The sequence below is a fragment of the Vigna unguiculata genome, chromosome 7 (genome assembly GCF_037176805.1).
Source record: "Vigna unguiculata cultivar grain cowpea cultivar isolate G323 ecotype 2 chromosome 7, ASM3717680v1, whole genome shotgun sequence".
NCBI classification, from domain to species: domain Eukaryota; kingdom Viridiplantae; phylum Streptophyta; class Magnoliopsida; order Fabales; family Fabaceae; genus Vigna; species Vigna unguiculata.
This window is the reverse complement of record NC_140798.1, coordinates 32,282,341-32,354,429: the sequence shown is the minus strand read 5'-3', so window position 1 is coordinate 32,354,429 and position 72,089 is coordinate 32,282,341. Positions and strand designations below refer to the sequence as shown.

General features: G+C 34.0%; 5 protein-coding genes across 9 annotated transcripts; 4 read left to right on the top strand and 1 right to left on the bottom strand.

Moving 5' to 3' along the window:
* The first annotated feature begins 25,005 nt into the window (after window positions 1-25,005).
* LOC114191766 (uncharacterized) lies at window positions 25,006-28,056 on the top strand. Its single transcript, XM_028081148.2, has 4 exons — window positions 25,006-25,269; window positions 25,522-26,967; window positions 27,187-27,361; window positions 27,455-28,056. Exons 1-4 carry the CDS (start codon window positions 25,209-25,211, stop codon window positions 27,642-27,644), a joined length of 1,872 nt encoding a protein of 623 aa, XP_027936949.2. The 5' UTR covers window positions 25,006-25,208; the 3' UTR covers window positions 27,645-28,056.
* Window positions 28,057-30,115: 2,059 nt separating this feature from the next.
* On the bottom strand, window positions 30,116-34,240 carry LOC114191793 (myosin heavy chain, cardiac protein). Of its 2 annotated transcripts, none has more exons than XM_028081186.2 (6): window positions 34,071-34,240; window positions 33,216-33,538; window positions 32,890-32,997; window positions 31,114-31,575; window positions 30,860-30,961; window positions 30,116-30,506 (listed from the first exon to the last, which is right to left on the bottom strand). In XM_028081186.2, exons 2-6 carry the CDS (start codon window positions 33,408-33,410, stop codon window positions 30,333-30,335), a joined length of 1,041 nt encoding a protein of 346 aa, XP_027936987.2. In that variant the 5' UTR covers window positions 33,411-33,538; window positions 34,071-34,240; the 3' UTR covers window positions 30,116-30,332. The 2 variants fall into 2 exon arrangements, with proteins under 2 accessions (XP_027936987.2, XP_027936988.2); XM_028081187.2 differs by having other exon boundaries at window positions 33,216-33,508; window positions 34,071-34,219.
* A 13,841-nt stretch (window positions 34,241-48,081) lies between these two features.
* LOC114190683 (uncharacterized) lies at window positions 48,082-52,268 on the top strand. Its single transcript, XM_028079660.2, has 3 exons — window positions 48,082-48,483; window positions 49,411-50,986; window positions 51,070-52,268. Exons 1-3 carry the CDS (start codon window positions 48,219-48,221, stop codon window positions 51,254-51,256), a joined length of 2,028 nt encoding a protein of 675 aa, XP_027935461.2. The 5' UTR covers window positions 48,082-48,218; the 3' UTR covers window positions 51,257-52,268.
* A 3,605-nt stretch (window positions 52,269-55,873) lies between these two features.
* Window positions 55,874-60,688, top strand: LOC114190919 (uncharacterized). Its single transcript, XM_028079997.2, has 3 exons — window positions 55,874-56,310; window positions 57,208-59,311; window positions 59,397-60,688. The coding sequence occupies exons 1-3, from the start codon at window positions 56,028-56,030 to the stop codon at window positions 59,578-59,580; spliced, it is 2,571 nt and encodes an 856-aa protein (XP_027935798.2). The 5' UTR covers window positions 55,874-56,027; the 3' UTR covers window positions 59,581-60,688.
* Window positions 60,689-64,150: 3,462 nt separating this feature from the next.
* LOC114191328 (uncharacterized) lies at window positions 64,151-69,594 on the top strand. Of its 4 annotated transcripts, none has more exons than XM_085675909.1 (3): window positions 64,151-64,297; window positions 64,428-66,760; window positions 69,023-69,594. In XM_085675909.1, exon 2 carries the CDS (start codon window positions 64,649-64,651, stop codon window positions 66,512-66,514), a length of 1,866 nt encoding a protein of 621 aa, XP_085532035.1. In that variant the 5' UTR covers window positions 64,151-64,297; window positions 64,428-64,648; the 3' UTR covers window positions 66,515-66,760; window positions 69,023-69,594. The 4 variants fall into 4 exon arrangements, with proteins under 4 accessions (XP_085532035.1, XP_085532034.1, XP_085532033.1 ...); XM_085675908.1 differs by having other exon boundaries at window positions 64,166-66,371; window positions 66,495-66,760; XM_085675907.1 differs by having other exon boundaries at window positions 64,168-66,760; window positions 69,037-69,594.
* Window positions 69,595-72,089: the final 2,495 nt, after the last annotated feature.

Below are 72,089 nucleotides of genomic sequence, written 5' to 3'. Positions count from 1 at the left end.
TATATATATATATATATATATATATATATATATATATATATATATATATATATATATATATATATATATATATAAACACTTTTTTTTGTTCTAATTGTTTGGTTTGTCTTGAGATTCATTCACATCTCTAAGATATTTCTCGTCTCTTATCACAACTTTTATGCAATTACGTATGTCTTTTAAATATTTTTCTATCTCACATTTGAGTATGTATACTCTTTTTTAATATTTTTATTTATTGTTTATTTTATTTTCACATGATAATTTTTTACATTCTTAATTTTAAGCAATTTAAGTGTCTAATAGCATAAATATTTTATTTAGCAAATAATATAAAAAAATTATTTTTATTTTATTATTATTAATTTTTGCTTCATTTGAAAAACTATTTTGCTTTGCAAAATAATTTTCGTTATCTCTCAACCATCAATTAGGTTAATATTTGAAAAGTTTGCTTAGGTCCCAAAGGTATTTTTCATTTTATGTATTTTTTATTTTATCATATCATTAATTATACATTTATTTTGTTTTTGTGCTATTTCAGTCAATGGCATCTCAAATTGTTTCTAAGATACATGTTTGATAATTTTTTGTAATATTTTATTTGTTTTTTATTTTTATCATGTAGAATACTATTTTGATATTTTTTATTTAATTATTTTTGTTTTCCAACTAATTATCATACATGTAAGTTTATCGCTATAAATTGTATAAATACATTTTATTTACTATAAAATAATAATGTAATGTAATTGTCATAAATCTTTTTTATTACCATCCAACATATATTGAAGTTAATAAGATAAAAGATCTATGTTAAAATTATATTATTATTATTAGTTTAATCTCTTGTCTTTTTGTGATTTTGATGAAGGGATTATTATAACTTTTATTAGTGTATAAAAAAGATATTTCATTTGAAAAATTGAAGTAAACAAACGTTTAAAATATTTTTTAATTTGAATATTCTTTTCCTTATATATATATATATATATATATATATTCAAATAATTTTAAATTTTATTAATTACTTTTGATTAACGTTTGCAAATTAAAAATTATTTTGTCTCTCAAAAAATTTTATTTGGTATTTTAATTTGAAATGTACACAATTGCAATTTCTTTCTACATAATTGATATTGAAGAAATAACTTTCGTTTTAATATTGAATATTTGATAATATTATATATGTTTTTTTTACTTTAGACTTTTTACTATTTTATAAAAATTAATTAGTTGATAATAAGTAAGCAAGTACAAGTATGGGTACAAATATATACGCATTATCCAGTGGAAATGAAAATGACATAAAAATTTGATATCCGTTAAGTATGACTATTGGAATGGAGATGAAGATGAACTTTTTTTGAGGTTCCGAGTTGAGTTCGAGTTTATTACTATTTTTATTTTGACAATTTTATAAATTTTAATTAAAGAAATTGATATTTTGTTATATTTTAACTTTATTTTTATATATTTTTAAAATGAATTTTTTTTCTAATAAAAATTCCTATAATTTTAAATATTGATTTAATATTTGTTCTAAATAGAAATTGATATTTTAAAAAAGTTGTATCTACAGTAAAAGAGTAAAATTAAAAATAAAAATCTAGTGATTATAATAAACATGTGAAAGAGTCACTGCAGAAGAAAAAAAATCATAGATTTTAAATAAATTAGATTAAAATGTGTTAGACTCCATTTAAATATTATTAATCACACGTTAATACAATATCTAAAAAATACACGAAGATATAATTCCATTACAAAAAATTAGATCAATTTCGTTTTTTAAGCCAAAAAGGTTTTGTCACAATAAAATAATTTGTTCTAAAATACTTTATATATTTTTAAGTTAAAATCAACTTTTTAAATTAAAAAAGTCAAACTTAACTTTTAAAAGTGGGTCTAAGAAAAAAGATTAAAAAACCAGTGAGTTGTTATTTAAGGTTTTAAGAAAAAATTGTTAGACTAAATTAGGAAAAAAGACTTAAATTTAATTCGTTTTTGGCCCTGTCTATTTAAGAACTTAAAATGTATAATTAAAATAATTAGGTCAAACGGTTTTTATAGTTGCGTAATGAGAGTGAAAACCTTTTTTTCCTATACATAGTCATAAAAAAAAATTATTTAGTAATTTTCGCATAAACGTAATTTGTTGTAAAAAACATTAGGATATATATATATACATATATATATATATATATATATATATATATATATTTATATTTATATTTTGTCTGTATGTGTGTATATATATGTGTGTGTTTTTAGGTTTAGAGTTCATGTTCTTCGACTTCCAATAAAACATTGCAATTTATTACACTAATTCATATAGCGTATTTAATTATTTGTTGAATAAAAATTTATTATATTACATAATAAATTTGACTTAATATTTTTTCAAACAGAAGTAAGAGTCATTTAATTTGATAATATTATTAATATATTATAATAATATTATTAATATATAATTATTATTAATAATTTTATTGTTATTAAAATAATAATAATTATATTAGGAAAATTGTGGTGGATGTTAATTTATTCATTTTTCTACACCTTCATCTTTAAATGTTGAGTTTTATAAATTTTTTATTTTTTCAATTAATTTTGAAAAATTGAAGTTACTCCGACATAAGTATTTTATTTTATAAAGAAATTAAATAACACGTAGTGTAGCACTCCATTTATAAAAAACGTAGGATAACTTTGACTATACACTATTTTTAATTTTACATAATACTTCATTATCATAAACTTATTTTTCATTTTTTTTTAATTAGTTCGCAAGCACCTTTTTAAAACAAACATTCTCTTAAAAGTAATTTTTATTATACAAAATTATTATTCTGTTTTAAAGCGCTGACTTAGAAACAAAAGAATCAGCAGCAAAAGCCTTTGTTGACTATGACCTCTTGATACGTGTTCATAAGTTTTTCTCTTTTTCCTTACGAAATAATAAAAGCAAGTACTTAATATTCGGTTTAATTGAAAGAGACAAAACAAATTTTCTTCACCTGAGTTTTAAAATTTGAGAGGTGTGAGGGCAAATAAAGAGAGAAAAGTTATTATCCTTCCATTTTTTTTTTTTTCACTTTCTTTAATGTTGAGGAGTTAGAAGTACTAGATGGAAATTATTTAATTAAACAAAAATTAGATCTTCAGTGTTAACGTGTCTCGATTTTTAATGTCTATATTTTATTTGGGAATTATTAGGTAAAATTATAATTTTGAGAATAATGCAACAAAAACATTGTAACTGTATAAATTCAACTCCAAATATTCGTACATACACATAAAAAATTGAACTCCAAATATCCAATAAAAGTTTTATAATGTAACTTCTCATCTTAATAGTATAAAACTATTAAAATAATACATTTCACACACACATATAACACTCAAAAGAATACAATGTACCAATTACACAAAGCTAAGCAATATCAACTGACCCATCACACAAGATGACACTCTATACTCAATTATCTGGATTTAGACATTGATGTATGATTCTTGGTGGTTTTTGCACTTGTGGTGGCCTCTACTACCTGCATAGTCATTGTCAATGGGTTTCACCCTACCACACAAGGTTAGTCCCTTTAACTGTCATAAGAACTTGGGATTGTTCTTAAAGATAGGACTTCCTGCCCCTCTCACTACATGACTCATTCCACTCTACATGAGTCAATGAACATTAGAGTATCAAGATAAACATCCAGTACTGACTCCTTACATCAATGAACACACTACTAATTAAATCAAATAGGATTTCCCCATCTCCTATATTCTCACACAAGCTTTTGAAAACACATATTAAAAACCATACAACATATGTCTCTCTTGGAAAATAACTAATTCTTATAATTTTTATCCAATCCAACTTAACAACATATTATGCAAACAATTTTAGATTTTAGAAATAAAAATGCAGCTTGTATAAAGCTCCAAAAATTTTGTATTTATATTCAAATTAAAGATGATTGAATCAAGAACCAAATGCAAAAAGAACCAACTTAATTGAATAACTATAGAGAAATTTATGCACCAAACAAGCAACAAAGGTCAATGTTGTCAACAACCAAAACTACAGGAACCTTGCGATAAAATCTGCTCTCACTACAAACCCCGGATTCAAGATCTGACTGGTCAAAGTCAAGAACTATGTGTTTAGGATCAGTTGTTAAAATTTCAGTTCGATCCAACGGTTAACGAAGTAGGAACCTTCATTTTACGAAAAGTATGCATTGTAGGAAAATGAGTAGCACCACACCATATGCTTCTTGGTTGTGAGATTTTGACTTGTTCCACTGCATAATTTGGTATCTTGCACTTTTATCTTCTCAAACTCATTTCAAAGTGGTTTATGGATGATACTAAACTGAACAATTGCAACAATCAATATCTCTCATTCCAATTACATTCTAAACCACCTAAAATTCTTTAACCCATAGATATCCAAACATGAAATTCATCTCAATTCAATGAAATCATCAATCAAATATACTCAGCACATTCCATAATGAAAATAAGTACAATCCATTTCAAAGAAAAGGAAAGAGTTCTAATTTTCCTTACCTTGAAAGATGCTAACCTCCAGAGTTGGAAAACAGAACCAAGGGAGGCAAAAGTAATACCAAGACAGAGACAACATGTGACCAAAGCTTTGGAACAAAAAAAAAGGGAAGTGGAACAGAGGTTAGGAATTGACTTATGTGGAAGAAGAGTGTTCAATAAACTCGGAGGAGGAAAAAGCTTATTCTGCTTCTATGAGGGAGGGAGGAGGGGAACTCTTTCTAGAAAGGAGACATAATAAGAGTGAATGACTCAGAGAGAAATTATGAGGTAACAAATGACTTGACCTTAGATCCTTTAATAAAACCAGCCCAAACCATTTTAAAACAAAAAAGGGATCTTACATATAAATTCAAAATATTTTAGAAAAATAAACTATACATAAAAATGTAACTATATATAATCACAGGTGACAAAAGTGCTTAAGTTTAACTATGACTATATGCATAACATGCAATGTTATCTACTAATACATTACATACAATTATAGCAAAAATCACGTAAGAAGGGTAAGTTATTAAAATTTCAAATAAATATAAATGTATAAGTAACTCAACTTTGGAGTTTGGTCCTTTCTAGCAATGTAGGTCTTAATGGAAAGAGTCTATAACTTAACCTACTCTCCTCATGCTTGATTCTCAAATCAAATTGTAAAACCACAAATTTAGCGGACAAAATATTCATTTATTCGACTTTAATTTTTTATGTAACAACACAATCTCCACGTGTAATCAAAGGAAATAAAGGAAATTTAAAATATAAATAAATAAATACTTACTTACTTTGATTAAAATGTTGACCAAAAAATAAATTACATCTTCTCACTGTTAATCAAGAAAAAAGATAATATTAAAACTTAAATATAAGTAGAAGAAAAATAAATTCAGAATAATAAAATTAAAGAACAAGACAGAGATAGCAATGGATAAAAAAGACAACGATAGTGTGATACATAATATCATAAAATGCTACATTTTTTAGACGTTACAAAATCGAAATTGTTGCGAAAGACAGAGAAATGTGGCGAAATCATTTTTGGTTGAGACGTTGTTTCAGTTCCATAAAACACGAAATTAATATTAATTAAGGGCAATTAATTAATATGAATATCCGTATTAGTTACGAAAAGGATAATTGAAGAGTTGGGTGTGTAAATTAGTTAGCCACTCACATAGAGGCCATAACTTATCCATATATTTATTCCCTAAAAACTCGTCTCTTTCACAAGTCATTCTCATCACTACCCATTCTTTTCAACTTCCAATAATTAGTTACATTTTCAGCGATAATTACGTGAAAAAGAGTATAAAATAATACTCTACGAAAACAACACTTCTCTAACAATGCAATACCTGACAAATCAACCTACAATCATTTTCAACAAAAGGAAAATAATACAAAATCAAGATGCTGTCTTCTACACACGAGAGAAGAAGAACAAAAAAAAAAAAAAAGTGGTTGCTGGCAATTTGGAATTATTGTTTCATCTCATCTCCTGCATTTCATGTATAATGTTCATTTGGACCCACATTTTTTGGATTCACTATCCATCCATTATTTTCGAATACATATCTTCTCACACCCAGATTCACCATTATTATACATAAACATTGTGTTTATTCAATCAACATATTAATTAGATTTATTTTAATTTATTTTAGGTTTAATTAGAATGAATTTAATAATTTTTTATATTAGTATTATGGAGCTTGATTTTGTCTCACATGCAGTATTGTGAGATGTGATTTTCGATTTTGTTATATAAACAATCTATGTAAAGTTTGAGATACATCTCAAATAGTTGTAGATTTTTGGACATACACATCATATTAGAGGTATCAAAATGGTTAATCCGCTCCGGTCTGTTTCGACTCACCACGGGTTAACTATTTAGTGAACCAATCCTACCCAACCCAGCTCACTTATTAGCAAACCAAAAAAATTCGATACAATTTTTTCTTTAGTCTAAACAAAACAAAATTATAATTATGATTAAAATCTAAAATAAACTTCAATAGAATCGAAATACAATCCAAAAAATGAAGTTAAACTCCAAATACAAACTAAAATCACAACAATACAAATTACAAATGTGTTGGCTATAAAAACAAGGTATAAATACACATTTGGTACCCAAACTTTTTCGGAAAGTTCAATGTGGTACCCGAACTTTAGGAATGTTCAATTTGGTACCCCAATTTTCTAAACAGATTCAATTTGGTCCTCTCCGTTAAGTTGGAGTTAACACCGTGTCCGTACAGGACACGTGTCAAGCCTTGAAATTTTTATTTTTAATTTTAATTTTTTTTTTCAAAAAAATTAAAAATTGTCATGTGTCAGTTTATCATCGTGCCACGTGGCAGCTTACAAGCATGACACGTGGCAGTGTAATAGTTGTTTTCAATTTAGTACCCCAATTTAAATTTTTGGTTTAATTTAGTACCCCAATTTTTTAAAATCATCCAATTTCGTCATCTTCCATTTGAGACCAAATTAGTAAATAAGCTTAATTACAACTTATATATACATGTTACAATAACTTTTTCTAATATATACATCAAATCATTTCACCTAAATACTTAAATTATTTTATTTTTTACATTTTAACCTTTGTAATTTTTTATACATGAAATTTTTTACACTTGTAACAAATAAAATAATTTGAATATTTAGGTGTAATGATTTGATGTATAAATTCAAAACAATTATTTTAACATGTTTATATAAGTTATAATTAAGCTTATTTACTAATTTGGTCTCAAATAGGAAAGGACGAAATTGGATCATTTTAAAAAATTTGGGTACTAAATTTAACCAAAAATTTCAATTAGGGTACTAAATTGAAAACAACTATTACACTGCCATATGTCATGATTGTAAGCTGCCACGTGGCACGATGATAAACTGACACGTGGCAGTTTTTACATTTTTTGAAAAAAATAATTTTTTCGAAAAAAAAAATAAAATAAAAAATAAAAAATTCATGGCTTGACACGTGTCCTGTACGGACACGGTGTTAACTCCAACTTAACGGAGAGGACCAAATTGAATCTCTTTAAAAAATTTAGGTACCAAATTGAACATTCCTAAAGTTCGGGTACCACATTGAACTTTCCAAAAAGGTTTGGGTACCAAATGTGTATTTATACCTAAAAACAACCTTACCCGACCCAAATGCAAAACCTAATATAATAAAAAATATTTGTGTCACCTTTTATTTACAGGTTGATGAGTCAACCCAGTTCATCACAAGTTCAAATCGGATGAGTTAGGTTTTAGGTGGATCAGGTCAAAAATTAATCTATATGATGGGGAAAACAATAACAAACAATATACCAGAGAATGCAGCGGATATAATTTCCCCTAACTTGCAAGAATCTATGAGGAGCAATAATCAAAGAGCAGCAATAATAAACCACCAAAAGCACAAATAAAGGCACCAAGATTTTTAACGTGGAAAACCCCTCAAATCAAGGGTAAAAACCACGAGTCGTCCAGACCAAAGAAATAGCTTCACTATGATCAACAAGAGTACAAAAGAGTCTTAATCAATAGCACAAATTAGTGCCAACACCCAACCAAATAACAAAGCAACAAAGCTTTCAAATAGAGAAGAACAAGAGAGGAAAACCTCTACAAATCACTGCTGCAGTGCGAAATTAATATCTCCCAACTCAGACCTCGTATCAAAGATCCGACCGGTCAGAATGAAGAGCAATGAGTTCCGAACCTGCTGTAAAAATTTCAGCCCGATCCAACGGTGAACAAATCCGCAGCGCCGAATTTACTGCGACAGCTCTATGAAAAACGTGAACAGAATTTTCCCTCTACCTCTCCCTCTATGTGTTAGGGCTTTCAGTGTATTCTGACTCTATTGTTCTGCCTCTCTCTTTATTTTATAGCCTCCTCTCCACTAGGTTTAAGTGAGACATGGGCTTCTCAAATTTTGGGCCTTTTCTCCACATAGGAAGGGAGCCCAATACCCAACAAATCTCCCCCTCACAACTATGTGGAGATAACCGCCAAACCGGCGATCTCACAACAAACTTCAAACTTTCCTCTTGGCAATGCTTTAGTCATCATATCAGCACCATTATCATCTGTATGAACCTTTTTCAACTCCAACAACTTAGCATCCAAAGCATCACGTATCCAATGATACCTCACATCAATATGTTTGGATCTAGAATGAAAAGTTGGATTCTTACCAAGATGGATAGCACTTTGGCTATCAACAAACAATGAATAGTTATCTTGCCTAAAACCAAGCTCCTGCAAGAATTTCTTCAACCATAACACCTCCTTGCATGCTTCAGTAATAGCAATGAACTCTGCTTCTGTAGTAGACAACGCTACACACCTTTGTAGTCTTGATTGCCAAGCCACAGCTCCCCCTGCAAACTTTATCAAATAGCCCGAAGTGGACTTTCTGGAATCAATATCCCCAGCCAAATCTGAGTCTGAGTAACCCATCAAAGTAGGTTTATCACCTCCAAAACAAAGCTTCATATCAACTGTACCATGAAGATACCTCAAAATCCATTTCACAGCATTCCAATGCTCTCTACCTGGGTTTGACAAAAATCGACTAACTGTACCAACAGCATGTGCAATATCTGGTCTTGTACACACCATCGCATACATCAAACTGCCCACCGCAGATGCATAAGGAACTCTACTCATATTGGTCTTCTCAACTTCATTTGAAGGACTCTGTTTAACACTCAGTTTAAAATGAGTAGCAAGAGGAGTACTCACAGCTTTAGCATTTTCCATCTGGAATCTCTGCAACACCTTCCTAATGTATTGCTCTTGTGATAGATAAATCTTCTTTTCTCTCCTATCACGTGAGATATGTATGCCAAGAATCCTTTTAGCAGCTCCCAAGTCTTTCATGGCAAAAGACTCGCCAAGTGTCTTCTTTAACCTGTCAATTTTGGAAATATCTTTTCCAACAATAAGCATGTCATCAACATATAATAACAGGATAATAAAGTCATCATTAGAAAAACTTTTAACAAAGACACAATGATCAGAAGTAGTCTTCATGTAACCCTGCTCACACATAAAAGACTCAAACTTCTTATACCACTGCCTTGGAGCCTGCTTCAAACCGTATAGACTCTTCCTTAGTCTACACACATATTCTTCCTTGCCTTTAACAAGAAAACCATCAGGTTGCTTCATGTATATCTCTTCCTCCAAATTACCATGAAGGAAAGCTGTCTTCACATCCATCTGCTCAACCTCCAAATCAAGAGTAGCAGCTAAACTTAGCACAGTTCTGATGGATGACATTTTCACCACAGGTGAGAAAATCTCATTGAAATCAACACCCTTTTTCTGTCTGAAACCTTTCACCACTAATCTGGCCTTGTACCTTGGAAGTGTAGAATTTGAATCTTGTTTCACCCTGAAAATCCACCTAGTTTCCAATGCCCTTTTGCCCTTAGGCAATTTCACCAAGTCGTAAGTGTGATTATCATGCAAAGATTTCATCTCATCTTGCATTGCATCCAGCCACTGTTTCTTCTCTTCACTATCCAAAGCCTCTTCAAAACACTCAGGTTCTCCACCGTCAGTCAAGGTTATGTACTCATCACAGGAATACCTTGTAGAAGGTTGTTTTTGTCTATTAGACCTCCTGAGTTGGACTTGAGGTGATTCAGGTATATCACCAAGATCGTCATCATCATCATGTTCCTCTTGAGCATCATCAATTGGAACCTCTACTCCACTTCCAAACTGTTGATCATCAACATCACCATGTTGCTCATTGTCTTGAGCTTCCGTTTCAACATTCTCCAAATTGTGAGTGGGCAACCTCATCGGATTACCATCAGTGAGATTACTGTCTTTCTCGGGTGTGGTCTTCTTCACCTTATCAATGTCTTCAATGGTCTGATCTTCCATGAATTGTACATCACGGCTTCTAACAAGCTTCTTCTCAACAGGATCATAAAACCTGTAGCCAAATTCATCCTCACCATAGCCAATAAAGATACATTGCCTTGTCTTTTTATCTAACTTGGATCTTTCATCCTTAGGAACATGAACAAATGCCCTGCAACCAAAGACACGCAAATGATCATATCTAACATTCTTACCAAACCAAATTTTGTCTGGCACCTCAATATTCAAAGCAACTGCGGGACTGAGATTAATAACATGCACAGCTGCAAGCAATGCCTCTCCCCAAAAGTGCTTAGGCAACTTTGCTTCTGAAAGCATACATGTAACCCTTTCAACCAAGGTCCTGTTCATCCTCTCCGCTAGACCATTCAACTGAGGAGTTTTAGGAGGAGTCTTCTCGTGTCTAATACCATGCTGCCTGCAATAAACATCAAAAGGTCCACGGTACTCACCACCATTATCACTACGGATGCATTTCAGCTTCTTGCCTGATTGCCTCTCAACCATAGCATGAAATTCCTTGAACTTTTCAAGTACTTGACCTTTCCGCTGAAGAGCATAGACCCATAGCTTCCTGGAACAATCATCAATAAAAGTAACAAAGTAAACTGCACCACTAAATGACTTTACCTTTAATGGGCCACAAACGTCAGAATGCACCAATTCAAGTAATTCTGACTTCCTTGAGGGTGGATGCTTCTTAAAAGATACTCTGGTTTGTTTACCAGCCATGCAATGAGAACATTTCTCCAATTCTGCATTTCTCAATCCCATAAGCACATCCTTTTTAGCTAAGCAGTTAAGCCCTTTCTCACTTATATGACCAAGCCTCCGGTGCCACAAAGATGCCTCCATATACATAGCATTCACACTGTCTTTAGCAACCAAAGCTTTAGTCCAATACAATTTAGATTGTTTCTCCCCTCTGGCCATAACCAAGTTACCTTTAGTGAGCTTCCATTTACTAGAACCAAAGTGATTGTCATAACCACAATCATCAAGCAACTGCACAGAGATTAAATTAAAACGGACATCCGGAGCATGTTTGACTCCTTTAAGCAACAACTGCACTCCCATGTTGGTTTGCAGGCAAACATCACCAACACCAATCACTTTAGACTCACCATCATTACCCATCTTCAACACTCCAAAATCACCAGAAGTGTAAGATGTGAAGAACTCCTTCCTAGGTGTAACATGCAGTGTAGCACCACTATCAATAATCCACATGCTCTCATCAGATACAAGATTAACGGACTCAAAGTCACGAAGAAGAACAAGATCACCATCTGTAGCAGTAGTGACACGATCATCATCATCATGATCATTCTCTCTCTGTTTGCCCTTCTTGTCTTTGTTCTCCTTTTTCCACTTAAAACAGTATTTCTGAATGTGTCCAGTTTTATGACAAAAATGGCACTCTAAATTCTTGTATCTTGACTTGGACTTGCTCCTACTCTTCTCTCTACCACCTTTATGTTCCTTTTTCTGACTTCTCCCCCTAGCTTCTGTAACAAGCATCTCAGACTGAGATGAAGAACCATGTGCCTTCCTTCTCATCTCTTCATTAAGAGCACCGCTCTTTGCCATCTGAAAAGAAACAACACCATTCGAGGCAGAGTTCGTAATTGAAACCCGAAATACCTCCCAAGACTCTGGTAGAGTATTAAGCAACCATAATCCCATAACTTCGTCATCAAACTTTATGCCCATTCCTGACAATTGATCTAGGAGCCCTTGAAACTCATTTAAGTGATCAGAAATAGAAGAATTCTCCCTGTACCTCAAATTCATCAAGCAATTTAACAAATACAATTTATTATTGCCCGACTTAGAAGCATACAAAGACTCAATCTTCTCCCACAAAGCTCTGGCATGTGTCTCATTAGCAATATGATTATAAACATTATCTTCAACATATTGCCGAATAAAACCACATACCTGTTGGTGCTCAAAGTCCCATTCTTCTTCAGACATAGAATCTGGCTTCTGTGTAGCAAAGACCGGAAGATGCAATTTCTTGACAAATAATAAATCTTTCATCTTGCCCTTCCACAAATGATAATTTGTACCATTCAAAGCAACCATCTTTGCATTTGCCTCCATCATTCAAGCAAGTAAATATAGCCCAACCAAGAGCTCTGATACCACTCTGATGGGGAAAACAATAACAAACAATATACCAGAGAATGCAGCGGATATAATTTCCCCTAACTTGCAAGAATCTATGAGGAGCAATAATCAAAGAGCAGCAATAATAAACCACCAAAAGCACAAATAAAGGCACCAAGATTTTTAACGTGGAAAACCCCTCAAATCAAGGGTAAAAACCACGAGTCGTCCAGACCAAAGAAATAGCTTCACTATGATCAACAAGAGTACAAAAGAGTCTTAATCAATAGCACAAATTAGTGCCAACACCCAACCAAATAACAAAGCAACAAAGCTTTCAAATAGAGAAGAACAAGAGAGGAAAACCTCTACAAATCACTGCTGCAGTGCGAAATTAATATCTCCCAACTCAGACCTCGTATCAAAGATCCGACCGGTCAGAATGAAGAGCAATGAGTTCCGAACCTGCTGTAAAAATTTCAGCCCGATCCAACGGTGAACAAATCCGCAGCGCCGAATTTACTGCGACAGCTCTATGAAAAACGTGAACAGAATTTTCCCTCTACCTCTCCCTCTATGTGTTAGGGCTTTCAGTGTATTCTGACTCTATTGTTCTGCCTCTCTCTTTATTTTATAGCCTCCTCTCCACTAAGTTTAAGTGAGACATGGGCTTCTCAAATTTTGGGCCTTTTCTCCACATAGGAAGGGAGCCCAATACCCAACACTATATTAAAATTTGTAAAAAAAATTCAACCTAACTCGACCCAAATTCGTGGTGAATCGGCTTGACTCATGAATTCCGGCTCATCTTTAATAGCTTTTTTATATGATATCCCTAGACTACATTAAATTCTTGTATCGGTTAATAGTTTTTTTTTTTTTTGTTGCTTACAGTTTCACATGTAAAATATTAATTTCACACTTTATCTTGTGAATAACTGAATCTCGTTAGTCAAAACGATGCGACTTGTATGGTCTGAATATTTCCACTTAGAAAGCTACATTAATGAATTAGATTGATATGATATCAATCTCTTTTGCATTGTGTTGGCAAATTTAGACCAAACTAAGCTCAATCATTCCAAAATCATAAAGCGAAAAAATGTAAATCATTCCACAAAAAACCAAAACAATTATTTTTAAAACAAAATTTATTTGCTTTTGCTAAATCAAATGCTGTTTGGGAGTTAAAGGAACATTATAGAAATTACCTAAATGTGGTAAGGGCTCATAATTATTACAATAAATAATTAATGATGTATCTTGATCTACAGTGATTAGTCACGAGCTTCAATAAAAGCTGCATTCCCATTTTCATAACAGAAACTGCAATCATTAGGCGCAAGCCACAACACTTGTTTCTCTTAACTCTCTCACTTTTAATATGCACCATTTTTTTTATTTAAAATATTTTTCAAGTTAATTAATTGCTTATATAAGAGATTTTTATTGTAATAATGAAATTCAGAATTAAATTTAATGTTTTAATTATCTAACAACAATTGAGGTTGAGTGTAGTTGAATGAATTTCTTCTCCGTAGTGCAGTAAATAAAGGTTCAAATTTTCGTTCAAAAACAACATACTTAGAAAAAATAATCACATGTGAAACAGGTGTTATTGTATCAACAGGTGAAAATAGAAAAAAAATAATCACATTGGTGTTATTTTAGCAACATGTAGTTTATGAGTTATGTTGAAATTTGTGATGTAAGATTTTTCTTACACGTAAATATTTCTGATCATTATCACATGCATTTAAGTAATTTGAAAGAAAATATTTAATTTAAAATATATAACTCTTTCCCAATAAAATATCCACACACGGCTCAAATACGGGTTAGTTTATTGAAAAATAGTTTAATTATTTCAATATCCAAGTTTATGCAGGAGAAATGAGGACAATTCAATTTTAACATGTTTTTTTAATGTATTTTTCATTATCAATCGAAATTTATTCAAAATAATAGTGTAATTTGGCGAGTTCTACTTCAAACTTTTGTACAAATTATTCAACAGGGCTGATCCATTAATCTTTTTATGGGTTAACAGTTTGCGGCCCAATATATTACAGACTTAGAGCGGCTTTCACTTCCTGCATCCTCACAGTTTTTTGCATTAATTCAAATTTTCAAAAATGATTATTTTATCATCTGAAAAAATAAAATTCAAGATTATATGTTTTGAAACTTTCGGAACAATGTTTTTAGAAATTTCAGAACAAATTTTCTGAAATGCTTGAAGTATATTTCGAAACGAGTTTTCTAAAATAGAATTTCCCGAATAAACTTTCTAAAATATATATTGTCCCAACCCCACCCAAGTATGCGGCCACCAGCAACCCTTTGGGCCGCATACCCTGCACTAGATGTCCTCCCTGCAGTATGCGGCCACATGCAACACCTTGGGCCGCATACCCTGTACTAGGTATCCTCCCCTGTAGTATGCGGCCATCAACAACCATCAAGGCCGCATACCCTGTACTAGGTATCCTCCCCTGCAGTATGCGGCCACCAACAACCCTGTGGGCCGCATACCCTGCACTAGATGTCCTCCCTGCAGTATGCGGCCACCAACAACCCTTTAGGCCGCATACCATGTACTAGGTATCCTCCCCTGCAGTATGCGGCCACCAACAACCCTGTGGGCCGCATACCCTGCACTAGATGTCCTCCCCTACAGTATGCGGCCACCAACAACCCTGTGGGCCGCATACCCTGCACTAAATGTCCTCCCCTGCAGTATGCGGCCACCAACCAGCAACACCTTGGGCCGCATACCCTGTACTAGGTATCCTCCCCTGCAGTATGCGGCCACCAACAACCCTGTGGGCCGCATACCCTGCACTAGATGTCCTCCCCTACAGTATGCGGCCACCAACAACCCTGTGGGCCGCATACCCTGCACTAAATGTCCTCCCTTGCAGTATGCGGCCACCAACCACCCTCTAGGCCGCATACCCTGTACTAGGTATCCTCCCCTGTAGTATGCGGCCACCAACCACCCTCTAGGCCGCATACCCTGTACTAGGTATCCTCCCCTGTAGTATGCGGCCACCAACAACCCTGTGGGTCGCATACCCTGCACTAGCTATCCTCTCCTGTACTATGCGGCCATCAGCAACCCTCTTGGCCGCATACTCTATACTAGATATCCTCTCCTGTAGTATGCGGCCACCAACAACCCTGTGGGCCGCATACCCTGCACCAGATGTCCTCCTCTGAAGTGTGCGACTACCAATAGTTCCCTAAGCCGCATACTCTGCACTAAGTACCCCTCCCTAGACTATTTGTTCTACACCAAAGTCCAAGAGACGAGCAGCCTGAGTCCAACTACCACTTAGATGGTCAAGACAGACAGGAAGTACCCACCCATGAAGATCCTCATGGTTGAATACCGAGTACCGCCAACCCTCGAAGGACCTCCTGGTAATTTCTCTCCTTACCATTGGATCCAGAAATGGCCAGAAAGGGAATATTGGGCCAGAAAGCCCATTTCAGGTAGGACCCACAGGTAAAAAAGGTATAAATAGCACATTGTTCTATGCATTGATCACGCATTAAAATATTCTCTGAAATCCTGATATCACCAGTGCTGACTTAGGCATCGGAGTGTCTTTTGCAGGTCCCCCTGCACCGTCCTTGGAGTCCCTCCGTAGCAAGAGAAGATTCGCCAGAGATCAGACAGTCGAACCCTTCAACAGATTTGCGGATTACAGTTTGGTCCCGTAAGAACAATTGGCGCCCACCGTGGGGCCGAAGAGTACTTCGCAAATCTAAACAGCAACCCAAAGACAAGATGGTATCCACGAGAAGAAGAGTAGTAAAAGTCCCAATTGTGGCCCCGACAGCTGAAGTCGGGGACCCTAGTCCCTCATCAGAAATATCGCGCATTTTGGAAGCCCAAGCCAGAATGCAACAAGAGTTTGTAGAATACAAGAAAAGAAACGCAGACGAAATGGAAGCACTTAGGGAAGAGAACTCTCGCCTCAGGCGGAAGATCGAAGCAGATAGGACGGCTAAGGAACCCCGTCCCACTCATTCGAGAGTAGATATCCCTCCTACCAAGGACGAGAGTGAATATAAACTCACCGGGCCCACGACGGGTGGTAACTACAGCTCATTTGCTTCAAGAAAGAACCACCGGCACCCTTTCATAGATGGAATCACGGAAACCCCCCTACCCCATAAGTGGAAGGCGCCCACCATCACGTATGACGGCACGACGGACCCAGACGAATTTCTGTCCATTTACACCAATCAAGTGGGATTGTACTCCACAGACGATGTCGTGCTGTGTAAGTCGTTCTCAGTAGCCCTCAGAGGGTCGGCCTTGGAATGGTTCATGAGCTTACCACCCTACACCATCGACTCCTTTACCACACTAACCACTGCCTTTACTACGCAATTCGACACAAGTCGCCGCCACGACCTCACAACGATTGCCCTCCTCAACCTCAGGCAAGAAGAGGGAGAACCCCTCCGAACTTTCATAGATAGGTTCGGAGCGATCACCATGAAAATTAAAGATCTCACCCCCAACCTCATCTTAACATACATGATGACCTCCCTTAGGCCAGGACCATTCGCCGATGAGCTTGCCATGCGCCCACCCTTAGGAATGCAAGAGCTTAGGAAAAGAGCAGCTATGTTCATTAGGGTTGAGGACATGCGACGATATCAAAATAGTGCCCAATCCACCCCAACGCGAGCATAAATGAAGAGGGCCAACAAAGAACCTACCACGTGACCACAACCATCCCACAGAATGGAGGCCAGCCAAAGGCCGTATTCATAACTGTGGAACTCGAAAACTTCGTAATGAAGAAAGTGCTAATCAATCAAGGAAGCTCGGTGGATATCCTATACTGGAGAACCTTCCAGCAATTGCAAATTCCCGTAGAAGACCTGACTCCCAATGATGATTCCATATATGGCTTTTCTGGAGAAAGGGTCTCAACGCGAGGGTATGTAGACCTCCACACCACCTTCAGTGAAGGAAGGCAGATCAAGACAATCTCGGTCCACTACCTTGTGGTAGATGCTAGCACTCCTACAACATGCTCTAGGGACGCCCCTCCCTCAACCCCCTCGTAGCAATAGTTTCCACCCCACACCTTGCTCTGAAGTTCCCATCGTCATTAGGAGGCATCCTCACCATACACGGTGATTAGGAAATGGCCAGAGAATGTTACACGGCGAACCTTAGACTCTCGTATCCCCCTAGTGGCGAACAACGTAGAAAAAGCACGTGAAAACTCAGTACCTGGACCCAACACCTGAGTTGTCTCACGTTTGAAAGTCTACTTAAGTTAAATTGTAAAATCATTTTCTATTTTAACCACAAGATGTACTCTTTCCCAACCTAACATTTTTCCCTAAGAAGGGTTTTGGCCAGGCAAGTTAAAATGACATGTCCGTTTTCACTAATGAACACCAAGGTTTCACCAAAGTGAATACCTTTATTCTCCATATATAATAAGTTCCCAGCCTCTAATCTAAGAGCCGCTGGTCGAATACAAGTAACAAAGTTCCCAGCCTCTAATCTAAGAGACGCTGGTCGAATACCAGTAACAAAGTTCCCAGCCTCTAATCTAAGAGCAGTTGGTCGAATACAAGTGACAGTTCCCAGCCTCTAATCTAAGAGCCGCTGGTCGAATACAAGTAACAAAGTTCCCAGCCTCTAATCTAAGAGACGCTGGTCGAATACCAGTAACAAAGTTCCCAGCCTCTAATCTAAGAGCAGTTGGTCGAATACAAGTAACAAAGTTCCCAGCCTCTAATCTAAGAGCAGTTGGTCGAATACAAGTGACAGTTCCCAGCCTCTAATCTAAGAGCCGCTGGTCGAATACAAGTAACAAAGTTCCCAGCCTCTAATCTAAGAGACGCTGGTCGAATACCAGTAACAAAGTTCCCAGCCTCTAATCTAAGAGCAGTTGGTCGAATACAAGTAACAAAGTTCCCAGCCTCTAATCTAAGAGTCGCTGGTTGAGTATAAGTGATAGTCCCCAGCCTCTAACTAAGAGCCACTGGTCGAATACAAATGACAAAAGTTCCCAGCCTCTAATCTAAGAGACGCTGGTCGAATACCAGTAACAAAGTTCCCAGCCTCTAATCTAAGAGCCACTGGTCGAATACAAATGACAAAATCCCCAGCCTCTAACTAAGAGCCACTGGTCGAATACAAATGATAAAGTCCCCAACCTCTAACATATGAGCCGCTGGTCGAATATAATGAGTTCCCAGCCTCTAACCTAAAAGTTGTTGGTCGGATAAATAACAAGTACCCAACCACTAAAACGAAATGCCATTTACCCAAACTTGTATCACAACCAAGCAAACAAAGCAACCCAATAAGCATTCATGCAACATAACAACTTAAAGCTACACAAAATAACATAGCAGCCCAAAGCTACTAAAAACAAACATAACGGACCCAAACCAGCAAAAGCATAGAGGCCTAGACTCACTAAGTCTATATGTCACTACGCTCCTCAAGACTGGGAGGCTAGTATCCCTATACGGTACACTGCCGAAGGCCACAAATGAAAATTGCAAATACAAAAACAAACCGGCCCCAAACACAAACCTAGCGGCAAGGCACTCACAGTAAGTCTATACGTCACTATGCTCCTCAAGACTGGGAGGCTGATGTCCCAACCCCACCCAAGTATGCGGCCACCAGCAACCCTTTGGGCCGCATACCCTGCACTAGATGTCCTCCCTGCAGTATGCGGCCACATGCAACACCTTGGGCCGCATACCCTGTACTAGGTATCCTCCCCTGTAGTATGCGGCCATCAACAACCATCAAGGCCGCATACCCTGTACTAGGTATCCTCCCCTGCAGTATGCGGCCACCAACAACCCTGTGGGCCGCATACCCTGCACTAGATGTCCTCCCTGCAGTATGCGGCCACCAACAACCCTTTAGGCCGCATACCATGTACTAGGTATCCTCCCCTGCAGTATGCGGCCACCAACAACCCTGTGGGCCGCATACCCTGCACTAGATGTCCTCCCCTACAGTATGCGGCCACCAACAACCCTGTGGGCCGCATACCCTGCACTAAATGTCCTCCCCTGCAGTATGCGGCCACCAACCAGCAACACCTTGGGCCGCATACCCTGTACTAGGTATCCTCCCCTGCAGTATGCGGCCACCAACAACCCTGTGGGCCGCATACCCTGCACTAGATGTCCTCCCCTACAGTATGCGGCCACCAACAACCCTGTGGGCCGCATACCCTGCACTAAATGTCCTCCCTTGCAGTATGCGGCCACCAACCACCCTCTAGGCCGCATACCCTGTACTAGGTATCCTCCCCTGTAGTATGCGGCCACCAACCACCCTCTAGGCCGCATACCCTGTACTAGGTATCCTCCCCTGTAGTATGCGGCCACCAACAACCCTGTGGGTCGCATACCCTGCACTAGCTATCCTCTCCTGTACTATGCGGCCATCAGCAACCCTCTTGGCCGCATACTCTATACTAGATATCCTCTCCTGTAGTATGCGGCCACCAACAACCCTGTGGGCCGCATACCCTGCACCAGATGTCCTCCTCTGAAGTGTGCGACTACCAATAGTTCCCTAAGCCGCATACTCTGCACTAAGTACCCCTCCCTAGACTATTTGTTCTACACCAAAGTCCAAGAGACGAGCAGCCTGAGTCCAACTACCACTTAGATGGTCAAGACAGACAGGAAGTACCCACCCATGAAGATCCTCATGGTTGAATACCGAGTACCGCCAACCCTCGAAGGACCTCCTGGTAATTTCTCTCCTTACCATTGGATCCAGAAATGGCCAGAAAGGGAATATTGGGCCAGAAAGCCCATTTCAGGTAGGACCCACAGGTAAAAAAGGTATAAATAGCACATTGTTCTATGCATTGATCACGCATTAAAATATTCTCTGAAATCCTGATATCACCAGTGCTGACTTAGGCATCGGAGTGTCTTTTGCAGGTCCCCCTGCACCGTCCTTGGAGTCCCTCCGTAGCAAGAGAAGATTCGCCAGAGATCAGACAGTCGAACCCTTCAACAGATTTGCGGATTACAGTTTGGTCCCGTAAGGTAGTCACCACTTGAGCCACAGAAGATGCTTTTTGACTAACAGCTACATAAACACATATTACATTTTGTCCCTGTTGATTGAGAATTTGTCCCTGTTGATTGAGAATTGTATCTGTGGCTACTGTTGTTTTACCTGTTTGTCTATCTCCAATAATTAATTCTCGCTGGCCCCGTCCTATGGGATCATCGAATCAATAGCAATAAGTCCTGTTTGGAGAGGCTCATATACCGAACGTCTTGAAATAATACCGGGAGCGGGAGATTCTATTAATCGAGATTCCGAAGCTGAAATTTCTCCTCGACCGTCAATTGGTTTAGCCAGGGCATTTATAACACGACTCAAATAAGCTTCACTTACAGGTATCTGAGCAATTCTTCCTGTTGCTTTTACTGAACTTCCCTCTTGTATCAGCAAACCATCACCCATTAATACAACACCAACATTTTTTGATTCCAAATTCAAAGCAATGCCTATAGTACCTTCTTCAAATTCCACCGATTCACCCGCCATTACTTCATCAAGACCATAAATACGAGCAATACCATCGCCTACTTGAAGTACGGTACCAGTATTTATAATTTTTACTTCTGTATTATATTGCTCAATGCGTTCACGGATAATTTTACTAATTTCATCTGCACGAATGGTTACCATGAAAATCTCCAAAACACTCTAATAAGATATTTGTTTTTGAGAGAGCCTTTCAGTAAATGTTATATGCATTCTGAGAAAAGTTCTTTAGCACCTCTTAATTTTATTAAACTACCCGCTTAGAAATCTGCACCTCTTAACATGGTATCAAATATCGATATCCAATTAAGAAAATTATATAACCAGATGTGATTCGAAATAAATATAGACATCAAATTTCGATATCATATATATATATATATATATATATATATATAATTATTGTATTTCTTTAGTTTATTATTATTTAATTTTTATTTTTTTCTGTTAATTTCTTTAAAATTTATTTATATTCTAATTTTTTTACTTTTTAATACATATTTTTAAAATAAAATAAGATATTAATATATATATATATATATATATATATATATATATATATATATGAACAGTTTAAAATTTATATTTTAAATAATATAAAACGGTTTAAAAAGATAAGTCCAATATATGCAGAAACAAGAAAGAAAATCATTATTATTAAGATGGATTGGAAAAAGAGAAAATAGCCAAAGAAAAAAGATCCTATTTCAATTGTGTTTGCTGCATAAAGACAAATGGTTTCGACACCATGAAGAAAATATTGCAGCGGTTCATGGTTGGATGATGAAGAAAAGTAATTATAATTAATATTAATTTTAAAGTTAATTATATAAAAAATAATTATAATGAATATTACATTTTTAGCTCAAGGAAGTTGTATGAGAAATATTATAGTTAATGAGAAACATGAATTTTACTAAGGTCACTTTTTTTGTGACATACACAAACTCCTGTGACCCTTTGCAAGGACCAACAACGCATATGCACACCATCTCTACCCAATCATAAAAAAATACCTGTTCGTCGCCATCACCTACTCATCCATATTTCTTCACATAATTCATATTTATGAATTTTTTTTTATTTGAATAGAATATTTAAATTACCATCAAAATAAAAAAATACCATAACAATAAAAGTAGTGACATAAATAAAAAATATTTTTTCCACACATTAACCAAAAAATAACAAGTATAAAATGACAAACCTAAAATATTTGACTAACATCTAACTAATACATAGTTTCATGAATAGTAATGAAAATAGTCCTATAATTAATCTTAACTTAAGGATAAATTATTTCAATAATATAAAAAAAATAATCTTATCAATGGAATAGTCCCAAATAAATTTTAAAAAAAAGAAGCCAAAAGCAAAAGATAACTTCACCAATATATTGATGCAAAAGTTACTCCAACCAAAGATAATTTTCTAATATCGAATGAAAAAGTTGTGTTTGACAAAAGAAAAAAAAAAGACATTAACAAAGTCACTAGCAGAAGAATATTGGCTAACATTAAAACAGCATTAATATATATAGACAACAACAAAAAATTAATAATAACAACAAAAAAATAATCACGTCAGTTAAAAGAATAGAGAATCCGTCAGCATTAATCAAAGAACCAATATAAAGTCAATCTGATGATATTTTAATGGAAACCAAATTGAAGAAAGAATATAAAAAACATATAATAGAAATAAGAGAAAGCATAAAGAATTATAAATTCTTATTTTTCTAAAAATGTGAGTTTAATCTTATGTTATTGAAGAACAAATAGGATACAAACTTAATTAGAATTACAAAAAAAATTGAAATAAACTATAAATTAATTTTAATTTAATTTAATAAAATATAAAATATTTTTATTTTTATTTTTTTTGAGTAATGGCTACCCGCAGGAACTGATAGTTTATACCCACACCCAATCCATTTATAAATTAGTATTAAAATATCTGTTAACATTTTCTCATTACCTGCTCTGCGAATAATAAATGCATGTGAATACTAATTATTCACTGCAAATTTGATTTACAAGTACTTGTAGACACAAATATTTTTGTCATCCAAGATGACCACTAAATGAAAATTAAAACTATCAACTAGTTTACAATTTTTTAATTACCATGTCCTAAACATTTTTACATTTTAATTTTTAAACTTTAAAAATAAATTAATATAATTTTCTTGTTCCCTATATTTTAATATTTTAAATAACATTTTAGATTAATAATCGTTCAACTTAAAATGTTAGATCATATTAAAATTTAGGACAGACAGAAATTCTAAAATCAAAATTTAAAAATTAAAATCATACTTAACTATATATATTTTATATATATAATAATGACCGAGTAGCGCGAAATCTAAAAATCGCAACAAAGAGTACTGTGAATGTGAAAAAAAAAAAAAACGGTCATTCTACCATTGTCACCGAACTCCCATACTCCGTGGTAATGTTCGTCTTCCCAATCGTTTTTATCTTGTCATGACATTGAACAGTATCAGCGAAAAAGTTGTTATTCTGGTGAGTGTTTCTTTCATTATAATTTGGTCATTACAAGTAGTACCATTGAAGTTTGTGACATGATAAAATTTGCTTACACTAACTAGCAAAGGAAAAATCTCTTAGGATGATGCGTGATGTGTTTTCACTTTTCAATTGAATACTTGCACCTCATCCCAATCTCTCTTGATTCCGTAATCATGTAATATAATAGCAGACACCACTTTTCATTGCACTATCAGCACAAACACCACTACTCTTTGTTTCTTTACCTTTCTCTTATCACTTCTCAGCAGTTTTAATTCATGAATGAATTGAATACACATTCCCCAGATGATGAAGCAGTGCTCAAAGGTAACCTAGCATTTGTTTTTCTTCCATTTTATTGTATTTTATTGTGCTTTAGAGATTTAGAAGGGACGCCTTTTGCATCAGCCTTATCAATGGTGACTGTGCAACCACTCTCTGTTTCTCTCTCTAATGTGCTTTGCTTTTCGCTGGAGACCTAGTCACACAAAGCTTTTGATTACGTCGAAACTTGAAAGGAGAGAAGGCAGATTAAGATTAAGACTATGCTATGCCACATGGGTTGTCCCACCCATGTTGTCTAAATATTGGAAAATTTGCATATCACTGGTACATAGCATATATACTTTATGTGAAAAAGAAATGTCCAAAGCCAGCAACCAAAATAAACTTTTTTGGTCCTACTCAGCTCTGAATAAATTCTTAGCACTTTCATCTTCTACTGTTAATCCATCCCTAGTGGTTTTTGCTACCCGACGAAGAATGATTTTGGTAAAACTACACCCACCACCAACTTTTAATCCTTAATATCAAAATCTCACAGTAATCCATATTTGATCTCATCCGAATTAAAGCAAAACCATTTTCTTTTGCTAACCCTTTTGTCCCTCTTTTTCTTGTTACCCTCAAAACATTACTTTCATAATTTACAAAAGTGATCCAAAATAATTTGTACCGGTTTTGTTTTGTTGCAAAGTTGAGTCTTTCATGCAGCATGGCTTTTTCTTGCCAAATTTTCCATGCCAGAATATAATATCCACTGCCTCCAACACGTGGTTTTGTGAAATATGGAATCCAATATCACAAGAACATGTGCATAAATCATAATCTAAATTGAAGGGTATGGTGTCCTAGCTTTGGCCATTCACAGTCATGTAATGCCTTTGGTAAAGATATAGAGATTCTCCATACTGTTATCAGACCCAAAGATTTCCAACTCAATCCTTCGAGACAAAGTAACATAGTCCAATTTACTATGATATCTTTTTCTTTTTTATCATAACAACATGGTCGTTCTTCTTTTTTGACACCTTTTTCTCCCCTTCTCACTCATCACCTTTATCTTCAACACCCCCCGTCTCTCTGGGCTTTTATTCGTGTTCTATGCCATTGACATACTTACATGTCTTTAAAGCACTGATACTGCATGACTCACACTGAAATCCTAACCAGATCATTCTTCCACTTTCCAGTTACACTCTCTGATAATGGCCAAGGAAGCTTCTCTGTGCCTCTTGTTTCTCTTCTTTCTCATTATCTCCTGTTCTGGTGAGTAACCGACACTGATATATAATATTCATGGCACAAATCCAAAATTAGCCGTTTCTCCTTTGTTTGTTAACTGGTTTTTGATCTGCAAGATTATATTCATTCCAATACGTTGGATTTTTTGGCTTTAGTTTTTGGAGTTCTCCACTTTGCTCTTGTAGCAAAATCAGCGGTGGAGGCAGCTCAAGTTCAAGTGAGAAATAAATTGGACTTGTTCATAATATCGTGATTCTGTTGTTTCACTCTTTGCAGGATCTCTGGTGGGTTTTTCCTACCGTGAGAGGGGAGACACTTCAACATCTGCTAAAACCATATCATTCCTCCGGCAAAAGAACGTTTCCATGTCTCAGATTCGAATTTTTGTTACAGATCACAGGATTTTGAGCACTCGCAGCAATTCCATCGTGCCAACTGATTTGTACTTGAACAGAAGTCAAGTTCAAAGTTTAATTACTTCAAAACCCTCCGAACTAAAAGCCCGTCTACTTAACTTTCTCCCACATTCAAACATCAAAAGCATCATTGCTAGCTGTGGCAGTGAGTGCTTAGCACAAAATGAGATGCCTTTGTTCTCACGTGCTTTGAAATCAATTGGTTCAGTTCTCAGAGAGCTTCATATAGGGAGGGAGGTAAAAATCTCAGTAGCATTTCCACTTTCATACTTAGAAAAGTTTAATACATCGCATGAAAATAGTATTCGCAGGATTCTTTCATTTATAAGGGAAATGAAATCCTTTGTCATGGTAGAAGACAGCATTGATGGAGAATTAAGCATGGAGAGTCACTTTGTTCATGCTATAATCAAACGAGCCTCTCTTGCTGCTTCCGTTCTTCCTTGCAAAGATGTTCCTATTGTTTTAACAATGAAGAGCACAGTTGTTCCCACTTCATTGGAATTAGCTCAATTCAGTGAGAGGGTATCCAAATATCTAGAAGCAAAAGCTCATGTTACAAAAAGAATAGCTGCATTATATGCAGAGGTGCATAGAACAGAAGATTTTACAAGTAAAGAACTCAAAAGGGAAGAGGAAGAACTGTTTCCTGTGTCCCGCAGAGAGATGCTAAGTAAATCCCACAAAAGGAGAAGTCTAGATGATACAACCAGTCCAACAAACGTAGTTTTCCCCACAAATCCAGCATCATCCACTCCAATAATCACACCCCCAGATACACCAACCATCATCACAGTTCCTGCTACAAATCCTGTCACAATTTCCCCTTCCAATCCTGCTGGAGTGCCTGTGACAGTTCCTTCTACCACACCTGTGTCTTTTCCTCCCACAAATCCAGCCAATACACCAGTACCAGTGAGCAATCCGGCTACAACAACTCCTATAGGGATACCATCCCCAGCAACCAACCCTGTGACTTCTCCACCTTCATCAGGAAATGTTCCTGTCACAACAAATCCCCAACCACAACCACCTCCTGCAAACACTAATGCTCCAGCCATTCAGGGGCAGAGTTGGTGTGTGGCAAAGCAAGGATCTCCTGAAGCTTCTCTTCAAGCAGCACTAGACTATGCTTGTGGAATGGGTGGGTCAGATTGTTCTCAAATTCAGCAAGGTGGGAATTGTTACAGTCCAGTTACATTGCAGAACCATGCCTCTTTTGCCTTCAACAGCTACTATCAAAAGAATCCAGCTCCAACAAGCTGCGACTTTGGAGGCACTGCCACCTTAGTTAACACAAATCCAAGTAAGATCTTAAATTCTTAATAGTTTTAGCAACCCTTTTTTTCATTATTCCAAGATCCTTTTGGAAGAATAGAAATTTATCCAGACAGAAACTTAGTCTTACTGTAACGAAATCATTTACACTAGTATATTAGAGAGCTTATGGGCAAAAAAAAGCTTATGATATATGTATATAGCTATTTCCATATTACTTCAATAAGCTCTTCTGAACTGTGAATAGGCTCGGGTTCATGCGTTTTCCCATCCTCATCGTCATCAACAACAGCAACTCCAAAGTCATCACCCCCAACACCACCTACACTATCAAGTCCAACACTGCCACCACCAAGTTCAGTAACGCCTACACCATCAATTCCAACAGCACCACCAACAACATCAGTAACAGGCCCATTTGGGTAAGGGAGATAGCACGTTTGTCATGATTTCAATAACTCTAATGCTCCATTAAGCGTACTAGTACGATCCTTTATAACACTACCTTTTTGCAGGTATGGTACCCCACCTTCAGTGTTAAATTCAAGCAACCCCGCGTCAGGTACAATGCCAGATTTTGGGTCTGAAAGCCCTCCGGTTGTAAATACAACATCAGCCTCGCATTCTATGAGTTTGAGACCTTCTGTTGGCTGCATTCTTCTGATGGTATCATTAGTCACCATGAGACTTGGTATGCATCCATAGAGTTCAAAACAAGATTTCAGTCACTATCATAGAACGAAATGCTCAATAGTATCTTTAGCTGTACGTTGGAGTTGTAATGTAGCATTCTACATTAGGTGCAGAAAGATGTTAGGGTAAGAACGGAACAAAAGAAGGTTAAGTGATCATGAGTGATGTAGTAAATTTAGCTTAGTGAAGGTGAGGGAAATTTTAAGATAGAAATAATTGCTGCTTTATGGTATCTAGGTTGTTCAACAGCTATAAGTAATATTGGTCATGTACATAGTTTTTGAAAGCTTGTCATTGTATGCAGTTTGTAGTCCAGTGTAAATTGGTCTTAGTTGTTTTGGAAATTGGTCTTCGTAAATGGGGGATGGTTATTCATATAACGACTCCCATTTTAAATTTAATGAAGACGATCAATTGTTATTTATCTCTTCAACTATAATGCATTTTGTGGGTGCACACCCTAAAAGAAGTTACTCATACCCTAGCTAAGTATGAATTATGTCTTCAAGATTTTTCATGTTGCTGTTCTTCCTTCTTTTTATCTCTAAAGTCTTCATGGCTGATGTAACTTGAATTTCCTTCCAAAGTGTTTTGTTTGCTTTCACGGGCTTCCTTGCTTCACCCTTCTAATCAATCACAAAAAATAGATAAATGAATGGTTCTTGTAATTTATACAGCAAATCGTGTAGACTGTGATTATAAATGACAAGAGAAATTATTAGCACAAAAACTCTGCACATTTTGTAAAATTATGATATTATTAACCTAAAAAAATTGCATATAAGTAGGTTCGTATACTATTAACTACTAATGAGATCAAGTTAAGTATTACTTTTAATTAAGGCAGCTAACTGAATTTTTTTATAATAGTAGTTGAAGGTTTTTTTAAATGTAAAAATTGAACACATCTCAGTAGTTCACACAATTTACTAAACAAATTTACACCTTTTGAAAGTTTAAAAGTTTAAATTAGTTAAGTTTCAAATTTTTAATAAGTTTGAGTATTTTCAATTTAGTTTTTATTAAATTTATTTTGTCTATCAAGTACCATTTAATTTTTTTTGTTAACTTGGTCGTCACCTTACTCTTGTTTCGCATATTATTTTGAGTTAATATTAAACGACATAATTTTTGTGATTAACATAATAGATTATTTTTATTTTAGATAAAGATAATTTAAAATAAACGAAAATTAAGAAGGAAATAAAATGAAAAAGAACATAAATGGTGTAAAGTTATGAATACTTGGAATGCACCATAATACTCATTTAGAAGAACAAGTTGAATTTAAACTAACCAAAACGAAACACAATAATTACGAAAAGAATTATGCTTCTCAATTCATGAGAGCAAGAAAATTCTTCCAGTGAGAGGCAATTATTTGGTGGAACCTTCGCAATCTTCCAACATCATATTTAGATTTTCGTTTTGTTTTTCTCTTTATTTTGGTTTACTCCCATCCTATAATAAAAATTACATGTTATCTTAGTTACAAAACTAAGTTGTTTAATATTAACATAAAATAATATGTAGAGATAATTAAACAAAGTGACGATGTAAGATAATAATCATGCACATAATTAGAAAAAAAATAAATAAACGATGAAAACTTAGTTGAAAAATATACACTTTTAAATAATCAATAAACTAAAAATATTTAATAAAGACAATTTATTAAGGACTTAATTAAGTTAATTAAAAATATTAAATAACATTATTTTAATTTTCAATATAATATGTTAAATAATGTTAAACAAGCAAATATCATAATATTTGAAACTTCCTATACCTCTAGTTTATTTAAAACAAAATTTATTAACTAATTAAAACCTCTTAAATTGAACTTCAAAGAAAGTATTATAAGATAAATATTATGTAACTCTATGTTATCATTATTACGCTATATTTCAATGAAACATTTATAAATTAATAAAAAACTTAATTGTACTGACCAACATATACATTCAAATCAATTATCATACTTTTACCCATTTATAAGGTACCTTGACAAAGTGAATTTTAAATAAACTTACAAATTATTATGTATTAAGAAAAAAAAAAAAACTATGTTGTTTGAAAATATCTTACACAGAAAGCACATATTGAACTTGAACCCTAAATAAAAAAGTAAGCTAGCCAATACGTCAAAGACATCTAAGAGCAAGAATGCATTGGATACCAATTCTAACGTTGGAGAAAATAACAAGGAAACACCAAAACAGCAATCAGGCAAATCTTACAAACGCATTGACTTTTAAACCAACGCATGTGAGCCACTTTTCTAATATCCAAAGCAGAGTAGACATTTGCCAGCAGGGCATACCTAAAGCACGTTATTAAGTTGCTTTTTTACATAATTTTCTTTTCTATAGAAATTAGTGCGAACCACCGTCACCATGGTAACATTATGATCACGTTAAAGAACCATCACATCACTTTCTTTTCTGAGAAATGCATGAACTAAGCTCAACTAGCACAACAAATAGTAGTAATGGGGCCATAAAAAATGAGAAAATGCAACTACAGGAAAAATTGTGATCCTAATGCTACAAGTACATACTGCACAAGCTAAAGCTAAAACTAGTTTATCTATAAAACTGCATTTCTACATCCCAAAAAGGCTTCTACAAGTTCTCTAGTCTGCAAAAGTATATAGGTAGCTCTCTATACACAAGAATTGTTTTGGATTCAAGAATGGTTTCATCGCCTTGAGAATACCACCAAGACCAACATGGACATAGAGACCACGATTTTGAATCCAGATGTGTCCCAGAAATTCTGATTTTGCTTATCTGCACCCACAACTTCTCTTTGTTGCTTTGCCGCTAATTGATCTCTCAGATCTTTAATAGCTTTGTCCCGTCGCTCACCCATCTGTTCACAAACCCATAAAACGAAACATGAGATTTTGAACAGAATATTAGTAAACAAAGGACATAAACTTCACTAAGCTGCTTAAATAAGGAGGGTTAGATTAGATCATGAAAAGTCGTGAATGATGGTCCAGTAGCACATAAAAAATCATTTTTTTTCGATATCACTTTCGCTCTTTCATGGTTCAGTGCAAGTTATTGTTTTATTGTACAAAACAAGAACAATAAGTATCTCTCGAACCAAAAGTGCATGCCTGGGTATTTCTTTTTGTAGGAACACGTTTTCTCAGTAAATAAGCAATTATTTCTTCAATAAGTTGAGCCAAACACACTGCGCGCAATAGATAAATTTACCCTTTGGAGTTTTCGTGTTTGGGAACGAGCTTCCTGTAGACAAAATTCCAGCTTCAACACCTTCTTCTTCAGCTCCTGATCAGTACGCCGCTGTTTCTCCAACTGTAAGTTAAAAAAACATCAATGCCATTAAATTCATCAGCCAAGCATCTCAAGAAAAGACTAGTATAGAATCAGAGTGCGTACTCTAACAACAAGGAAACACTGAACAAATTTATCAGTATCTCTCACACCAGCAAACCGAGATAGTTTACCTGTGACTCTAATTCCTTAGTCTTGATCTTCCAGTGAGCCGACATGATCTTAATTTCATCCTTAAGTTTTGCTATTTCTTCGTCCTTAACACCTAGAAGCTTATTCATCTTCTCAAAATTTTTAGGAGAAACCTCATCTAATATTTTCCGCAGTTCACAGTTCTTGTTCTCTCCGGCTTTTGCAAGAGCCTCCATAATATCGTGCTCAATTCTCAAAACTTCATCTTTCAATTGGTTTTGTGAAGATTCCCTTGCCTGAAGATCCTTCTGTAAATTGTCTAGTTGCTCCCCTAGCCTTAGGACACGAGCCTCGTGCTCTCTCAGTGAACCATTTTTCTCATCTAGTTCTTTTAAAAGTTCTGAACATTGAAGTTGGGCTGATTGAGCTGATGCAGCACTTGCATCAGCAGTTTTCCTCGTTGCCACAAGCTGTGCTCTAAGGTCATCCAACTCCTTCAGATACTGTATCATGATTACATATATGGTGTGAGTAAATGATACTCAGGCTACTATACAGAATAGTTTCACTTTCGAATTTATGCAGATAAACAATCACTCATAATCTGTGGATTTTAGAACATATTTATAATAAAGCAGCACACAAGCTTGTAAAGTAATCAGAGAGATGGGATATATTTAAGATATATAAAAAGGGTGTATGATAGCAGTCAAAAAACGAGTGCCAACAATGAAGTTACTTAGCATCTTAATGTTCAGTGATTCGTTAGGGAATACACAGGAGGTTCACGCATAATCAATATGTAGTGCTTTTCATGCTGTCCATGATAAGTGCTTGTGCTTTTCATGTTGTCCATGATAAGTGCTTGTGCTTTTCACGTGAGTTAGGTATAAGAGTTTTCTACAAGGTTGTTTTTGGATGAAGTCTGGGTTGAGTAAAACTACGTCAAAGAATACTTGGTTTGAGTTCATAGAGATTGAAACTGTGTACAAAACTCTCAAACTCTATCACGCTTACAACACACTCTAGAATTAAAAGTTCTCTGACTGATCTATAGTCAGGTAATTGTAATTTATTTTATGTAACAACAGTGATATCGAAAGATCCAATTAAGAAAAATACAATTTTAAGGCTACAACTAAAAATAAATAAAGACCTAACTAAAATTTTCAAATAATTTAGGAAGATACGGAATAATTTAATTTATATAAAATGAGATGCTGATCTACAGCAATCCGTGATTATGCCAAATGTTCACGATAAATCATAAAATTGTTGCCATTACTAGTCAGAGAAGTGGTTATGGCTAATTTTCACTCAAATCAAGGTACAAACATGCATCTTACCCTTAACTTTATTTACTGAATTTCCATTCTATATTCGAGTATCCTTGTTTTTATTTATGCAGCCAACATGATAGACTAATCTCTACGTCAAAGTTGAATAATTACTGCACAAAAATGTGGCATGAAAAATATTGAAGAACAAATCCACGATAGAAAGGGGGTATAGTAATAATATTTCGGTGGGATCCGCTAAGCTAAAATGAAAGAAATCAACCAGTAAAAAAAACATCCTAAAATCTGGGCATCGATGTGTATATTGTTGAATGAGGAAGATAAAAAATCTAGCAACATTAACACCAATTCAGCCATAAAGGCAAGTAAATGACACAATTAGGCGAATGGTGAAAACGTTTAAAGAAAGTAAGCAAAAGATAACAATCCTAATCAGGCCACTAAATAAGATCAACAGATACGCTAATAAATAAGAGTAAATAATAATAATGAAAGGTAAACTCCAGAGAAAGTGTAAACCTTCTCAGTAGAGGAAGCTGAAGCCTGAAGCTGCTGGTCTTTTTGTTCCAAATTCATCTGCAACCTGCCAATTTCCAGTTCCATATTCTTGGCATTTGTCTCTGCTTCCTGTGAAACAAAATCTATAAAAAATAGCTGGACCGAAAAAAAATTCAATGATTTCTCCCTGACCCCACGACCCCAAACACTAAAAAAAAGTAAAAATAACTGACATCAAAGTTCTAGCACGGCCAAAAAGAGAAAGAAAAAAACAACAAAAAAAATGGTTATACTGAAGATAAGTAAAAAGACAGAGGAAACAATCCAAAAAGACAAAAATCTCGTACCTGTCTTGTTAGAGTTTCTCTGGCATACGATTGTTCCTGCGACGAAAGACGACTACGAAGCTCCTTCAACTCCGCCGCTAACGACACCACGTTGCGTCTAAAACTCTGCTTCTTTTCATTCAAATCCTGTAACGACGGATCAACTTCTCGGGCAGCTACAGATGACGTCGACGACGAAGATGGTTTCTCAGACATGGAAAGTCAATATTTTTCAACGATTCCAGCAATGGAAGTGTGCTACGTCGTATGCCCCAAGTCAGATCCTATGGACCAGGGACAAGCACTTCACGGCCCTTGAAATGAAAGCAATTAAAACTTCATTCCTCCATGTGAACACGGTAGTTGAACATTTAATTTAATAAGAACCATACCCAAGGAAGAAAAAAAATAAATGAAGCAGGTCAACAAATAAAAATAAACACTAATAAAAAGTGGCTTAGAAAGCACTGGATCTTCTTTTCACGAAAAGGTTACTAGATTCAAATTCAATGCAACGCTCTAAAACTTGGTTCCAGTGAAATTTCGAGAAATTTGTTTTTTTCTGACAGTGGTTGCACCAGGCATCCCCTCCCTCCATAATTGAGAGGAGAGAGAGAGAAAAGAAGAAGAAGCAGTGACCCGCCATGGGTCTATCTGTCATTGTCCAAAAAATAATAATTGCAATAATAATAAATAGGATCAGGGAAGAGACGTGATCGAAATTAATTGTTGTGTCTGCTACTCCTAACAAAGTTTCACAATAATCTGAATCAAATCCTAAACCCATCATATCAAATTAAACAGCAATTCTCAGCACAAAGAGAAATTTAACGAACTAATCTACTGAAGAAGAAAACACGAATATTGTACACATACCAGATTCTGAGTTGAATCTTCGGTTTTCTTGTTCCGAAACTGTATCTGGTTCTGATTTGAGACGAAATAGTAAAGCTGGAGAAACAGAAGGAGGAGGTGAAATGAGTTGAGTAACGATTCGAGTAATGGGAATCAAAGAGTCATGTCGCAACTTCGCTACTTTTATATTTTAATATAATTTTAAATCGTTTCTTGTCTCATCTGCGAGTAATAGTTGGCTTGCGTGACATGTCTGTGTCTTACGCATGAAACAGCTTAGGATCGGATTTGGATTTTTTTTTTTTTTACTTTATGTAAATGTAAATAAATAAAATGAATTGGGAAAAGATGGCAAACGAGGAAAAACTCGGGTTATTTAATGAATTTTAAAAATAAAAATAGGAACGATAATGTTAATCAATGAGTTTGGTCAATCAAAATATTTAGTGTATTATATTAGATTAAGTATTTTTAATTGCTTTATGAAATATTTTCGTGTGAGTGGGGTTACTGGAGTTAGTTCAACATAAGAATTTGAGTTTAAATTTTACTGTTTGTCTGATATATGAAGATTATTATTTTCATGCGTATTAATTGATATGTTATAAAATATTAAAGGTATATTAAATAATTAATCATTAGCAAATAGTAGTACTGAATTGTTAATTATTTAATTTAATAAATAAAATGTTTAATAAATATATTTGTGCCGCACGACATCAGGTTCGGGTTTCCGAAGGTGAGGTTTGGCATGATGACAAATTCCGAAGCAACAGCTGGAATGGATAATTGATTGTGTTGACCCGAGAGGGTGAGCGCGGCAAATACAAATTTTAGGGTTTTGAAACGCGTGGATGTGTGTGCGTGAGCTTTTTATTGTACATAGATTTTAGTTGTACGAGAACGCTGAATGCACACTGAACTATCAAACTGCATTTAAAGGATTTGAATTTTCAAATTCAAAAACTTATTTTTAGCCATTCATTGGTTATACGTGTGTGGCAGGTATAGATATATTGGGTATCTCCATGGTGATAAGTTCAAGAATTTAATGTTGTATGATTTTTTGTTGGAAATGTAAAGTGAAATTTAAGATTTTTATTCTTTAATAAAATTTTGAATCAAAAACAAAATTATATTTAAAAGTTTTTAAAAATTAAAATGTAATAACAAATTGTAAAATGCGAAGATTTTTACATTGTACAAGATCAAAGTTAAAATGTAATAACAAATTTAGATATCTATGTTAGATTTTATTGTCTTGTTGTGAGTATAAATTTTGTTAATATAAAAATATAGGATGATGAAAATACGTAAAGCCTTGAACTTTAAAATGTTTTCTTTTTTTCTTTTTTATCTCTTTTTACTTATTTTGTTTTCTTTTTTTTTTGTTAATTATCTCCAATTCTTCTTTTAGATATCATCTTTAAAAAAATAAAATAAAATCCTCTATCATACAACACTTTATATGTTTTAAAATTTTACTTAAACAAGTTTCAAAATTAAATTGACTCGATCTTTTTTTAGAAGCCTTGAAGCTCGTTATTATTTTAATAAGTTAAAAAGGATGTTTAAACAATAATACTCCTCACTCAAACTAAAGACAAAATATTTGAGTGAAAGAGAGATATCCCTTTAACTAATAAAACTCACTACTATATTTGCTAATGATTGTAGAGATAACTATTATCTAGGTTCACAAATAGATCTCTCAAATATGCAAACATCATGAATAGTGAACTCTAACTCTTTAAAATTAGCATAAATATAGAAAAATTGCATGTTTTAATCTATTAAAGCTCATAAACTTTGCTAGCTTTATACATTTGCAGCCTAGTTTGTCGACTTCAAATTACAGTATTTTAGACAAAAATGTTGCTACAAAAGCAACCAACTAAAAAATAATAATTTTATTTAATTTGGCAGTTTTAGTTTAATAGAAATTGTTTTAACTAATAAAAGGAATAAAAACAAATGTCTTTCTAATTGATAAAATTGAAGTTTTTTGAATTATTATCTGAACTTATGAATCGATTCTTTGTAAGTTTTTTTACAAATCAGGTATGAATTTAAAAAAGGATTGTTCACTTTATGCTCTTAACTCGTCTAACCATTTAAAATTTATTGTGAATTAGACTTTAAATGAGATAAACCAATCCATTTACTCACTATTGTTAAGTTGAATTGGACATATACGTGACTCTTCAGGAAGAAAAAAATGAGATATGAATAAAAAATTTAGTAGTTTAAATTATTATTATTATTATTATTATTATTATTATTATTATTATTTAATTATAGTTAAGTTAGTAATGATTAAAGATTTTTTTTTATTCTAACACAATACATATTTAAAATGTTAAACAAAATATATGTTATATCTCTTATAATATATCTTTTTTGTCTATTATATATCTTATATATCTTATATCTTCACAATTCTACAAATTCTCAACACTTATCATATTTCATATTATAGTTATATGACCTATAATATTTCATATTATAATGATTCTTAAGATTTCATAAGTCACAATTCAAATTAAGTCCGCATCAAATTACTATCAAAATACATCTTTAAGTGAATGTTTATTGTAATTATATTAATTAAAAATAATGAATACACATTATATAAATATTATTTTAATATGATTTATTTCATATCTAAATTAATTATTAGAATTTAAACACTGAATTGTTTAGTTAAGAGTTATGAAATCTGAGTAATCACAACTTTGTTATATATTAGGATATATTTATTTTCTTTCCTTTTTTTCATCAAATAAGTTAAATATGGATATAAAATCGGGCAACTGATATTTTTCTAATCAATAAATAAAATTTTAATAAATAGGTACACATAATAGAGATTATATAGATAAAGTCATTCTTTCAGCATTGTGATATTATACACACTTTATACCATAAGATAAAAATAAAAAATAAATCATATATTTTAATGAAAAACTTGTCTCGAAAATTCTTTTTCAGAAATCTTTGTTTTGAAATACATTCCAAAAATAATAATTAAGAAATTATGTTTTTAAAATACTTTTTAAAAAATTTTGGTCCGAAAATTATGTTTCAATCTCTTTTTCCCAAAAACTTCTTCTGAAAAATTGATTATGGTTGCAAGAAGAACTTGTAGGTGAAGGAAGTAAAAGACGAATAAAGAGGTAAAACAACAAGGTTAAAATATTTTTTTGTCTAAATTTTAGTCAAGTTTTGTCAAATCAGTCATATTTTTTGTTTTGTGCTTAAATAGATCACAATTTTCGTTAATTTTTGTTTTTTGTTTTGCTAACACTGTTTAAATTATTAATGGTTATGAGCAGTGACATCCCATTGAATTTCATTAAGAAGAAGAACCTTATAAAGATTGCATTGATTCTTATCAAAGAAAAACAATATTAACGAGGTTGTTCAAAGAGGGACAGGTCAAGTAAATGGTATTCCTGTAATAATTGGTATTATGGATTTTAAGTTTATGGAAGGTAGCATGGGATCCCTAGTAGGTGAGAAAATCATCAGTTTGGTAGAATATGCTATTAATCAACTTTTACCTCTTATTCTCATATGTTTGTCCGGAGGAGCGCGTATGCAAGAGGGAAGTTTGAACTTGATGCAAATGGCTAAAATTTCTTCTGCTTTATATTATTATCAAACAATTAAAAAATTATTCTATGTATGGATACTTACATATCCTACTACGAATGGGGTGACAGCTAGTTTTGGCATGTTGGGAGATATCATTATTGTCGAACCAAACACTTATATTGCATTTGCGGGTAAAAGAGTAATTATGTGTCACTTCATGTTTTTTTTTTTTAAATGTTCACGTGTTAACTCAACAACATGTCACATGTGAGAGTTTATATTTTATATTCAATTTAGTCACTAGATTCGTTATTTTTATTCAATTTAATCGTAATTTTTCTTAACATGAATCAATTTTGTAAATCAAAATTAATTTTTATATTAAAATTCACATTTTTTGTTAAATATTTTTATTAAATATATTAAAATTCTCATCATTATAACTTTTATAGAAAAATTAAATTTGGTTCAAATTTCGAGGGGAGAAAATTGTTCAATTTTAAAATAAAATTGAAACTAAATTAAACAAAAATAACAAATATAAAGACTAAATTGAATATAAAATATTAACTCTAACACATGGATATTGTTAGGTTGACACATCAATGATTTAAACGATATTAACAAATTGACCAAATTGAACAAAATTGACGAAAATTATGACCTATTTAAACACAAAAATAAAATTGAGACTGATTTGACAAAATTTGATGCAAATTTTGACCAAAAGAGATATTTTAACCAAATAAGAATTTGAAACTTTCAATAGCTAATGCAAGCCCATTGGATTATAGATCCCTGAACAAGCATACCCTTTTATAATCCAATATTATCATTCTCACTATTTTTTCTTTGTGTTCTTTCATAATTTTCTTCCCCTATTTTCACATAAAAAGTTATTTATTTTGTCTTTCTTGGAATTTATAATTCAAAAGTGATTGTTTTCCTTAAAAAAACACTTTCTAAAGGTGAAAATAGTTTTTAGATCGTATAACTCAGAAACTAAATAACTTTTGAATTACATAATTCAGAAGTCATTCTTCACTTCAAATAATCTGAAAAACTTTTAATTATACAATTTTAAGTTTATTTTATTTTTGGATTGCATAATCCAAAAAATGATAAAGTAGGAACTTCATTTATATAGGGGTGCAAAAAGAGACTTATGGAGGTGTAGGAAGAAAATTTATTCCTCCTATCTTTTATGAATTGATAGAATATAAAGTCAGCCCACTAAGCATAATTATTGGCCTTACCAATCATCTCTACGTACGTGCATCAAATTTCTCAGCTTTTTGTATCCCCAAATGACCGAGAGAATAAATATTATTTATACTTTTAGTGATAGTAAAAGAATAATAATATTTAATTTCCAATAAAAATAATTTACTTAAAAAAATGAAGTTTTTAAATTCAAATATCAAATAATAAATTCTTCTATAACAAAGATTAGCACAAACATGTAATAAATTAACAATATTGATATACTAATTAAGGTTTGTGTTTAACAACATCATTTATTATCCAAATAACATGAAATAATATTTTATATTTCATAATTTTTAAGATATAATTCCATATTTGTAACTCTAAATTTTTTGTAAAATATAGTTTAATTGTCAAATTTTGTTAAGTTAATATGTAACAAAAAGAAGAAATGTTTCTTTACTTTGTATTTTTTTTTCAACTCTTTACTTTATAATTACTTGAGCCAAGATTTTATTACGAGTATACTCATTTCTAAGAGTGAGTGAATGTCTTCTTATTAATTATTTAATTTTATAATAAATTTAATTAAATATAATAATCATTAAACTAATACATGAAGGTATTAAAAAATATTATTTTCTATGTGTTGAATCGTGAATGCTTGATTCACTTCAAATAATTATCTCATACAAATTAGATAATTCATATAGTTATAAATAGGTTTTGAACAAATTTTTTTTTTAAATGTAAACATTATTTCACATCATCTTAATATATATATATATATATATATATATATATATATATATATATATATATATATATATATATATATATATAATATCTACACAAATATGAATGGCCTAGCTTTTTATTATTGACTATTTTCACCTACATTATCACCTACTCTCTATGTAACATATTATCATAGTAGATGAAAACCAAAACTAGGGGTGGGCATGGATTTGATTTTTAATGATCCAATCCACATCCATTTTAGATCTAAATAATTGGATTAAATTTTTTACCAAAATCCATTTTTTTAGCAAAAGTAGTTTGGATTTTTTTAAAATCCATATCCAAATATTTGGATCAAGATTTAAATCCAATCCAAATATTTGGATAGAGTTCAAAATCCATAATCCATTTTTTTATAAAAGAAATTTAAATTGAATTTTTTAAAACTTGTATCATTAAGGCCTGGATGCCCCGGATGGGCCTGACGACCTGGACGGGCCCAAGGACCCGGACGGGCCTAATGACCAGGACGACCCAAACGGGCCGGACAACCCGAACGAGCTCGACGACCTGGACGGGTCAGACAACCTGGACGAGCCCGACAACACGAACAGGCTCGACAACGCGAACAGGCTGGATGACCCGAATGGGCCCGATGACCCGGACGGACCAGACGACCCGGACGAACCCGTCCAAACAGTCAGGCCCAATCGGGTAGTCGTGCACGTTTGAGTCGTCAGGGTCGTTAGGGTCGTCGAGCCCATCCGGGTCGTCGGGCATGTCCGGGTCGTCAGGCCAGTTTAGGTCGTCGGGCCCGTCCGGGTCGTAGGGCTCGTCCAGGACGTCGAGCCCGTATGGGTCGTAGAGCACGTCCGGGTCGACGCGCTCGTTCGTGTAATCGTGCCATCTGGGTTGTAAGGCCTGTGTAGGCCGTTAGGCTCGTCTGGGTCGTTGGGCCCGTCCGAGTCGTCAGGTCTGCCTGGATCATCGGGCCCATCCGGGTCGTCCGGCTCGTTCGTCGTTGTGCCCATCCGGGTCGTAAGGCCCGTGTAGGTCGTCAGACCTGTCCTGGTCGTTTGGCCCGTCTGGGTCGTCGGGCCCGTCCAGGTCTTTGGGCTTGCCTGACTCGTTCGGGTCTTTGGGCTGCCTGACATGTTTTCGTCATTGGTCCTGCCTGGTCCTTTCGGGTCTTTGGGTCCGCCTGACCCGTTCGGGTCTTCGGGCCCGCCTTACCCGTTCGATTCTTCGAGTCCACCTGACTCGTTCGGGTCATCGGGCCCGCCTGACCTGTTCGGGTCTTTGGGTCTGCCTGATCTGTTCGGTTCTTCGAGCCCGCTTGACCCATTCGGGTCTTCGGGCCCACCTGGCTCATCAGGTCATTGGGCCCGCCTGCCCCGTTCGGATCATCGGGCTCACTTGAATTTTTTGAATCGTTGGGCTCGATTGACTCGTTCGATTTGTCGGGCCCGCCTAGCCGGTTCATATCTTTAGGCCTACCCAACCTCTTATGGTTGTCGGGCCTGCCCGATCCGTATAGGTCGTCGAGCAAGGCCTGTCCATGTCTGAATTTAGCATACTCCATCTCAACCTTTAGTCTAACCCAACTAAAAATTTAAATTGAAAATTTGGATTGGATTTTTTAGATTATCCATATTTAAAAATCTTGATTTATAAAATGGATATCCAATCCATAAAATATATAAAATGTAGATTAGATTGAAATCCAGATCCATTAAATGGATTTTAAATGGATTGGATTTTTAATAAAATGGATTATAAATGGATTGGATTGGAGCAAAAGTGGAATAGATCAATAGAATTAGATTTTTTGCCCACCCCTAACCAAAACCATAAATCAAGGTAAGGTAGATTTAAAATAATTGAAGCACCAAACACTTTCAATTTTAAACAATTCACATATCTATATGTCACATTGAGCAATACATGTTCTCATCTACTGCTATAACAATTATTGATGACATCATGCCTTATTTCTGGAAGATTCATTCGTTGAATTAGACTTAGATTTTGCACTTGTCAAATTATCTCCCGCGCACATAGAGTCATATATCTTAGGACATAAGTCTCCTTATATGATAAGGTAAAGTCCATGCAACTCTTACTTAAAATGATTCTCTTTCACACCAATATAGGTTACATGAACCTCTATGTGTTCTTATAGGACCAAGTTGTACTCCACAAATCTCTTGTGTTGTTATAGTATCCAGTTGCTGACTTGACGTTCTATTTCTCCGGTGAAGCTTCGATGACGATGCAAGTGTGCCTGCAAAAGACACTTTGATGCTTAAGTTAGCACTGGTGATGTCAGAGATTCAGAGAATATTTAACGCGTAATCAATGCATAGAACATTATGCTATTTATACCTATTTTATTTGTGGACCCTACCTAAAATAGGCCTTTGGGCTCAAAATACCTTTTTAACTCTTTATAGATCTAGTATAAGTGGGTAAAATTACAAGAATAACCCTTGATAGTTGTTAATAAATGACATGTTAATTAGCAAGACCAGGTACCACATGCCTTGTAAGAAGTTTGAGTATCCAGTACTCGTTAAGTGGACATGTGAGGTTTGGGAGCTGGATACTCTTGGTCCGCATAATCAACTAGGTGGATAGAGTTAATCATCACTTGTTCTTAGAGCTTCATAGTATATCGTATGTAGCTTTGTAGAACGTTAGTGGTTGTGTACTAATAGCCGCTTACTGTGTACCAAGGGGTTCCTTGGTATAGAGTAAGCGGCTTATTGAGTGTTGATGGCCGCTTACTGTGTACTAAGAGGTTCTTTAGTATAGAATAAGCGGCTTATTAAGTGTTGATGACCGCTTATTGTGTACTGAGGGGTTTCTTAGTATAGAGTAAACGACTTATTGAGTGTTGATGGTCACTTACTGTGTACTAAGGGGTTCCTTAGTATAGAGTAATCAACTTGTTGAGTCTTGATTGCTGCTTATTGTGTACTAAGGGGTTCCTCAGTATAGAATAAGTGGTTTATTGGGTGTTGATGACCGCTTACTGTGTATCAAAGGGTTCCTTAGTATATAGTAAGCGACTTGTAGAGTACTGAGGACCACTTATTGCGTACTAAGGGGTTCCTTGGTGTAGAGTAAGTGGCATTGTGGGGTCTGTATGGTTATATACTGTATATTGAGGGATTTGCACTTAGTTTATTGTGTGGTTGAGGACACTATGAACTCTCACCACCTAAATATTTTCCTCAATTTAAGTCTAAATATTTAGTAGAGTTTGAATAATCTTATAAGAAAATCCTTATTCAATACAAAGTTGACATTGTTAAAGGATATTTTTAAAAAGTTATGAAAAAAAATTCAAGTTTACAAATAAAACATGATAAAAGTAAAGTAACAAATGTGGTGATAAAATTACATTTATGAGAAATGGGTTAAGAAATAAAAATAATTATATAAAAAAATCAAAACAAAACATGATAAAAGTAAAGCAACAAATAAAAATATTAAAAATAAATAAAAATATCAAATGTGTGTTGTGTAAATGATTTGATACACCATTTAATGAAATCGTTAAAAAATGTATAATTAAAGTTAACAAAAATGGAAAGTATTTTAAAAATTTAAGAAAACTTTTTAGATATCGAACTAAATGAATAATTATGAAATAATAAAATTATTTTCTTGAAGCAAATATTCTTTAAATGAAAAAAATGAATCAAGGATTAAAAATAATAAAAAATATGAGTTTTTTATATTAATAAGTAAATGAGAGATTTACATGAGTCTAACATTCTCATGTAAAAATAATAAAATTTAAATAAAAATATAAAAAAAGAGTAGAAAATAATACGTGTAAGACCCTATTATTTTATAACCCTTAATAAAAAGGGCTGCCCCAAAATCTGATGGGCTAAAGAGCTGGCCCAAGGAATAAAGCTGGTCCGTAGTTGCCCTAACGCTTCCACCCTTTCATTCTCACAGATCCAGCCGTCAACCCTTTCTCCCTCTCACGAAGAGCTATGCTAGGGTTAGGTTTCTGCCATTTTCAAGCTAGCTCGAAGCTGTTCTCTACTCCATTATCCTTTCAACTCCTCTATTCGTCCTTGAGCTGCTGTGTTCGCACGCTTGGCTGCCGAAGTCTTTTATTTTCCTTCCAGGTAAGGGAAGTTAGAACCATTTGGTGAGGTGTATTTTAGCTTGTATTGTCGTGGTCGATGAATTCCTTGAGATTGTGCATTGCTATGAATGTCTGGATTGTTTGGAACCTCTGTTGGGTGCATTGCGCAGGTGCGAACAGTGGCAAACACTAATAGACTCGCCCAGGCGAGATGTGCAGAGGCTCGCCCAGAGCTTTCTGCTCGAGTGGTCGCCCAGGCGACCAGAGTGTGTTTTGAGCGAGCACACAACTTGCCCAGGCGAGAGGGGTCTCGCCTAAGCAAGACCCCGCGTTGCTTTCTTGTTCCTTTTTGAGCCCTCGCCTAGGCGAAGGGGGGGACTCGCCTGAGCGAGACCCCTCAGCCTGAGCGAGGTGCTGGGCGAGACCGTGCTGTGTTTGGATGTCTGTTGGTTCCTGAATGATCTGTTTTGGTTGAGTATGATTGTATGATGAGTGATATGTATATAATGGAGCATGAAGTATATTTGGCATGATTCATGAATTGTAGATGATGGGTTGGTATGAGAATTGACATGTGAATTAAATGAGACGGATAATATTAAAGTGGCATGATAACATGATGAGTGGGATCTTATTTACATGGATAAACTATGAGGTGTTGGAATGAGTGGGGCCTGGATCATGAAAAGCGTTGGCTTCAAAGGTTGGTACGAGTGATGTATATCTATGCGTGGTAATTATTATTTTGGTTATGTGATTGAGGTCGATCTGTGTCAGTGCATAATTCCTTGGGGTCTCTAAGTGAGACTTTCAGGGTTGCGCTTCAGTGGTCGTGACGTAATTCCATGGCCCATGTTAGTGGGTGTCCATGGTGGTGCCCCATCTGTATAACTAGGTAAGGATTCAAGGTAAGGACTGCATCCTGTCACTCTAAGGGGCCAGTTAGTCTCACTTAGAGCGGATTGACTCCTGTGGTGAGAGTAGCAGGAGGCCTGAAATTCATTAAGGGCTAACCTTGTGGTGAGGGAGATTTGATTCATCGTAACGCTTGTAACACATAGCTCGGAGATGAGCAGCTCAGGATCGAGCAGGGGTATCCACCACAAGTGCAAGCATCCGCTGAATCCGACCAAGTTATACGTATCCGGATGAGTCAAGTCGAGTCGTAGTGTATTGAATGAAGAGTCATAACATGCTTGGTTGTTATATGGATATTGGATGATGAAATATGATTGACTATATGATGATTATGTTATTGGCTCTAGCTTACCCTGTGTATTGTATGGTTGTCTTGTATGTGGTTCTTCTTTCTTGCAATGATCATCAATTTAATTGATGGGAGCAGATGGGCGAGGTTTCAGGAGTCAGCAAGGAAGTGGAGATTCTGCTGCATAGTCCGTGTGAACTAGTTGTTATTTCTGCATGAGTTCATTTAGGGCTGCGACCCATGTATCTGTTCGTCCTTAGTTAACTTTTCCTTTAGTTCCTTTTGGGCATCGTGGTATGCCATGGGTGGTATGGAGTTGATCCCAGACAACGTTTTTATGTTATCTTTATTGTGACATTCCTTTAATTTCACGTACTTAATTAAATGGGGTGTTACAATACGTGACTTAAAAATTATTTAATTCATTAAAATTAATAATACATCATAAAAAAATTACACAAAATAAAATATGCGTAAGTAAAATTATGCTAAAAGAAAAGATACCTCGGAAATATAAGTGAATTTCGTAGATATGACTCAAATTTTGTGAATTTTATTATTTTTAACTTTGTACGACGAGTAATTCATAAATATTCTTCTTTTGGATAAAGCATACCTAATATTTTATTGGTTAGAACCAAAGTTAAACTTACCTATTTGATAAAAGAAACCATCATGTGTATAAACCTTAAATTTACTATATTAATTATCAGAATTAGAAGCAGAAATATAGGTGATTTATAATAAAAGAGAATGATAATTTGACTTTCCATATCAATGCCTAAAAACGAGTGTAGTGTGATCCGGGACCTAATCTATTTATTAACAAACCAAATTGCCCTTCATATTATAAAGTATATACATAGCTGACAACATACTTTAATACATTTTAAACACACTTTTAATTTAACATAACATAATTATTATGTGTCTTTAACATTTTTAATATATAATTATTCATATCTAAAATTAATACTGGATCAAGGATTTAAACATTATTATCTTATTACTTAAAAATTTATCAAGGGAATTTTCCTCAACCTGCTTTGGTTTTTGTATTTTACTTAATTATGACTACTTTTATTATTATTTTACTTTACATTTTATTTTAAAAAATTAATAATATGAAACCAACTCGATTATATATGCAAGAGTCTGCTTTCTAGTTTTGAAAAAATATTTAAAATGACGTTAGAGTGGACTATATAAAATAAATTTCATAGTTCATACAAGAGGCTAAGTATTTACTTTTTACAACTCTAAATATGTAAAATAACAAACAGTAATGGCTTGGCTATAACTTTCACCCGTGTTTTTTTAAACCTCCGAATCAATATTAACTAGTTTGTTTTAGAAGTCTATAATCCCAAAGTAAATACTCATTTTTACATTTGTTAACATCTTCAATGGTTTTCATTAAGTGTTGGCATATTTTTTTCTTTCGTAAAAAATTATGTAGTTCATTTGTTAATATCTTTCTAATGGTTCTATATCCATTTATTTTTCTTTTTTCGATTTATATATCTTTATCAATCCGAATTAAGAGGTAAGTCCTAGTATATATATATATATATATATATATATATATATATATATATATATTTATTTATTTATTTATTTATTTATTAAGTCATTTTAAGTTTTAAAAAGAAAACTATTAAACTAGTTGATAACCCTAAAACTCTTAACTTATAATTCCAAACTAACATAGTTTTTTTTTTTATATTAAACTTTTTTGATAAATAAAAATTAGTGGAAAATATTAAATAATATAAAAAGATATAATTACATACAATTCAATATATACTAAAATTGATGTTTCTAAAATAAGATATTATTGTGTAACAATAATTAATTTTCTTTTAAAAAATAAAACTTTTAACAATTTTATTTATTTGTTAAAATTATAGATATATTTTATTTAAATAAATTTATCTAATAATTATTAATTTTTTTGAAATTTGAAATTTATTTTCTTATATTTAATTATTAATTTTCTAACTCTTTAATAATTTTTTGAATATATAATTTTCAATAATGAAATATTTTTTAATTATTGAATTAAACTGTATAAAAGTAAAAAATAATCAATTAAAATTTTATAATAATTATTTGTGTTTTTAATATCAAAATCTAGAAAATATAAATAAATAAATAAATATAATAAAATATAGGAAATCATAATAAATTTTTTAAATAAATTATGATTTAGTTAAATTAGTTTATAAATATAAATTTTAAATTTTTATCAGTGTTTAATATATTTAAAAAAATACTTTTGGGATTATCTTATTTATCTCTACAAATAGACTTTTAATAACAAAATAATAAAAATACAGAGAAGGAAAGAAAAATTTAAAAAACATTTTTACTATTATATCTATACTAGTATTATTATATAATTAAGATGATTCATCTTTTTAGTGTTTACATTTTTTTAATTTTATCTTTTAATAGCTGATTTTTTAAATTCAAATAATTATTCATAATAAAAAAATTATTTTTAATTTTATCTTTTAATAATTGTATTTTTAAATTCAACTGTTATATCAATTCTATCGATTCATATTTTTTCACATATTATTATTCATATTTTTTAAAATTCAAATAATTATTCATAATAAAAAATATTTTTAATTTTATTTTTTAATAACTATATTTTTAATTCAAATAATGATTTATAATAATAAATTATTTACATAATAAAAAACTATACAAATTATTTACTTTATATCTATTTTTAATAAAAAAATATTTATATGCATGTGTTTTAATAAGTGTATATTATAACCAACTTTCTGAATTTTTTGTTCTTGTTTCTTACTCAACCACACATCGAAATCACCGCAATCTCTCATCTTTTATATGTCAGGGTTATGCGTATCCCATACTCTCACGCTCTACCAACATATGAAGAATCAAACAAACTAATATAAGAAAAATAAAATTTATCACAATTGTCATTTTATAAATTAAAAACTACAATTATTCCACCATCAGCGAGTCACCTACCACACTCATTGAAAAAGAAAGACACAAACTTTTCCGCGTCATAATAGTAGAGCTTTTTCAGGACAAGGTTAAGAAAAAGAGAAAAAATGCTGACCTGTAATTAGAACCTACTCCTCTAAGTCAAGTCCATTCCCATTTTTTTCCAACCACACTCTTTTCTTCTATCCTTCTTCTTCGCTCCGTATTCCAACCCTCAACCAGACACATTCTCTTCCACAATCGTAACCGGAGCTACAAGTTAAGGTTCACTTTCACTTCATCTAAGTAGACACCGAAAGAAGGTTCCAGAACCGGTAAGATGGGCGGAGGCGGAGCGGCGATGGCGCTTGCGGAGGCACAGTACTCGTTGGCCAAGACGTCGGTTTGGTGGGACATAGAGAACTGCCAAGTGCCGAAAGGGTGCGATCCCCACGCCATCGCGCAGAACATAAGCTCCGCCCTCGTTCGGATGAATTATTGCGGCCCCGTTTCCATCTCTGCTTACGGGGACACCACTGGCATCACTGCCTCCGTCCAGCATGCGCTCTCCAGCACCGGCATCTCCCTCAACCATGTCCCCGCCGGTAATCCATTTTTTCTCTCTATCCAACCCCCACACACTATTCTGTTCAATTCCTTCAAAATGATTGATATTGAATTTCACGCTTAACAGAACCTAAACTAACTTCTTATCATAGCTTTTGTTTCTTATGCTTGTGTATTACTCATCCTCCTCGTCATCATCATCATCGTTATTATCGATTGTGTGACTTTTGTCAACTACGGTCCAGGACCGGACAAAGCATTACTATTATGTTTCCAGTAACCTAGCCTTGAACAAACCTACGGATCTTATACTAGATTCCACAGTCAAACAACTCCATTTAAATCAGAAAAATTAAAAGATATATATATATATATATATATATATATATATATATATATATATATATATAATAAGAAAAATAAATTGGGAGAAGAGGTTGACGCTGTACTATGGTTTATAACTTACACTACTTGAATTCTCTGCCATGTTAGTTTGTTTGATTTTTTTGGTGTTCAATCATGCTTATCTTTTAGGAACATCTTGGTAGAGGCAAGAGAAATAAAGAAGATAGAAATTTAAAGGCTAAATACCCTCCTCTAATTTAAAAAAAAAATGGAAATAGTGAGAAATAAAGGGGAATATGGTTCTTGTGGATCCTAACAACAAACAACTAATATTGTTTGATAATATGGGGTTGTCGATGGTTTACTGATTTGTTAGTCTTCTCTGTTGAAATACCTTGATATTATGTCATGAACCCCTGGGGTGACAATCAATTTATAATTATCGTGATAAGGGGTTGTCAATGAGTTTACTTATTTGTTAGTCTTCTCTGTTAAAGTACCTTGTTATCAGGCTCGCTGTATAATTGTTGCAAATATATCTGCTTTCTTGATAATGGAGAACTTCAAATAATGAATTCATGTAGGTGTAATTAATGTTTTCATTTTTTTTTTGCTACCAGGTGTTAAAGATGCAAGTGATAAAAAGATTCTTGTTGACATGCTGTTCTGGGCGGTGGACAATCCTGCACCTGCTAATTACTTATTAATATCTGGTGATAGAGACTTCTCCAATGCTCTTCATCAGTTGCGGTTGAGGAGGTATAATATTCTTCTTGCACAACCACAGAAAGCTTCTGCACCCCTGGTAGCAGCTGCTAAGAGTGTGTGGCTTTGGACTAGTCTCTTGGCTGGAGGACCTCCCCTTACGAATGGTGAATCACAAGTTGGTAATAATGACATCCAATTGTCTTCTGATACGGTACAAAGTCCTGTCCATAATTCCTTTCAGATACCACAGTATGTGGAATCCCATTCAGAAGTTCATACAGGAAATCAGAAATTTCCTGGTACAGGAAGGCAACTTGATTCTAGACATCATGGGAAGACGAATTGGAGAAATTCAAGTAAACCAAATGGACACAAGGTCATGAATCCAGCTCCAGTTGGACTTCAAGAAAATTATGGCTATATAAATTCTTCTCGACCTGGGAACTATACCCATAGTGTTCCAAGTGGTTCTACACCAAATTTTACCCATAATGTTCCCCCAAGTGGTTCTTCACCAAATTTTACCCATAATGTTCCCCCAAGTGGTTCTACAACAAATTTTACCCATAATGTTCCCCCAAGTGGTTCTGCACCAAATTTTACCCATAATGTTCCCCCAAGTGGTTCTGCTCCTAATTTTACTCGTGGCAAGTCTGATCAAATGCGCGGCAATAATGGTAATCTACAAGGCAATCATCAAAATCCACATTCACAGGCATTAAGATCAAATTCTTTTCCTATGCAGCCTCCTTTTGCACCAAGCAGTTCATTTTCCCCAAATTCCCAAACTTTTGCAACTTCAGTAGTGCCACCTAGGACTGGTGGGCCAAGCTTCTCTGCAGCACCACTTACAAAGGTGCCAGATATTGGTAATATTTCTGGATATCCTAGTAACGCTCACGATTCACACCCTGTTAAACATTTGAACGGGGACTTGAGACGGAGTTCTTACACTAATTCTTCAAATCCTATTAAGTTGATTGATGAACCAAATGGGCACATGATACAGAATGCACAACATTTGTATAATGGCCATCCACATGGTCCAGAACACCAACCTACATCATCGGCAACTGTGGGTAATAATAATCTTCCTGGTAACGGTATGTGGGGATCACCAGGATTTCCTAAACCTTCTGAATACGTCCAAGGTCTTATAGGGGTTGTTTTACTTGCCTTGAACACACTAAAAACTGAACAAATTATACCAACTGAGTCAAATATAACGGATTGTATTCGATGTGGAGATCCCAAGCATCGCAATACAGATGTCAAGAAGGCTCTGGAGAGTGCAGTTGAGCAGCAGATGGTAGTGAAGCAGAAAGTAGGTGCTTTGCAGTTGTTTGTCGGTAAGAATGATAAAGTTTGGAAGTGCGTAAACCCAATAGGTGGTAATCCTAAGAAGCACTCAAAAGAGACATGGAATGAAATTAAAAAATTTCTATCTACTTCTTCGGGAAGATTAGCAATAATGAGTACGCAGTGCAAGTAAGGATACTATAATTTAGTTTATTTTCAGCTGCTGAAATTTCCTGCTTCTCATTATATGTATATATTTGTCTTTTCCCTAGGTACGAAGCAGGTATTGTGATTAAGAATATGTGCTTGAAAAATCATGCTTTGGGCGATGTCCTACAGATTTTGAACATAGCGATTACCGTTAAAAAATGGATTGTGCATCAACAATTGGGCTGGCAACCACTTAAAATCACCCTTACTGAGGTCAATTCTGATTCAGAGGTCGTATCATGCCAATAACTCCAAAAGGCATGCTGGGAAAATGAAATAGTAACTGAATATATTAGTAGCCAGTTGGAATAGAACACCAAGACTTATCTGAATCAACCTCTAATGTGAATCAAAGGTAGTTAGTAATAATGAGCTGTAGTATGTAAGTAGCTTGAATGCTATAGCTTACAGATATGATTGACTATTCGTAAGGTTCTTCAATTCTGTTCAAGGGGAAGGAAATTAGCTTTTGGACCACAAATAAAACTTGAAACATACAAAACCTAAAGTCTCTTCTGGTTGCTGAGGTTACAAATTCTCAGCCTCTGGTTTCTTATACAGTGGATCTATCTTGTAACCAATATACTCCCCTCAAAACTTTGACTTCTACTTATGTTTTTACACATATTTTGTTTGGATATTGACTTATTGAACCGAACCCGTGAATCCTTGGACTTATGCCTCCTAAGTAGCGTCCAGGATAATGACCGAACTATGAATTGCTGGAAGTTTGTCGAGCTTCAGGCAAGCTACGTGAATCCACTGTGTTGGTTTATCACCTCAGAAATGGTCTATCAAATCAGATTTACTCTTGTACTATTATGTTTACTGGTTATCCTTGAAGCTCATGATTTACTATAGACCGTCGACCCAAAAAAAATACCATTTTGACCCATGCACATGGCATGTTCCGGAAGGATTTTCACTATCAACAAAAATCACTACATGGAGCTTTTGGAAATGATCAACGATCGGGGGAACAGAATGATTTCTGTATCTCGAGTAGATGGTGCTTGTAGAGTTGTGATTTTTAATGTTCATGCTTTACTTGGAGTTGGCTTTTGGCATATTTCTCAAATCATAATTGGGAATTTTGGCCATTCCGTTGGGAATAGGTCTCTGCTCCTGCTACATTCCATTTTCTTTTAATGCTAAGAATTTTGTGTATAAACACAATATATCATATAAGTGAGTCCTGATTGTTGCATCAAAAGCCCTTTCAGTTTGTCTAGTACAATATAATATTCTTGTCTTTCCAATATTTTCACGTAGCACTTGAGTGAATGTTGACTCCATAAGCTTATCATAGATGGTGAAACCAAGTTGTTATAGAGCTGTCTGAGTATAATTTATTAATCTGTTTGCTCACAAGTTTTGATGAGAAGCAGTTTAATCAATGAACTTGAATTGATGTTTGGTTAACAAATAGATTTAGTTGGAATAAAGTTTTTAGAGGACAGGGCAGCTTGTCTCTATATATAGAGAGCGCATGGTATGTCTTAGATATTCAGTGAAAAAAGGTTAGAATAAACATAGTTTCATATTGTAAACACTGTTATGTATTGTTACTAGTTTTGTATTGTAATATCCCATCATCATGAGTAGCTAAGCTTCTTTGGATTGGAATTGAATGAAATAGTAACTTTTTTGTAGTCTCTTCTCATTTATGCAATTATATTCAAATGTTTATGTTTTCCATTCGAGTAAGTTAATGCTTAATTCTTGTACTGGAGAGACATCTTTGTATTCACCTATACTTCGCGTTCACATGTTGTGCCAAAACTTATAATTCTAACTAGTTTCAAATACTTAACTTTTTGTTCAAATACAACTATTTCAAAACCCATGCTCAAATTCAATATATCATTCACTTCAACTTTCAAAGTCAATCAATACACAATTAATCATTCTACATTTCCAAACCAGTTTCAATATAGTTCTCACTCATAGCGTTAACTTAACATCCATCTCCAACTTATTCACAAAGTACAAAAATGATAGCTTCCTCTACATATAACCACTTGTATAATTTCCAACCCAAGTGGAAAAATAATAAATTCCTTGACCTGTAAGCACTTCAATTCAAGCAATTTTCACCCCCAAATCGAAAAATCACAAAAAATGTAGAGACCTAGAACAAGTTAACCGAACATTACAAAAATTCAATACACGATTAAATAAACTTAGATAATAACTTCTTACAACCAACTCCACTAAAATTGATTGATGTCAAATCTAACCGTAAATAAGAAACTAAGCATTTTTACACCATGCAAACATTTAATCTAATTTAACTTATGTTTGGAAAAGAAACGATCCAAACCTCACTCTCTATAAAGGAGTAGGATTTGATAGTAAAAAAATTGAGAAATGGAGTGGAATTTTTAGAAAGAAAAAGGAGAAAAAAACTTAAAAGAGAGAATTAAGTTTTGTTTTGTTTTCACATGGAAATAAAATAAGTTTTATAAAAGGAAGATAAGAAATATAAAATATTAATAAAAGTAATTGATAAATAATAAAATAAAGTATGTTTTAATCTATAAATATTCAATTAAAATTAGTTTAAAGTCCGATATATAATGACTGTAGGTGCTTGTACTCTTATAATCTGCGTCAGTGTCCTTTTTTTTACCTTTAGATATTACAATGAATAAAATTTATCCAATTACAATGAAAAATACGACATTAGAGGAAACTAAAGTACATTTTATTTTAAGAAATGAAATGACTAAATAAAACCAAGCAAATAGTCTTTTATATGAGTGTGTGTTTTATCATATATTAAATTGAAGGGTTATTTATTAATATGGAAATGCGAGAAAGAAGAATGGTGGTATTATGTTAAAAAAAAGAGAAGAAATAATGCTTTCAAAAATAGAAAAGAAAATGTTTTCTAACCTTTTTTTTTTCATTTGCTACAAATAGATGACAGTGAAATAAATAAATTCTGAATGTTATTTTTCTAATTTAGGCTGAATAGAAAAATAAGAGATTTTTTTTGAGTTCATAATACTTTTAATATAAATTACATCCTAATCTATTGAACTAATAAATTTCAAAGCATCTTGGTATTACACTAATATTAACTAAATATTTGTATTAAAAATTATAACTCACTGAAAATAAATAAATAAATAAATAAATATATATATATATATATATATATATATATATATATATATATATATAAACAACGAGTTGAAAAAAATTTCATTGTCATCATTTTTATTTTATATTTTAGTATTTTTTTTTTAGGATTTAGTTTCGATCAATTTTTTATTATTATTTATTATTAAATTTACTCGATGTAACCAGACTAATAAATACTTGTTTTTCAATCTAATTAGGGTGTCTTGCGTTAGTTTCGACTAAGAAAATCAATTTGATGTACAAATCACTAATTTTGTGAACTAATTTTACCCATACATTGAATGAATTTAATCTCATTTTCATTTGGACTTCAATGATAATTTCATGTATAAGACAATTTGTATTTGTATCTTTGTTTTTTTCTTCTTTCTAAGTAACAATGGAGATGAAAACACAGTAACAATTGATGAAATATAAAAGTGGTAAAATCCAAAATACTACTGTGGTTATGAGGATTACACAAATAGTAATGAAATAATAATAATAATAATAATAAAGTAAATTGTAAGAAATAAATTATCAAGAAAATTAAAGAAATTTGTAACAAAAATTAATGGAAGCAGTGACCCAAATTGTAATCATTAACATTATATTAGCCATTTGTCTTATTTGTGCGTTTCTTAGAATGTATGTATTTTTCCATAGTTACTTGTATAATATAATATAAATCTGAACAATTACAAGATTTTGAATTTGAGATCTAAATAGATAAAATTATTCTAAAAACTACTCCTAGAAGATTTAGAATCAATGGATCTTGAGCAGTTAATATCCATTAAATCTCTATGATGGTTGTTGCTTTGTTCTCCTTATTGATTTGCTTCAACCCTTTGTTTCTATCAATATTTCTTGATCGACATTCTAACAAGGAGAAAATAACCTAAATCAATCGCCTAATCGAAAGTAAATAGTCGACTTATAACGAATTATAGACCTTTTTAACAAGTCATAGATCCGTCTTTTATATATACCATTCTTGTAAAATATTACACGTTGTGATCCTCCCTCATTAACAAAACTACAAAACAAAGTGTTCGAAGCACAACAATGAACAAAAAAATTTATAATATTGACCATTTAGGTTGAAGAATGAAAAATTTTGAAAAATGTTGAAAAAATACAAAATTATTCCCTCATTTAAAAAAAAAAAAAAACTTCAGTCAATCATAAAAAAAATATAAGCACAACTAAATTTTTTTAAATACAAATAGTAGTTCAGAGTTATTTCAAATCGAAAGAAAAAAAGATTAAATTCCAAAAAACTATGTTTCGTGCAAGAACAAAACTGTATAACAATTTAAAATAATTCAATAAATATTAAAAATGTTGTATTAATTGATTATGTTTTTAATATTGAAATAAATAATGATAAATAAAATAAAACTACAAATAATAAAAAATATATTAAAATATAAACAATAATAATAAATTTAAAAAAATTATTGGTTAAAATAATTTATGAAATATAAATTACAAATTCTTAAAATATGTCTTTTAATATATCTAAAAAATACTTACGTTTTGGTCTTATTTATGTAAGTATATATACTCTTAAGAAACATAATGAAAATAGAGAAAGAAAAAAAAGTTAAAAAACATGTATTATAATGATCTCTTTTATTTTGTATTTTCTCTTTTCATATCCAATCACACCCCTAGCTCTCATTTTTTATTTTTTATTTTCATTTCAAGATTATGCGCATCCCTTCTTCCTATTGTCACCAAAAAGAAGCTTAAAGAACAATTAAGGAGACTGGTATAAGAAAACGGTCACTGAAAAGTAAAGACACGAACTTTACGCGTCATCAAAATGAGTTCTTTTAGAGACAGAGTTAAGAAAGAGGGTAATGGTGAATGAAAAATAACGAAAATGAGAAATACTATGTCCCACATCGAAGGTGGAGCGGGGATGGCGCTTGCGGAGGCACAGTACTCGTTGGCCAAAACGTCGGTTTGGTGGGACATAGAGAACTGCCAAGTGCCGAAAGGGTGTGATCCCCACGCCATCGCGCAGAACATAAGCTCCGCCCTCATTCGGATGAATTATTGCGGCCCCGTTTCTATCTCTGCTTACGGCGACACCACTAGCATCACTGCCTCCGTCCAGCATGCCCTCTCCAGCACCGGCATCTCCCTCAACCATGTCCCCGCTGGTAATCCGTTCTTTCTCTCTTTCCAACCCCCCAAACTATTCTGTTCAATTCCTTCAAAATGATTGATATTGAATTTCAAGCTTATCAGAACCTAGACTAACTTCTTATCATAGGGTTTTTTTTAATGCTTGTGTACTACTCATCCTCGTCATCATCGATTTTATGACTTGCCTACTCCGTCCAGGAAGAAGGATGCATTGCTGTGGTGTATCCAGTAACCTAGCCTTGAACGGACCTTGTACAGTACTAGATTCCATGATCAAACGACTCCTTTTAACTCAGATCAATTAAAAGCTATATTATAATAAATAAATGACAGAAGACTTTGACACTGTACTTTCGCTCATAACTAACACTACTTGAATCCTCTGTCTTGTTAGTTTGTTTGATTTTCTTGGTCTTTAATCATGCTAGTCTTTTAGGATAATCTTGGTAGAGTCCAAAAGAAATAAAAGGAGATAGAAATAAAAAAAGAAAGAAAGAAAGAAAGAATGGAAATAGTAAGAAATAAAGGGGAATTGTTCCAGTGGATCCTATCAAACAACTAATATTTTCTTGCTACCAAACAAGACCTTAAAGATGGAGTTGGAAAAGCCTCTTGGATGACAATCTATTTAAAATGAGCATAAGGGGTTGTTAATGAGTTTACGTATTTGTTAGTGTTTTCTGTTGAAGTACCTTTTTATCATGTTATGAGCCTATGGGATGACAATCAACTTGTAATGATCATGATAAGGGGTTGTCAATGAGTTTACTGATTTGTTTAGTCTTCTCTGTTGACATACCTTGTTATGAGCCTCTCGGGATAGTTTGTTGCAAATCTATCTGCTTTCCTGATAATGGAAAACTTCAAATTATGATTTCGTGTAATTTGTATTTTCATATTTTTGCTGCCAGGTGTTAAAGATGCAAGTGATAAAAAGATTCTTGTTGACATGCTGTTCTGGGCGGTGGACAATCCTGCACCTGCTAATTACTTATTAATATCTGGTGATAGAGACTTCTCCAATGCTCTTCATCAGTTGCGGTTGAGGAGGTATAATATTCTTCTTGCACAACCACAGAAAGCTTCTGCACCCCTGGTAGCAGCTGCTAAGAGTGTGTGGCTTTGGACTAGTCTCTTGGCTGGAGGACCTCCCTTTACGAAAGGTGAATCACAAGTTGGTAATAATGACGTCCAATCGTCTCCTGATTCGGTACAAAGTCCAGTCCATAAGGCCTTTCAGATACCACAGTATGTGGAATCCCATTCAGAAGTTCATACAGGAAATCAGAATAAGCCTGGTAGACGTCATGGGAAGACGAATGGGAGAAAGTCAAATAAAGCAAATGAATCACAAGTTGGTAATAATGACATCCAATCGTCTCCTGATTCGGTACAAAGTCCAGTCCATAAGGCCTTTCAGATACCACAGTATGTGGAATCCCATTCAGAAGTTCATACAGGAAATCAGAATAAGCCTGGTAGACGTCATGGGAAGACGAATGGGAGAAAGTCAAATAAAGCAAATGAATCACAAGTTGGTAATAATGACATCCAATCGTCTCCTGATTCGGTACAAAGTCCAGTCCATAAGGCCTTTCAGATACCACAGTATGTGGAATCCCATTCAGAAGTTCATACAGGAAATCAGAATAAGCCTGGTAGACGTCATGGGAAGACGAATGGGAGAAAGTCAAATAAAGCAAATGAATCACAAGTTGGTAATAATGACATCCAATCGTCTCCTGATTCGGTACAAAGTCCAGTCCATAAGGCCTTTCAGATACCACAGTATGTGGAATCCCATTCAGAAGTTCATACAGGAAATCAGAATAAGCCTGGTAGACGTCATGGGAAGACGAATGGGAGAAAGTCAAATAAAGCAAATGAATCACAAGTTGGTAATAATGACATCCAATCGTCTCCTGATTCGGTACAAAGTCCAGTCCATAAGGCCTTTCAGATACCACAGTATGTGGAATCCCATTCAGAAGTTCATACAGGAAATCAGAATAAGCCTGGTAGACGTCATGGGAAGACGAATGGGAGAAAGTCAAATAAAGCAAATGGACCCAAGGTCATCGAGGCTCCAGTTGGATTTCAAGAAAATTATGAGAATATAAATATTTCTCCACCCGGCAATTATACCCATAATGTTCCCCCAGGTGGTTCTACACCAAATTTTATTTGTGGCAATCCTGATCAAATTTGGCTCAATAATGGTAATCTACAAGGCAATCATGAAAATCCACTTTCACAACCATTAAGATCAAATAATTTTCCTTTGGAGCCTCCATTTTCACTAAGCAAAACATTTTCTCTAAATTCACCAAGTTTTGCAACTTCAGTAGTGCCGCCTGGGACTGGTGGGCCCAGCTTCTCTGCAGGACCAGATATTGGTAATATTTCTGGATATCTTAGTAATGCTCATGATCCGTACCCTGTTAATCAATTGAACGGGGACTTGAAATGGAGTTCTTACAGTAATTCTCCAAATCCTGTTAAATCTATTGATGAACCAAATGGGAAGATGACACAGAACACACAAAATTTGTATAATGGCCATGCACATGGTCCAGAACACCAACCTTCATCATCAGCAACTGTGGGTGATAATAATCTTCCTGATAATGGTACGTGGGGATCTTCAGAAACTCCTGAATCTTCTGAGTACGTCCAAGATCTTATAGGGGTTGTTTTACTTGCCTTGGACACACTGAAAACTGAAAAAATTAAGCCAACTGAGTCAAATATAACAGATTGTATTCGATTTGGAGATCCCAAGCATCGCAATACAGATGTCAAGAAGGCTCTGGAGATGGCTGTTGAGCAGCAGATGGTAGTGGAGCAGAATGTAGGTGCTTTGCAGTTGTTTGTTGGTAAGAATGATCAAGTTTGGAAGTGTGTATGCACTCTAGGTGGTAATCCTAAGAAGCACTCAAAAGAGACGTGGAAAAAAATTAAAAAATTTCTAGCTACTTCTCCTGGAAGATTGGCAATAATGAATACTCAGTGCAAGTAAGGATACTATAATTTAGTTTATTTTCAGCTTCTGAAAATTTTCTGCTTCTCATTATATGTTTATATTTTGTCTTTTCCCCAGGTACGAAGCAGGTATTGTGATTAAGAATATGTGCTTGAAAGATCATGCTTTGGGTGATGTCCTACAGATTTTGAGTTTGGCGATTTCCTATAAAAAATGGATTGTGCATCAACAATTGGGCTGGCAACCAGTTAACATCACCCTAGCAGAGAAATCTGATTCAGAGGTCATAGCATGCGAATAACTCCAAAAGCATGTCGGCAAAATGAAAAAGTTACTAAATATATTAGCAGCCAGTTTGATTAGGACATCAGGAATTATCTGAATAAACATCTCTTTCTACTGCTAATAAAAGGCAGTTAGTAATAGTGAGTTGCGGTATCCAAGTACATTGGATGCTATAGCTTACAGATATGATTAATCGTAAGGTTCTTTAGTTCTGTTGAAGGGGCAAAGCAAAAGTAACTTTTGGACTATAAATGAAACTCCAAACATACAAACCCTAAAGTCTCTTCTGGTTGCTAAGGTTACAAATTCTCAGCCACTGGTTTCTTATATACATCACAGTGGATCTATCTTGTAACCAATATGCCCTCCTCAAAACTTTGGCTTCTACTTATGTTTTTACACATATTTTGTTTGGATATTGACTTGTTGAACCGAACTGTGGATCCTTTGACTTATGCCTCTTAAGTCTTAAGTAGCGGTCCAGGATAATGACCAAACTATGCATTGCTGGAAGTTTTTGGAGTTTCAGGCAAGCAACGTGAATCTACTGTGTTGGTGTATCACCATGGTTTATCAAATCATTTTATTGTTCAGGGAATATGTGGAATGCAATTCAGAAACTGCTATATTGTTTACTGGTTATCCTTGAAGGTCATGATTTACTATATTGACCGCCGACCAAAATAAAATACCATATGGACACATGCACAGGGCATTTTTTCTGGAGGATTTTCACTATGATCAAATCACTACATGGAGTTTTTGGAAATGATAGACGATCGTGGAACCAAAATGCTTTGATGGTGCTTGTGGGGTTGTGATTTTTAATGTTCATGCTTTACTTGGAGTTGCCTTTTGGCATATTTCTCAAATAATAATTGGGAATTTTGGCCATTCTGGTGGGAATAGGTCTATGCTCCTTCTGCCTTCCATTTTCTTTTAATGGTGGGAACCTTGTGCCTAAACACAGTATATCATGTCTATCTGAATGTATGCTTTCTGAGAAGTTTGTATAGTTGATGAAGTCTTATTATTATAAACTTTTTTATTTTTTTGTTTGCTTTTAGGTCAGTTCTGATTGTGGCATCAAAATGTTTGTCTAGTCCAATATTTATACGGTTGCTTCTTCTGCGGTTCCCTAAAATCTAAAATTTCTACTTTACCCTTTATTAAAATATATTAAAAACCTTAATTATTTTAGAAGTGTGCAGTTCTTTCTTTCTTCATTCAGCGCCGCACTGCACCTCCATTTGCCTCCATCCATTTTTTTTCTTTGCCCTTCTCCATTTCTCTAAACTACTTCTCCATCCATATTTTTGCTTGGTCTTCTCCATGATTTAGATAATGAGTAGAAGAGTTCATTCAGGGATCTGTAGCGGCATAGGCGTTGGTGATGGCGGAAGTGTACGTGAAGACAGATATGTAACGTGTTGGGGGAGAAGAAACATGCATGGTGGTAGAAGAAGTTGGATGAGTTTTTGTGTACCCTGTTCTTTTTGCTTTGGAGACGCTACCCATGGTGATGGATGGAGGAAGAAGATGCTGCCGGTGTTGATGGATGTAGGAAGAAGATGACGGAAGTGAGGTGGACACTCAATCTTAAGGGAGAAATTCAGTTCGGAAACATATTCCTGATTCACTATTCTATTATGAGAAGATATGTTTTTTATACACTCTGAATTAAGTATTTCCGAACGTATTTTCTTTTGGAAATATATTCCTGAATATAAATTCCGATTATTTGAAGATATTTCCGATATAAAAAAGAATATTTGGGTGCAGTGTTTCATAAAGTATTTTTTAGCTTCGAAAATATATTGTGAAACATTCAAACCAAAAAATATTAAAAATAAATAAGTGTTGATTTAGATCGAATCGATTTAGATTAAATTTAGTTAGGTTAAATGAAGTTAAGTTAGATTTAAAATATAGTTTAGTTTTTTTCTAAAATAAAATTTAAATTATTTTATTTAAATACAAAATAATTAAAATTAAAATATTTTAATTATTTTATTTAAATTAATTATTTAAAAAATAAATAAAATTTGATTATAAGTAATTTAATTATTAAGTATTTTAATTTATTGAAACTTCTTGTCTAAATATAAAGTAAGTTTAAGTTTTTTTATTGTAATTATAATGAGGATAAATTAAGGCGATGTCCTATTTTCAATTTTCACAAAGCACTTGAACGGTGATGCCATAACCATGGATGAAACAAAGTTTTTATAAAACTCTTAAAAATTTGTTAATACCTAATTAAGTTTTTAATTCTCAATAAATTTAAAAAATTTCTATTTTTTAATTGAGTTTGTAATAAATGTTCAAAATTCTTAGCAAAATTATATTTTACTTGTTTAATCATTTTTATAGTTGTCATTGTGTAAATTTAAATTTTATAATTTTATAATTATAAAATAATTCTCAGGTGTCACTGTTAACTAATTATCAAAAGTTAATATCATAAACTATAATCGTTTTCTTAAATTTTAGGATTACAAAAAAGACAAAAAACTACAATTTTAAGGATTAAAATCACAGTCAACTTGTTAATTTTTCAAAAATCCTTGTATTATATTATGAGTGTAAAACTTCTTTTGGACACATAACAAAATTTGAGTGCAGGTTTGCTAAGCTTCAACTTCGTACCAAAAAGAAATTGGAAAAAAAACATAGTTAATTTCAACTTAATCTATCTTTTACCAAACATCAAGTTCAAGTTCATTGATTCTATAGATTTTTATCAAAACTTATGACCATACAAATTAACAATTTTACAATTATATGCTTACAAGTTTTGATAAAACTTGGTTCAATCAAACACCATGAGTCAAAAGTTTAGTGGTCTAGTTTGAAAAATAATGTCCATCAAAGTCCAATGAGTTCAATAAACTTTACAATTGGTCCACAACACCAGAAAAAACATTAATATTCAAACATTATATAATTAGTACCTTCCTTTCTTTTTAAAGATCAATATTTGAGGTGAACATATGAAATGTTATTTTTTATATAATAAACGGAAAATACCTATACTTTTTTAAAGATAAAATGTTATGAAAAATAAAAAACTATTGTATTAATTGCTATACCATATACAATGTATCAACAAATTATCTTACAATTTGAAAAATAATTAAATATGTTTTTTTTACTGAAGTTTCAGTAAAATTTGGAATTAGTCACTTTTCGAAACTTTATATCAATTCAGTCCTTCATCTTTAAAAATACATGAATTTAGTCTTTTTAATCAAATTTTGTTTAGTTTACCTCACTTTTCAAATGCATTTCATAATAATATTTGAATTTGAATTGTTTATACCTTTTGACACATCTTCGCTTCAATATTAACTCAAATATTATCATAAAAGGCATTTAAAATGTCAAATAAATTTAACAAAAATGTGTAAAAATGACTATATTCATGCATTTCTAAAAGACTAAATTGGTATAAAATTTCAAAGATGAACTAATTCCAAAATTTACTAAAACTTAAGAGACAAAAACATATTTAACCGTTTGAAAAATAATAAACACAAGTTTCATTTTATACAGAAAAAAAATCTTTAAAAGATTAAGTCAAATAAACTAATCACATCAATTAAGAATAAATATAATGAAAATGTCTAAAAAAATGTGAAAAGATCTGAATTAAAAATTTTCAAAGAAAAATAAAGGAAAATTTGAGAATGAAAGGTAGTGTTGGTTATGACGAAGATAATGAGAGTTGATTAATTAATTTTTTTAACTCTGTAATACATATCATCATGAAAACCACACAAGAGCCAAATACAAAACTAAGATGAAGTACTCTTAATAATTCTACTGCTATATTGGCTTATAAGTGAAAAGATGAATGATTCAAAAACTCATTTGCATGAAATTTTTTGAAAATCTCCATTTTTCACTACCCCACCCTTAAATATCAGCTTAGATATTTACTCATTACACTTCTTTTGTGTATTTTATACTTTATTAAAAGTCTTATTAACGAAATAACATATATAATAAAAATGAATCATCCAAGAATTCATATACAAACTTTTTCACACCTATTACACACTGTTTCAGCTTTTCAGGGACTAATTTAAACATTTATTTATTGTATTTTGATTTTATATTTTTAAACATAATTGCACAATAAAATTTGAAAATTTACTTTCTAAAACAACTAAGAAAAGAAAAAAAAAACGCTTTGGTATGAGAAATTAAAAAAAAGAAGCCATTTAGCATATTTGTTTTGCGCAAACTCAACAATTCAGTAAACATTTGATGACATATGCAAATAACAAGAAACTATTTAATACTTTTGGGTGAAACAACCATTTCTACTGGTTAGAAGTGTAAACACATCAATGAAAATATTATACTAATTTTTTCATTTTATTTTTACTTTATTTTTCATCTATTAAAGACTTAAATTGAAAATTCAAAAAAAGTTTAATCAAAAGTTATTAGCCTAACTTATTTCTGTTTTTTTTTTTAATTAAGACCATATTGTTATTGTTATAAAAAACTTACTTATAATCACACTAATATTTTAGAAAAACTCCAAAATTTAAGCGTAATCAACCAGGAAGACCTAAATCATCATAGACTTATTTTGAAAAATAAAACTTTTAGAATGGCACAATTTGCTGTGTTTTTGTGTTGTTGTTTCCTTGAGAACATAGTGAACTCCCACTTTCTGAAATTTTACCCCATGCATGATTGACGACAAATATCCTTCTCAGGTGAGGGTTTCAATTTTTCCCTTCTCTTCAATTATTCTTTGACTTTGTTCCATGGCAATAAAGCTTCCATCTTCGGCATATCCTACTCGATTCCTCAGATGGGTTTATTTCTCTTCAAGCTGTATTGCAGATATTTCAGAAACCCCTGAGATTGTTAAACTCAAGGATTCGTCTGAATTTGATCAAAATCTCAACTTTTTGAGAAATAAGCTTGCCCCTGACAACTTAATCCGGGTCTTGGACCGTACAAATGATTTGAACTCAGCGGTTAGGATATTCAAATGGGCTTCAAGGCAAAAGAGTTTTCACCACACTTCGAACACATATTATAGGATAATTTTGAAACTGGGCATGGCCGGGAAAATTGTGGAAATGAGGGATTTTTGTGAAAACATGGCCAAGGATAGGTGCCCTGGTACTGAAGAAGCCCTTGTGACCTTGGTTCACACATTTGTGGAGCATTGTAGGATTGAAGAAGCTATTACAGTCTTAGTGAACATGAATTTGGGTGGGTATAGACTGCCCATTGAAGCTTTTAATGCTTTATTGGGTGCTCTTGTGGGAGGAAAGGGTAGAGAATTTCAAAAGGCGTTGTTTGTTTATAAAGAGATGGTGAAGGCATGTGTGTTACCCACAGTTGATACTTTGAATTGTTTGATGGAGGCATTGTCTGCCACCAATCAGATTGACTTAGCTTTGGATCAATTTAGGAGAATGAAAAATAAAGGGTGCAATCCAAATAGTAAGACTTTCGAGATTCTTGTGAAGGGTCTCATTGAAAATGGTCGAGTGGATGAAGCTGCTATTATTTTAGAACAAATGTTCAAAGTTCAATGTCAACCAGATTTGAGTTTTCATACCTGCATAATACCTCTGTTTTGCAGAGAAAATAAAATAGAGGAGGCTGTGAAGTTGTTTAAAATGGTGAAAGATTCTGATTTGGAGTCAGATTCTTTCATTTATGAGGTTCTAGTAAGGTGTTTTTGCAACAACTTGCAGTTGGATTCTGCTGTTGCCCTCATAAATGAGATGATAGACAGTGGTATGCCACCAAAACATTATGTTCTTGTTGATATAATGAATTGTTTTTGTGAATTAGGGAAAATTAAGGAGGCTATAGTGTTTTTAGAAAATAGACAAGTTCATGAAACTGCTCCCTTCAATATATTGCTTGAAGGTTGCTGTAATGCTGGTGAAATTCTGGCAGCAAATGTTCTGCTGGAGAGAATATCTGAGAGACACATTGCAGATTGTCAATCTTGGAACATTCTCATTAGATGGTTTTGTGAGAATGAAGACATCAAGAAGGCATATACACTTCTTGGCAGGATGATAAAGTCATTTGTTATTCTTGACTGTGCAACGTATTCTGCTCTTGTAGTTGGCAACTGTAGATTGGGCAAGTATGAAGAAGCAATGAAACTCTTTCATCAAATTTGCGCCAGATGCTGGATTTTAGATTTTGCCTCGTATTCTGAACTAGTTGGTGGTCTCTGTGACATCAAACAGTCTGAAGATGCCATGGAAGTGTTTCACTATATGTCAATGAAGAGATGCTCTCTTCACTCCTTGGCCTTCTACAAATTGATAAAATGTGTATGTAACTCTGGACAGATCAAAGAAGCCATAAGACTTTGGCAATTAGCTTATTTTTGTGCTATTTCTTGCTGTATTGCCACACACACTGCTATCATGCAGGAGTTGTTAAGATCAAGGAGGGCAGAAGATATGTTAGCATTCTTCTCACAAATGTTGATGGTGGGCAGCAATCTTGACCTGAAAGTATATTGTATTCTTATTCAAAGTATGAGTAAACAAAATAAAATAAAGGAATGTGTTTTATTTTTCAATACAATGATCAATGAAGGTCTAATACCTGATCCAGACCAACTATTTGATCAACTGTCATTCATGGCCAATCATTCTCAGTTATCTATGATTTCTAGTGCAATTGATAGAATTTCAGGTGGTGACATTTTGAATTCAGCAATGTATGGCTTACTGATAGCCGGCCTGTTGAAAGAGGGTAGGGAACACGAGGCCCGTCGATTACTAGACTCAATGTTAGAAAAAGGTTGGGTTCCTGATGCAACCACTCATAATCTATTGATTGGATCTGATGTTAGAGAAGCAATGAGTCAAGCAATGTTGTTTGATGATTCTGCCTCACTAGATTCTGTTAGCAATATTCTTGCAGAAGGCCTTGGGGATACATGATACTTCAGCATTCTGCAAAAAGAATCTTAATCCTAGTCAATTTCAACAGTTCAGACCACAAACTTTTGCACCACACGAGCAAGTGAAATAAGAGACATCCATAGAAGCTACCATTCAGGATTGGTCAGCTAGCTATTGATGTGAATGAGTTGGTGCTGCAAAAAATCTGGCGCAGTTCCTGCTCAGCCAGCAGTGAGAAATCCAAGGACATGACAGAACCAGTGGTGGAAGACTAGTGCACTTCAGGTTCAGAGTTTTCATTCCACTTTTTCTTTTTCTTTTTCATTGCCTCAGAACAATTTTCTTTCTGCATTTTATGCTTAATTCTGTACTGTCTTTGCTGTTTCCAGATTGCTCCCCTTACACATTGAGGATAATGTGTGATTAAGTGTGGGGGGAGTGGTTTCATTTTTGCTTTTCTGCTGATTTTCTTTTTGCTGTTTCACTCTCTTGATTGCTTTGTTTTTAGCCATATTTTAACCATTTGCTGTTTTTGGAAGTAGAATAAGTGCAGTACTGCTGTTTTTGAGTCTTATATGCTGTTTTGAGTCTATTTTTCTATTTCAAGTCTTACTTGCTACTTCAAATTTTTCTTGCTATTTTTGAGTATTATTTGCTGTTTTTAGAGGGTAACTAGCTTTGTTTTGATATTCTAGTAGTAGTATTTTGTTTAAATATGCAGTTTTGAGTTTTGCTAACCAGTTTTGTTAACTCTTTTTTGCTAACTTGGTCAGTTTTGGCTAACCCTTTTTAGTTTCACTAATCCTTTTTGCTGAGTTGATCAGTTCACTAACCTGAATTTTGCTATTGTTTAGCTAACAGTTTGACTAACCAGTTTTTTATTTCTTGTCCTGACTTGAGTTAACACGTGCATTTTGAGGTTTTGAGTATTTTGATTCTTTTGAGTTTCTTTTTCTGTTTTTTATTTAGACTTATTTAGATAATTCTTTTGCTGATCTGAGTAGTAGCTTTTAGTTTTGAACTTTTCCTGTTTCAAAAACTTTTTTCAGTTTGTTTGAGCCTTATTTTTATTACCTTAGCTGTTTTCTTGTGAAGCATAGTGTTACATTGCCAATTTTCAAAGTTCAGAGATTCCAAATTGTTTGATGCAGTCATTCATTGATAGTAGAGTAGATTTTTCATGATAACTTCAGTTCTAGATCAGTTTGGCAGATTTAACCTTGTCAGACTTGAGCCATATTGTTTCCTTCTTGTGTGTGATGCACTCATGATTTCTAGTGCTTGGCATAACTTGAATTGACTTTAGTTGACATAGCTTGTTTTCAATTGCAACTCTTGATGTGATATAGGCCATTGTTGTTTCTGTAGCCACTTGACCAAATAAAGCCTACCTTGCAATTTTTCCCATCAAACCCAATATTTGAGCCTGTTTGAACTGTTTTTGTTATTGACCTACTCATTTGAAGCCCTTAGACCAGAAAAACCATGTCATTTCATACCTTACTATTGAGCTGTGAAGAGGCTTTGGAACTGTTTTGGGGGATTTTGGTAAAATTTAAGTGTGGGGGAATTTGCTGTAACAATGATATCAATTTGAAAGTGGCTTGAGAAAGAAAGATTAGCTGAGAAAAAAGAAAAAAAATATGTGCTAAGTTTCAAAAGAGAAAAGCTGAAAAAGAATGAAAAGAAAAAATGAAAGAAAGTGATGGCTGAATCTGTGAATTTTTTAGAGCATGATTTTAGACTTAATTTTTCCAGATTTCTTCCCATTGCTCCTTCACTCCTCTTTAGTGCTTTAGCTTTGAATCCATTTCCATATCTTACCCTCTATCTTGGCCTCGTTACAAGCTTGATTAAAGTCCTATTGATCTTGAGTTGTGTTGATAATGAGTAGTGGATGTTAGAGGCTGTTTGAGAATGTGCTGGTGCCAGATTCATGGTGTGATATGTTGAGAGATAATCACTAACCTGATACACATGAGAGGATGAGATATACACTGACTTGTGATCTAAACTGATTTTTAAATGAATATTACTTTGCTTGACTTGCTTGACCTGTTTTCAGCCCAGTTGGAAATCTTGGTGCTTTGTTTGGTACTTCTTTTTGTGCATAACAGTAGCAGCTAAGTAGTGAGATGAGTATTCAAATCAAATCTGTAAATTGCTTTTTAGTTTCTTTTTTGAGTTTCCTGTGTTTCCTAGGAGTGCAAAGGTAGTGTGGGGGGTATGTTAAGTTCCTATTTTGCCATGGTTTTCATTGTTAAAAGCACTTCTTTTGAGTGTTTCTTAGTTTTAATTGATTTTCAGATTTTCTTTTAAAAATTAGTGTTTTTGTGAAAATGTGTCAATAAGGTGTTTTTAAGCATATTTTTAGTTTATTTTTTCATTTGTTGGATTTATAGTGTTTGTAAATAGCCTAGTTTAGTTTTTTATTTATTTATTTTTTATCGGCATATATCAGTTTAGTTTGTACTTATAGCCTTTGATTTTTAGTGCAGCATAGAATTTAGTTTTTATGTGCTTAATAATTCTTGTATAACTTTTCAGCTTGTGGATTTTAGGTGCTCTGAAAATTAGTGCAGTGAACAATTCAGTTAATAAAATGACCTGCTGTAGCCAAAAGCTGAACCAGTGATGACCTGCTGTCAAAGGTCACTTATGAAGAGTGGGAGCTGGAAGTAACCTACTACACCTGCCTGGAAAAGCTGAAAATGGAACCTGGAAGACTGTCAACGTCACTTAAGAGCTGATTGGTTGGGAGCTGAACCTGCCAAGTGAAGAAGGACTGTACCTGGACGTGTAACCTGTCTAACCAGTGAGGGCTACTTGCTGCAGCCTGTTGGAAGTGGAGTGGGCAGATTAGCTTCAACTAAAGCAACCTAGGACAACCAGTTAACATGTAGCTGATTCTTTGGAGCTGGAAAAGTTAGTTGACCTGAAGACTTGTGTTAGATATTGTTTGATATTATTAAGATATTGTTAGATATTGATAACCACAATATCAAACAATATCTTCTATTTAATCTTTTTATTTTCAGTTACTCTTTTTACTTGTACCTCTCTCTATTATAAATAGATTACCCTATGTGTGGTTTATACACAAGGGAGATTAATCTCAATCCCTATTTTCTTTATTCTCAACATGGTATCCAGAGCTTAAGGTATCTTTTCTTTTCGTTGTCGTTGCCTCTGCCTCTGTCGCCGCCGGACCACCGCCGGACCATCGCCGGACTTTTGCCGGACCTTCGCCGGACTTTTGCCGGATCTTCGACGGACCTCCGCCGGATCTTCGCCGGACCTTCGCCGGACCTTCGCCGGACCTTCGCCGGACCTTGCCGGACCTTCGTCGAACCTTCGCCATCGGACCTCTGTTGCTGGAGTGCCAATTCTGACCGGCAACCTTGAAGCCGTGCCTCCTCCATGGCGTCTTCCGCTGCCTCTTCCCATTCTGAAAACTCTTCTAGTGTGTCTGACCCGTCCATCTACACTAACTATGTTAATGTACACTTATCCATTGACAAGTTAACTGGCCATAATTATGCCACATGGTCATCAGACGTCTGCTTATGGCTTAAGAGTCAGAGGTATCTTGATCATCTTGCCCCGAAAGCATCTACTCTCACTCCTGCTGAGAACGACCGTTGGGAAACCATTGATGCTCAATTATGTGTGGTTCTTAAGGGTACTCTTGATCCTTCGTTAAAGCAACTTTTTCGTTCCTACGAAACGTGTGCTCAAATCTGGGAGCATGCCAAGTTATTATACACCAATGATACTCAACGTCTCTATGGTGTTTGTTCTAAATTTGCAACGCTTATTTCCTCTAAACATCAAGACTCTATGACTGATTATATGGGCAAAATTCATGCTCTATTTCATGAATTCAATAAATTATTGCCTCCTTCCCCCGACCCTGCCACGGAGATCGAACAATGCTCAAAGTTCTTCATGCTCGGAGCATTACACGGACTTGCTGATAAATATTCACATATTCGTGATCAAATTTTGGGTTCCCCGGTTGTCCCCACCTTAACTTCAACATGCTCTACTCTTTTGCGTGTACCAGAACAACCTAACACTGATACACCTGCTTTTGTTGATGATTCTTCTGCATTGGTATCTCATCGTGATGACCGGACTCACCCTCGCAAACAGGGAAAAGGGCGTCCTAAGTGTGACCACTGTGGCAAGCTCGGTCACAAGATTGACAAGTGTTATGCATTACATGAGTGTGAACATTGTGGCAAGCCAGGTCACAAGATTGACCGGTGTTATGCATTGCATGGACGTCCTCCTCGCTCTGCTGCAGCTGTTCAGACCAACCTTTCCCCACCTTCCTCTACTGGGGATCCTCCTTCTGTTTCACCTGATACACCTGCTATGTTCAACAAATTTCTCAAATGGTATAAGGATCATGAGTCTTCTAGTTCCACTGCATCTATCGCTCACACATGTACATCTTTTGTTGGTCTGACTCGATCTTCTTCTCTTGGTCCTTGGGTGTTTGATTCAGGAGCCACTGATCATATTACTGGTAACAAATCTTTGTTCTCTTCTTTATCCTCTCCTAATCATTTACCTTCTGTTACACTGGCTGATGGTTCTAGAGTCTCATCTCATGGTGTTGGCACTGTTAAACTTTTTCCTTCTTTAACCATTGATAATGTTCTTTATGTCCCTGGGTCTCCTTTTAACCTGTTGTCCATCAGTCGTCTAACTCGTTCTCTTGATTGTGTTGTTTCTTTTACCCACAATTCTGTGTGTTTACAGGACCGGAGTTCGAAACAGGTGATTGGCACAGGATGTGAGTCTCATGGTCTTTATCATCTCCGTCCTTCTACACAAGTTGGTGCAGTTATGGAGTCTCCCTCTCTTCTTCATGCTCAGTTAGGTCATCCAAGCCTTGCTAAGTTACAGCAGCTTGTCCCTGCCTTGTCCAAATTATCTCATTTGGTGTGTGAGTCATGCCAATTAGGCAAACATAGTCGTACTTCCTTTCCTCGTAGTGTCACACGTGGTGCTTCATCCCCTTTTGCATTGGTTCACTCTGACATTTGGGGTCCTAGCCGCGTTAAGTCTACTTTAGGTTTTCAATATTTTATTATTTTCATTGATGATTATTCTAGATGTACTTGGTTATTTTTAATGAAACATCGTTCGGAATTATTTCATATCTTTCAATCTTTTTTTCATGAAATTAAAACTCAGTTCGGTGTTTTTATTCGAGTTTTGCGTAGTGATAATGGCCATGAATATCTTTCTCATTCTTTTAAACAATTTATGGCTTCTCACGGTATTCTGCATCAAACTTCTTGTGCTTATACCCCTCAACAAAATGGTGTAGCTGAACGTAAAAATAGACATCTTATTGAAACCACTCGCACTCTTTTAATTCATGGAGCGGTTCCTGAACATTTTTGGGGTGATGCTATTCTTACTGCATGTTATTTTACTAATCGCACGCCTTCTTCGGTTTTAAAGAATAACATCCCTCATTCCATTTTATTTCCTCATGACCCTCTTCATCCCTTACCTCTAAGAGTTTTCGGGTCTACATGTTTTGTTCATAATTTCAGTCCTGGTCTTGACAAGCTTTCTCCTAGATCACATAAGT

Bases quoted from the DNA above. Each gene is read 5' to 3' on its own strand.
- LOC114191766 (XM_028081148.2), top strand. From the start codon at position 25,209: ATGGCCAAGGAAGCTTCTCTGTGCCTCTTGTTTCTCTTCTTTCTCATT. The intron at 26,968-27,186 runs GTAAGATCTTAA...AACTGTGAATAG, and splicing joins CTTAGTTAACACAAATCCAA to GCTCGGGTTCATGCGTTTTC. The intron at 27,362-27,454 runs GTAAGGGAGATA...ACCTTTTTGCAG, and splicing joins TCAGTAACAGGCCCATTTGG to GTATGGTACCCCACCTTCAG.
- LOC114191793 (XM_028081186.2), bottom strand. From the start codon at position 33,410: ATGTCTGAGAAACCATCTTCGTCGTCGACGTCATCTGTAGCTGCCCGA. The intron at 32,998-33,215 runs GTACGAGATTTT...TTTGTTTCACAG, and splicing joins GAGAAACTCTAACAAGACAG to GAAGCAGAGACAAATGCCAA. The intron at 30,962-31,113 runs GTAAACTATCTC...TTTAACTTACAG, and splicing joins CTAAGGAATTAGAGTCACAG to TTGGAGAAACAGCGGCGTAC.
- LOC114190683 (XM_028079660.2), top strand. From the start codon at position 48,219: ATGGGCGGAGGCGGAGCGGCGATGGCGCTTGCGGAGGCACAGTACTCG. The intron at 48,484-49,410 runs GTAATCCATTTT...TTTTGCTACCAG, and splicing joins CCTCAACCATGTCCCCGCCG to GTGTTAAAGATGCAAGTGAT. The intron at 50,987-51,069 runs GTAAGGATACTA...TCTTTTCCCTAG, and splicing joins ATAATGAGTACGCAGTGCAA to GTACGAAGCAGGTATTGTGA.
- LOC114190919 (XM_028079997.2), top strand. From the start codon at position 56,028: ATGAGAAATACTATGTCCCACATCGAAGGTGGAGCGGGGATGGCGCTT. The intron at 56,311-57,207 runs GTAATCCGTTCT...TTTTGCTGCCAG, and splicing joins CCTCAACCATGTCCCCGCTG to GTGTTAAAGATGCAAGTGAT. The intron at 59,312-59,396 runs GTAAGGATACTA...TCTTTTCCCCAG, and splicing joins ATAATGAATACTCAGTGCAA to GTACGAAGCAGGTATTGTGA.
- LOC114191328 (XM_085675907.1), top strand. From the start codon at position 64,349: ATGGCAATAAAGCTTCCATCTTCGGCATATCCTACTCGATTCCTCAGA.